The sequence below is a fragment of the Rhinoraja longicauda genome, chromosome 15 (assembly GCF_053455715.1).
Source record: "Rhinoraja longicauda isolate Sanriku21f chromosome 15, sRhiLon1.1, whole genome shotgun sequence".
Taxonomy (NCBI): Eukaryota; Metazoa; Chordata; class Chondrichthyes; order Rajiformes; family Arhynchobatidae; genus Rhinoraja; species Rhinoraja longicauda.
The window spans coordinates 8,731,131-8,803,018 of NC_135967.1; the positions used below are offsets into that span (position 1 = coordinate 8,731,131).

The 71,888-nt window shown below is 45.4% G+C and overlaps 3 protein-coding genes across 3 annotated transcripts in view; all 3 read left to right on the top strand.

Moving 5' to 3' along the window:
* The window catches only part of LOC144600515 (ankyrin repeat domain-containing protein 46), an 11,156-nt gene extending 9,413 nt beyond the window's left edge, over positions 1–1,743 (top strand). The window contains exons 3-4 of the mRNA XM_078412173.1: positions 536–595; positions 804–1,743. Of these exons, the coding sequence (XP_078268299.1) occupies positions 536–595; positions 804–1,020 (277 nt within the window). The 3' untranslated portion in view covers positions 1,021–1,743. The remainder of the gene's footprint in view (positions 1–535; positions 596–803) is intronic.
* Positions 1,744–8,146: 6,403 nt separating this feature from the next.
* Positions 8,147–29,905, top strand: tmem185 (transmembrane protein 185). The gene is made up of 7 exons (XM_078412174.1): positions 8,147–8,258; positions 10,343–10,519; positions 13,414–13,621; positions 16,821–16,904; positions 21,326–21,502; positions 22,263–22,386; positions 26,324–29,905. The coding sequence occupies exons 1-7, from the start codon at positions 8,221–8,223 to the stop codon at positions 26,566–26,568; spliced, it is 1,053 nt and encodes a 350-aa protein (XP_078268300.1). The 5' UTR covers positions 8,147–8,220; the 3' UTR covers positions 26,569–29,905.
* Positions 29,906–40,861: 10,956 nt separating this feature from the next.
* On the top strand, positions 40,862–50,152 carry LOC144600338 (heat shock transcription factor, Y-linked-like). Its single transcript, XM_078411910.1, has 2 exons — positions 40,862–41,431; positions 49,358–50,152. Exons 1-2 carry the CDS (start codon positions 40,862–40,864, stop codon positions 50,150–50,152), a joined length of 1,365 nt encoding a protein of 454 aa, XP_078268036.1.
* The last annotated feature ends 21,736 nt before the right edge of the window (positions 50,153–71,888 follow it).

Here is a 71,888-nt window from a genome sequence, read left to right on the forward strand (position 1 = left end):
TTCTCTCCCGAGATGCTGCCTGACCTGCTGAGTTACTCCAGCATTTTGTGAGTAAATCGATTTGTACCAGCATCTGGTTATTTTCTTATACTTATGTGACTTTACAAGTTAAGTTTCTGAAATTGTTTTTAGAAATAGAGGGAATCTTTAAGGAAATTGAACTTAAATATGCTTATCTGTGTGATTTTGCCCTCAGAAGGATGTTTGATACTATCTGTGTTTATATTAGTTGTCGAGAGTGAATGCAGTGTTTTCATATGTCGCAATTGTTCTGATATTCTTTCCTGATTCTCATTCCTCACAATGGAAACAAGCATTCTTTTAACAAAAAACACACAGTTTGCCCACCAATAATCAAGTTGCCTTTATCTGCCTATGCTTGGCTTTATAACATCTGGTATGCTGGTCGTTTATCCTCCGTACTAAGATGTCCCTGATCTCAGTTGCACATTGTAGGAATATACTGAGTTAAGGATTAATGCCTCCCCACCAGGAGGGGGGAGCTTTTCCCTAATTACTCTCTTGCCTCTTCTAGCGAGCAGGAGGCTCAGAACATCATCCTCAGAGGTTGGGAAACAGAACATCAGCCCCTCAGGTAAAGTTGGTGTGTGGTTTGCCAAAAAACGAATTTCAACCTTTCTACAAAACAACAGCTCTTGCGTTTCTCAGTTGATTTAAAATAAATAAATAAATACGGTTTATTGAATCCTAAATGTAATTGCTTCATGACGATTCAACTGACGGTTTAAAACTGACCTGTAAGTGAGCAGATTTTGATATTGTATTCAACCTTTATTTTTAAGCGCTTTGGAGAGCCACTCACTGCTGAGTCCAAATCTGCAGAATACAGAAGGTGTTCTTTCCAGCTTCCGATCCACGTGGCAAGAGTTTGTGGATGATTTGGGCTTCTGGCGGGTCCTACTGCTCATTATTGTTATTGCACTGCTGTCTCTTGGCATTGCCTACTACGTCAGTGGAGTCCTGCCCTTTGTGGAAAACCAGCCTGAACTGGTGCATTAAGCTCTATAAACAGCATCCAGCATAACGGAGTTAGATACTGATTCATGCTGTCTGTGGCAGCATGTTGGAATGGGAGCAAACTGGTCTGCATATGATTCTTGCCATTCCAGTTACTAAACATTCTGCAACCAAGGTTCAGTAATTGCAGCCTTGGCATCAATTTTCTATCTAGATGCTCTCACTTTGATTCCAGCCTTTAACACAAATTTAGTTTTGAGCATTGTAACACTAGCAAAGCTTTGTTGACCACTTCTGGTCTTTATCCATTTGAGCCCTTATGTAAAATGTAATCTGAAGGTAGTACTTCAAACTGATGTGTTCAAGTTGCAAAATACATATCTTCACCTTTTGGGCCTTTTGTAGAATAGAGGTGAAAATATCCATTGAAACATACTTTTTTGTTTCCTAGGTTATGTCTTAAGGAAATGTGGCAAAACTTATTCCTATGTGTCCAAAATGAAGAATGTAGAAATAATGGCTTCATGTTATACGATTAACATAATTAAGAAGTCCAGATTTCAGTAGAATGCTGATTTTAATAATCATTGCGATATTTAAAAGTAGTTAGTCCATAGAATTAATAGCCTGATGTACCTACTTGTCTTGCAATGGTAGCTGTCTAAGTGTAAAGATAGAACAAAAATCTGCACTTTTAAACTGTAGCAATGTAAATTTTAATTGTATTAACGATTACTCCATGTATTGCAATAAATTGAAGTACCTGAACAATATGTGTTTGTGTTATTTGAAGCAGTAGGTAAATTATGCATCATCCACATTGCGGTTAATACCCTTGAAATAGTTAAATTAAAATATACACAATTGTAAGTTCATGAAAATTCTGTGCCCCCCAGTAATTTGCTTTAGAGATTTGCTGATTGTAACTATTGTTACCAGAGGGCAGTTTATCGATGCTTTATCATCATCTCATATTATGGCTTAATGACGTGGTTCTTTCTATGCCTGCTGCGGAGTGCTATATTGAAACCTTTAATAATGTGTATTTGTAGTCATGTACAGGATGGAGCATTGCTATTGATGCTCTTCTATTTCAAAAATCCTTCTCCAACAAAATGACTGACCCATCTAGAAAATGAGCTGAACAGCAGGAGCCAAGGAGAGAAATTGAACAACTTCACTAATTCACAGTATGTGGCTAGCTATTTTGCGATTTATATTTACCTGTGTTAGAATGTCATGAGTCAAAGTTTTTTAATGACACAAAGCTGACGGTACTGTAAGCAGTGCAGATGGAAGCATTAGGTTACAAGGACATTTACAGGTTAAGCAAATATGAGATTCACTTTGAACTTGGAAAGTAATAGTCCCATCCTTTTTAAATGGTTAAAAGCTAGAACCAGTGGAGGTCGATGGGGATGAGAAACCACATGCATCAATAAGTAAAATCTCATGGTGTGGTTCAGAAAATAATAATGTAATCAAACGCTGGTATTCATAGATCAAGCTGCATTTATACAAAACCCTGTCTAGACTCCACCTGCAGTGCTCCAAGCATTGCTGGAGATTATAGCTGAAGAAGGATACAGTTGTTTTGGAAGGAATGCAATACAGATTAAGTTTCGATTTTTGTTTTAAGGTACGAGTAGAAATTAGATTTATTTTCCCTGTAATTTAGAAGTTTAACATATGATTAATGTTTGTATGTTAAGAGAAACTGATGGGATACAACTCCACTAATTGGGAATCTACTGCTTCAAAGTATAAACTTTTTCAAAGGATTTTCAGAAGAGAAGGTAGTAAGCTCTCCCCCATGCAGAGACTGTAATAGATTTGGAATTATTCCAGTCAGCAATTGGTGCGTCAATGTTTAATTCTGAAACTGCTGGATACAAAAGAATGAATGTACTTTGAAGTTGGGTCATATCAGCTGTAATTGGGTAAAGGATTGAGTAGCTAACTAGCAACTCCTGCTCCAATGCTGGTGCAAGGAATTACAGATGCTGGAATCTTGAGCAAAACAAGAAGTGCTGGAATTACTCAGTGGATCAGGCAGGATCCGTGGAGAGAATAAACAGTCATTCTTGAAACCGAAAAAATACATAAAATATTGTGACTTTAGTACAGTAAACCTTTTGATATAACCATAGGAGGGGGAACGGTGTCCATTATTGTCAATTGTCTGCTATAACCGAAGGGATTATCACTGCATAAGTAGTAGAAACAGATCACTGCAATTACGGGTTAATATACAAAAGGACACAAAGTATCGGAGTAACTCAGCAGATCAATTAGTATCTCTAGAAAACATGGATAGGTGACATTTGGGTTTCCTCATACTCTCCGTCTGGAAATGGAATCCAGTGAGTTGATGGCCCTGGCCTGCCGGCGGCTGGGGGAGAGGTGAGGATTGGCGGTCATTGGTCGCGGACAGCTGGAGTGCAGGTAAGGATCGATGGTGGTGGTGGTGGCAGCGGCAGGCGCGTCCTGGAAGTGGTCGAGGAAGCTGTGTGGGTCGGTGGTGGCGGGAGTAGGTCTGGCCTGGAAACGGCCGGGGAGGCGATATGATCCGGGGGTGGCTTTGGCAGAGCGGTCTGGAGGTGAAGGTCGGTAGGACCATCTACTATGCCCAACATCTTTTACAAAGAGGTATATAATAACGAGGATTATAGATGCAACTTATAAACACACTTTTTTCAGTTTCTTCTTTGTTCCCACTCTCCCCCTGCATGTTTTTTTCTCTCGGGTCTTTCATTGGCGTTTGTAACATGGAGAGGGTAGTGAGAGAAATAAACCAATAATGCACCATTTCCCACCTCACACTTCCACGCCTATCATCCCCACATGAGTACTTGCTTAGATACATACAAGGCAGTAAGGAGGAAATAAAGTTTGCTGTAACAATGTAAATTCAACAGCTGCAATCCCCAGTGTATTTCATTGGGGGAGGTAGAGGGTTAGGAATTGGACAGGAGGCAGGTGGTACCAGACAAAGCTAATTCAAACTGACTTTTGTATATGACATTTTAATGTAATTAGGGCCTCAATTTTCTGAGAGAGGACACTGATATCTGAACACTTATCCGTACAGTGAATTTGAAAGAGTTTATGGAAATAACATTGGTGTTATCTATATGGTCCTTAGAGATGTCTTTACTTTAGACTTTAGATATACAGGGCGGAAACGCCATTCGGGCCACCATGTCTGCGCCGACCAGTGATTACCCTGTACACCAACGCTATCCTACACACTAGGAACGTTATAATTTTACAGAAGCCTATGAACCTGTACATCTTTGGAGTGGGAGGAAACTGAAGCACCTGGACAAAACCCACGCAGTTACAAGGAGAATGTACAGACAGAACCCGCAGTCAGGATAGAACCCGGGTCTCTGGCGCTGTAAGTCAACAACTATCGCTGTGCCATTGTGCTGCCCCTGTGTCTGCTGTAGGTATTCCGTGTCCCAGAAATGTATGGGATAATAGGGATCAGGGCCTGATGCAGTGGCCCTGAAGGTATTGTTCACATTGGGACGCCCTGATTATCCGCTTGATCACTGCAATTTTCACCATCCTACATCTTGCTGTGCAAGTTCAGAAGCTGCAACATCTATTCGATGATGTCTTAGTTTTCATCATTGTTCCTCAAGCCCTCTGGGTAAAACTAGTCATTTCAAATTTAGTGTAATTGTAATCATTGCTCGTGACTGCAGTCTATGTCAGATTAGCTGACAGCAAAGTTTAATGTAAACTCAAGGAACAACAGGATCTTGCTTGTTGCCACTGCATAGTTCCTAGCATTAATTACATAATTAAATTTGTTTAGATTAGCTCTTCAACATCGATACAAATCAGACGATAAAACCAGTGTAGGAAAATAACTGCAGATGCTGGTTCAAATTGAAGGTAGACACAAAATGTTGGAGTAACTCAGCAGGTCAGGCAGCATCTCAGGAAAGAAGGAATAGGTGACGTTTCGGGTCGAGACCCACCTCCAGACTGATAAAAGGACATTTATATTATTTAAAGTACTTGGATCTGCAGTAACCCTTATCTCTCTGAATAATTGGGAACTCTAGGGTTAAAGAAGATGATAGGCATGGTGACTTGAGAATAAGTAACTGCAATAATGTGCTCACTTCATTATCTACAGTGAATTATACATTTTAACAGAAGCTTAACCATTTTGGCTTCTGCCCAAAGTAATTCTAGCGGCAGGATTTGGATAGGTTCAGTACTGTGAAATTGTAAGACCATTGGAATTAATAAAACTTTAATCATTAAAACGAAAAACAGTATGGCAATTTTCTCTAAATCCCTGACTCCTTGGCTTTGTTCCTTTTCTCAGTTTTTGTGGTGGATTATCTGCCTTCTGCCTGACTATTAGATTATCTTCAATGTCCTATTCACAGTGGCACAGCGGTAGAGTTGCTGCCTTTCAGCGCCACAGACCCGGGTTTGATCCTGACTCCGGGTGCTGCCTGTACGGAGTTTGTACGTTCTCTCTGTGAACACATAGATTTCCTCCGGGTACTCCGATTTCCTCCCACATTCCAAAGACATACAGGTTTGTAGATTAATTGGGCTTTGTTAAAGTGTCCGCCCTAGTGTGTCGGAAAATGCTAGTCGGCGTGGACTCAGTGGACCGTAGCACCTGTTTCCGTGTTGTATCTCTAAATTCTAAAGTAAAAGTACAGCCATCCATCAGTGCATTCTTCCCGTTGCTTCTTCCTGCCACTGCAGTCTCTATTTTATTTTGTTTTGCACTTTTTTTTAAATGACTCGCTGAGTCTCTCATAGAACATAGAACAAACAGTACTGCACAGGAACAGGCCTTTCGCCTACTATGTCAGTATGTTACTAAGACAAGCTCTTATCTGCCTGCACATGATCCCTAAACCTCCATTCCCTGCAATATCCATGTGTGTATCCAAAAACCTCTTAAACGCCACTATTGTACCTGCCTCCTCCATGGTAGCATGTTTCAAGGAATGAGGGAAGAAACCCATGCAATCACAGGGAGAATATGCAAACTCCACAGCATCCAAGGTCCGGATTAAACCCCGGCCTTTGTGAAGCTAAGTGCACAACTCAGGATAAGCAGAAGAAAGACACAAAAAACTGGAGTAATTCAGCGGGACAGGCAGCATCTCTGGAGAGAAGGAATGTGTAATGTTTTGGGTTGACACTGAAGAAGGGTCTCTACCCGAAACAACACCCATTCATTCTCTCCAGCGATGCTGCCTGTCCCATTGAGTTACTCCAGCATTTGGTGTCTTTGGTTTAAACCAGCACATGCAGTTCCTTCCTACACACTCAGGAGAAGCAGTTTGACACAAGATTGAGATAAGCAGGAATGAGAGAGTTGGGTACCTTTGTCATTCTCCACCCAGAGAGCTGTGGATCCTGAACAATTCAAGGAGCGCTGAAGATTGAGGACTAGGAGGGAGGGGGGTGAAATGGAGAAAGAGGAAAGGGTGGGGGGAAGGGGGGAAAAAGGGAGGTAAGAGAAATAGAGGGGTGAGAGGGCAAAGGGGGATGAGGGGAAAGGGGAGAAAAAGGGAATGTGCGTGACTGGTGAAAGGGGAGGCAGGGAAAGAGACGGGGGAAGGTGGTAAAGTCGGAGGAGGGAGGGGGAAGAGGTTACTAAAATAGTGTTACTAAAATTGGACAACTGGATGTAGAGGGAGGTATTGGAGGGGTGAGAGGAAGAGGGAAGGGTGTTGCCTAAAATTGGAGGATTCAATGTTGAGGAAGAGATTGGAGGGAGGTGAAGGATGGGGGAGAGGGAGGGGACCGAGAGGAGGGAGGGAGGGGGAAGAGGTAACTAAAATAGTGTTACTAAAATTGGACAACTGGATGTAGAGGGAGATATTGAAGGGGGCAGAGTGAGGGGGGGGGGTGAGAAGAAGGGGGCAGAGTGAGGGGGGGGGGGGGGGTGAGAAGAAGAGGGTTGCCTAAAATTGGAGGATTGAATGTTGAGGGGGAGATTGGAGGGAGGTGAAGGATGGGGGAGGGAGGGGACCGAGAGGAGTGGAGGGAGGGAGGGAGGTGAAGGATGGGGGAGAGGGAGGGAGGGAGGAGTAGAGGGAGGGAAGAGTAGAGGGAGGGAGGTGAAGGATGGGGGAGAGGGAGGGAGGGAGGTGAAGGATGGGGAGAGGGAGGGAGGGAGGGAAGAGTAGAGGGAGGGAAGAGTAGAGGGAGGGAGGTGAAGGATGGGGGAGAGGGAGGGAGGGAGGGAGGAGTAGAGGGAGGGAAGAGTAGAGGGAGGGAAGAGTAGAGGGATGTGTAGAGGGAGGGAGGTGAAGGATGGGGGAGAGGGAGGGGACCGAGAGGAGGGAGGGAGGGGGAAGAGGTAACTAAAATAGTGTTACTAAAATTGGACAACTGGATGTAGAGGGAGATATTGAAGGGGGCAGAGTGAGGGGGGGGGGGTGAGAAGAAGGGGGCAGAGTGAGGGGGGGGGGGGGGGGTGAGAAGAAGAGGGTTGCCTAAAATTGGAGGATTGAATGTTGAGGGGGAGATTGGAGGGAGGTGAAGGATGGGGGAGGGAGGGGACCGAGAGGAGTGGAGGGAGGGAGGTGAAGGATGGGGGAGAGGGAGGGAGGGAGGAGTAGAGGGAGGGAAGAGTAGAGGGAGGGAGGTGAAGGATGGGGGAGAGGGAGGGAGGGAGGTGAAGGATGGGGAGAGGGAGGGAGGGAGGGAAGAGTAGAGGGAGGGAAGAGTAGAGGGAGGGAGGTGAAGGATGGGGGAGAGGGAGGGAGGGAGGTGAAGGATGGGGAGAGGGAGGGAGGGAGGTGAAGGATGGGGAGAGGGAGGGAGGGAGGGAAGAGTAGAGGGAGGGAAGAGTAGAGGGAGGGAGGTGAAGGATGGGGGAGAGGGAGGGAGGGAGGTGAAGGATGGGGAGAGGGAGGGAGGGAGGGAGGAGTAGAGGGAGGGAAGAGTAGAGGGAGGGAGGGAGGGAAGAGTAGAGGGAGGGAGGTGAAGGATGGGGGAGAGGGAGGGAGGAGTAGAGGGAGGGAGGGAGGGAGGGAGGGAGGGAGGGATGTGTGTGTAGAGGGAGGGAGGGAGGAGGGTGTTTGACTCCCCCTGGTGCCGGGGCGGGCCTAGGCCGCTGAGGGAGCCGCCCCCAGAAGCCGCCGACCGGGAAGGAGAGCGGAGCGGGGAGGGAGGGAGGGAGGGAGGGAGGGAGAGCGGGTCGGGGCCGGGGCCGACGCTCGGTTCTGGGTGTTGTGCGCAGCCATGAATCTTCGCGGGCTCTTCCAGGACTTTAACCCGAGGTAATGGCCTGGCCTGGTCTGGTCCCCCCTCCCTCCCTCCCTTCCTTCCCCGAGAGGCTGGGGGATCCCCGCCGGGGAGCAGAGGCCAAGAGGCAGGCCGCTGTCGGCTGGGGAGGGAGGGGGGAAGAGGAGAGGCCGGGGGAGGGGAGGCCTGTGGAGAGGAGAGGAGGCCGGGGGAGAGGAGGGGTGGGGAGGCCGGGGGAGAGGAGGGGAGGGGAGGCCTGTGGAGAGGAGAGGAGGCCGGGCTGGAGGAGGGAAGGCCTGCACTGCAGCAGGGCAGCCTCGGACACGAGTCCTTCCCCAGCCCGCTCTCAGACTCTGCTGTCTGCGGCCCTTTCGCTCTCATGCAACCGAGGGGAGAGTTTTAAAACAATCCTCGACTGCAAACAATCACCCAAACAGGCAAAAACAAAAACAAAAACACGGCTTGCAGCAAAGCAAGTTGCTCTGTTTTGCAAGTTGCACGATGCACTGTTTCATATCATGCATTTCAGCTGTTTCTCCCCCCCAGTTCCTGTAACAGAAGCTTTGTTTGTGCGACCATGCAGTTTCTAACACAGACGTGATCATGGGTGCCTTTTAATGCAGATTGAGGTAACCTCCACAGATGCAGCCCGACCCGCTGGGTTCCACCAGCAAGCTGTATTTCTGCTCATGATTCCGGCAATCTCTTGTGTCTACACTAATCCCACATTAATCCTGTTTTTATTCATCCCACATTTCATCAGCTCCCCCAGATTCAATCACCCCCTACACCTGGAGGTGCTTTACTGCGGCCACCAACTACTTTGTATATATAATGCTACTTTATATAACACAGATCACAATATAGCATATTGTATGATGTGGGTGCAGGTGTTAAACATACATATATACATATTTATTACATACATGTGAACTGTATATATGATATATACTACTTGATAGTGTAAGAAAACAACGAGAGAAGGAATGGGCGACGTTTCATGTCGAGACACTTCTTCAGACTTGATATATTTCAAACTTTCCACATGTTATATGTGAAGCAGTATACATTATAAAATGTAGTTCAAGATATACATTATAATATATATGCACATTATATATATATATATATGTACATAACACACATACATCTATAACATGTATATAATCTATGGCGTGCATATATTTTATATGATGTTTCTGTATATATTATCTATCTGTCTGACTTGTTTGTTCATTAATGGAATATGGATGCCTTAATTACTCTGAAGGTGATATTGAGCTGCTGCGTTAAGTGCTATAAAGGTGAATTTTTCACACAACCCTGGTCGTGTATGCCTTTTAATGCAAATTGAGGTTAATTGAGAAATAATGAGCTGATGCAATTGTTCCAGACTCACTGGAAGGTGTATTGTTTTACATTCTCTGGTACCCTCGTTCTCTGGCACACTGGGTGTAATCTCCTTCATCTGAGGCAGGTCTCTGGATGCAGGGTTGCAAGGCCAGAGAGAACATTGTAAATTAGTAGATTTAAAATTTAGAGACCTAGTTGAAATCTAACTACAGCAGTCGGGAATTTTTAATTTGGACATCTAAATAATTCTGCGACCGAAATGTCTGGAAAGCTGCTAGATTGCGGTGTGAGAACTCGTTTGATTCAATAATGTCTTTGGGGCAGAAATCTGGCCCTGTTCCACCTGACTCCAGTCATGTGGGGATGTGGTTCAGTTTTCTCTCAATCGCTGAGCAAGCTATTCAGTTCAAGGGTATTTAGGAACAAGTAATAAATGCCTCCTTTCGAAATGATGCATGTAAATCAATAAACCCAAAGTACTTGTGAGAGCTGGATGTTGCAATATTGTTCTCTGCCAATTGAACTCGAGTGGATGAGTGAATGCATGGAGGTGTCGACTATTTCTAATATTCTCTGATTTTAATCATTCTTTCAGTAAACCGTTGTCCTTTATATTAATTGGTGGTTTAATTGTATTGATGTGTATTAATTATAGTAACTATTGCATCCAGAATCCGGTTTCATTTACTTCAGTTTCTACACTCTTGTCTTTTCATTGTACCAGACAAGTATTGACACTCGTTGACCTGTTTGTGTTCCCTTGCAGCAAATTTCTGATCTATGCCTGTCTGCTGCTGTTCTCCATTCTGCTGTCGCTACGCTTGGACGGAATTATCCTATGGAGCTACTGGGCCGTCTTCACTCCTGTCTGGCTATGGAAACTAATAGTGATCATGGGCGCCTCTGTAGGAACTGGCGTGTGGGCACGCAATCCACAGTACAGGTGAGAATTAATTGCTTCAAGTTACGCCAATTTACTTTCGTTTAAGATTCCAGCGTGGAAGCATGTCCCCCTTGGCCCACTGAATCCATGCCGACCTTCGATCACCCCACTCATACTAGTTCCATGTTGTCCCACTTTCTCATCCACTCCCTACACATGGGGGGGCAATTTACTGAGGGCCTATGAATCTACAAGCTCCTATGTCTATGGGATGTGGGAGGAAACTGGAGCACCCAGAAGAAACTTGTGCGGTCACACAGAACGTGCAAACACCGCACAGGCGACCCCCGATGTCAGGATCGAACCTGGGTCTCTGGCGCCATGAGGCAACAGCTTTACGACTGGGCCACTGTGCTGCCCACTGCAGATTTCTTCTGATGCAGTATGCACAGAGTCAGCACGTTTCAAGAACCATCATGTAATTGTCTGCATGTAGTTGACATAATTTTGCCTATCACCCTACAAACCTGTATGTCGATGGGATATGGGAGGAAACCGGAGCACCAGATGGAAACCCAGGCGATTAAAGGGAGAACGAACGAACTCCGTACAGCCAGCACCCGAGGTTAAGATTGAACCCGGGTCTCTGATGCTGTAAGGCAGCAGCTCTACCAGCTGCACCACTATTTACCAAAGTAGATTAGAAAAATACTAAGGCGACAGCTTATATGGCCTCCATGTTCGTAGCTTTAGTTTGTCCTACAGTATTGATTAACACAGCATAGAAAAAGGCCATTTAACCCATCGTACCTGTGCCAACTGCTTTGAAGACTTGCCTGACTCAGCTCCACAGCTCGATGAATTAAGTCAGCACTTTTGTTTTGGGACTAGTGCAAAAGGAAAAAAAACATACTTTTGGGAAAAGTAAATAGAAAGAATAAAAGGAAGAAATTGAGAACGTTGACAATATTAATGCAGTCTGTTCTTAAATCAAAGTTACCCGACTCATAATCTGATCAATCAATTTTTAAGCAATATGTTCATGTTGTTTATAGTGCCCAGTGGAAACACTGTATAAAACATGTCCACATCGCTGGCTGTTGATCCATTTACTTTAGCACTGCTGGTCACTTTGTCGTCTCTCAAAGAGAAAATTGATGGTCCTCCTGGGTCTGATTTCCAACGTGTGAAAGAATTAGTTTTGGTTTGTCCTGTCAGAAAATCAGGGTTAATTTCTAGAAATTGTGCAATATCCAGGAAAGGTCGTTCATCGTGTTTGCCACGAGTCTCCGTATATTAAGGTTGAGCAGAAGATGGCATGGGATGGCAATGCTTCAGAATAACACTGGTACTTGAGAGCTTGGGTACTGTAACCCCGATAGCTCTGATGTGGTGCGTTGGGGAGCCCACTCATCAAGGTATAACACATGTCGGAAGGAACTGCAGATGCTGGTTTACACAAAAGATAGACACAAAATGCTGGAGTTACTCTCCAAAGATGCACTCTGACGCGCTGAGTTACTACAGCATTTTGTGTCTGATCTAAGGTGTAACATGATACGAGGTGTGTGCTTTAACTATTTTAAACACTGAAACAATTACTTAGCAGCCATGATGTAAGAGGAGCACTAGATCATTTAGTTTAGTTTAGAGATACAGCATGGAAACAGGCCCTCAGGTTCACCGAGTCCACGCCGACCATCGATCAGCTGTTCACGCTTTTTCTACGTTATCCAACTTTCGCATCCACTCCCTACACACCAGGGGCAATTTATAGAGACCACTGTATAGAGACTACAGACTTGAACATCTTTGGGATGCGAGAGGAAGCCCAGAACACCCGGAGGAAACCTACGCGGTCAAGGAGCACGTCCAAACACACAGACAGCACCCGAGATCGGCATGGCGTGCGGGTCTCTGGTGCTGTGAGGCAGGGGCTTTTCCAGCTGCGCCACTGTGACGCCATATGATGGAGATTGTCCAGAGATACAAGGAACTGCAGATGCTGAAATCCCTCCATGGAACGCAAAAGTGCTAGAGTAACTCAGCAGGTCAAGCAACATTTCTGGAGAACACGGACAGGCAGCATTTTGGGTCGGCATTCTTCTTCAAACTCGAGAAGAAGAATACATCGTCAATCCATGTTCTCCAGAAATGCTGCCTGACCTGCTGAGTTACTGCAGCACATTGTGTTCTTGGATCATTTGTCCCTCAGGCCGTCATTTGTCAGCATAGGAACCTTCCTGATATTCTGTTTTTCTGTTCTATCCATAATATCCATAAATGTTTCTTGTTCCAAATAAATTAAATCCCCTGAGTCAGCTCAGCCAAGAGGGTTAGAGAATTCCAAAGATTCATCACCCCCTACGTGAAAATGTTTCCCCTCATTTTGGTCCTAAATGGGCAAACCATTATGGGTTTAACTATTCCTGGAGATAATGCGATGGAGCCTTACAGCGCAGAAACTGACCCTTCAGCCACCATGTCCATGCTAACCCTTTTGTCCATCTGCTCTATAAATCAGCATGTAACCCACTCTGCAATATAATAACTCATGTTATATTTAGTAAGCCCCAGAATTTAAAATCTACATTTAAGAAAATAAGCATTTATTTAAAAAACTTAGCAGTACATTAATCAGATTTTATTTGAGATTGCCTCTGTGAAGTATCTTGCTTTATTTTACTATATTAAAAAGTCATCATAATGTTGCAGCCTGTGTTGACTCTTTGAATGACCGATCCAATGGGCTTAAAGTTAAAAAAACGTTAAGCTTGATTTATTGTCTGTTAGTTTGTTTACATTAAGTGTGGTGATATTTCCCCAACAGTCAAGTCAAGTTTATTTGTCACATGCACATACAAGATGTGCAGTGAAATGAAAGGTCACCCACAGCCCACTTATATGAAATGTGAAATGCTTCCTCATTTACTCATTGTTATATTTTGCTTCAGGGCTGAAGGAGAAACCTGTGTGGAATTTAAAGCCATGCTGATCGCAGTTGGAATCCACCTGTTGCTGTTGATGTTTGAAGTGCTGGTGTGTGACAGGATCGAACGAGGAACCCACTTCTGGCTCCTCGTCTTCATGCCGCTCTTCTTTGTGTCTCCGGTGTCGGTGGCTGCCTGCGTGTGGGGCTTTCGACACGATCGATCTTTGGAGGTAGGGGAAAATGGTTTGGGAATCCATGTTTAGAGATGCAGCGCGGAGACAGGCCCTTTGGCCCACCGGGTCCGCGCCGACCAGCGATCCTCACACAACATTAACACTATCCTACACCCACTAGGGACAATTTTGTACATTTACCAAGCCAATTAACTTACATACCTGTACGTCTTTGTAGTGTGGGAGGAAACTGAAGATCTCGGGGAAAACCCACGCAGGTCACGGGGAGAACGTACAAACTCCGTACAGACGGCACCCGCAGTCGGGACTGAACCTGGGTCTCCGGCGCTGCATTCGCTTTAAGGCAGCAACTCTACCGCTGCGCCACCGTGCTGCTCTTTTGGCCACGTTAATTCCGTTTGAAGTCTGAAGAAGGTCCCAACCCAAAACATAATTTATCCATGTTCTGCCTGACCCGCTTTGTTATTCCAGTGCTTTTTACTTTTTTTTTGTAAATTAGCACTAGCAATTCCTTGTGTCCCTATAATTCTGTGTTTAGTCTGTTAGCTATTACCAAGGTTTTGTTCATCGGACCTGATGTCCCGGTGTCGCTCTGTACAAACTGTGCTACATGGTTATTCTTGAATAATTTTGAAGCATTTTACTGTTAAAGGCATTTCATAAATGCAAGTTAATGTTATTAATACATGCATTACAGTGCTGTGTGTGGCTCTGTGAAATGTTAGACTAAGAATAAAGGGCAGCACGGTGACCCAGCGGTGCTAGAGACCAGAGATCGATCCTGACTGACGGTGCTACCTGTACAGAGTTTGTAATTCTCCCCGTGACCACGTGGGTTTTCCCCGGGTGTTCCGTTTTCCTCTCATGCTCCAAAGACGTACAGGATTGTAGGCTAATCGGCTTCGTTAAAGATTGTAAATTGTCCCTCGTGTGTTGGATAGTGTTAGCGTATGCAGATTGCTGGTTGGTATGGACTCGGTGGGCCAAAGTCCATACTGTACCAACGTTTCCTCACTGTATCTCTAAACTAAACTAATTAAACATTCTGTGTAAGAAAATAACTGCAGATGCTGGTACTAATCGAAATGCCGGAGTAACTCAGCAGGTCAGGCAGCATCTCAGGAGTGGGTGACGTTTCGGGTCGAGACCCTTCTTCCTTCTCTTCTGAGATGCTGCCTGACCAGCATTTTGTTACTTAAACATTCTGATTGACTCAAACCAGATCAACACTGATTATCAAAAAATCAATCTTGCGGCACCAGAACAGGTCTGAAAAATGGTCTCGACTCGAAACGTCACCAATCCATGTTCTTCAGGGATAACATCTGACCTACTGAGTTACTCCAGCATTTTTTTTGTTGTAACCCAGCACCTGCAGTTCCTTGTTTCTAATGGTCCCTTTCACCCTGCATGGACAGGCATCAACACTGTGATGCCTGTCCATGCTAATCGCATTTGCAGTGGGCCTAGATCCTTGTTCGCCTCTCTTCATCAAATGTCTGCCCGGCAGCACAGTGGCACAGCGGTAGAGTTGCTGCCTTACAGCGCTTGCAGCGCCGGAGACCCGGGTTCGATCCCGACTATGGGTGCTGTCTGTATGGAGTTTGTACGTTCTCTCCGTGACCACGTGGGTTTTCTTCTAGATCTTCGGTTTCCTCCCACACTCCAAAGACGTACTGGTATGTAGATTAATTGGCTTAGTGTATATGTAAATTGTCCCTAGTGTGTGTAGGATAGTGCTAATGTGCGGGGATCACTGGTCGGTGCGGACTCTGTGGAAACTAAACTAAACTAAAATGACTTTTAAACGTTGCTGTTGTATCTGACTCTAACTACCTCCCCTGGCGGCTTAGTCCTTATACCCTTTGTGGACTCTACCTTTCCTTAATCATTGTTGCTTTGATTTGTTCTTTTCATACCTTTCATTCATTTGTTCTTTGCACCATTTCAGAAACCTCTAGTTTTCGTCTCCCCTGACTCAGGATGAAGAAGGGTCTCGACCCGAAATGTCTCCTACTCCTTTTCTCCAGAGATGCTGCCTGTCCTGTACTAGACTCCCCCGCCCTTGGCAGAAGGTCTTATCTACCCATTGAATGGGCCTTGTAATGGCCGCCACCATTCAGCCTCCTATATTCTAGTGAGAATTAGCGCGGCCTCTCCAATCTTTCCTTATAATTACAGCCCTTCATTTCCAGACATCATCCCTGGTGGACTTCTTCTGGATTCTCTTTATTGCTACCACATCTTCCTGAAGTGTGGTGACTGGAAGTGTACACAATACTCCCAAGTGCAGTCTAACTAATGTTTTGCACAGCTGCAATATGATGTCCCAAGTTTAGCACTGAATGCCTTGGTCAATGAAAGTAAGCATACCAAATGCCTTTTTCTCTACCCTCTCCACTTTCAGGGAACAATGTACTTGCACCCCCAAGGTCTCTGTACATCAATGTTGCCACAGTCCTTGCCATTTATTCTTGATGCTGTACCAGAGTTTGACTTTCCAAAGTGAATTACCTGGTATGTGTCTGGATTAAATTGGGATTAACATAGCTGGGCATCATGGTTGGCATTGGGCGAGGTGGGCTGCAGGATCTGTTTCTGTGCCGAGTGATTCTATGATAAATTACTTTAAACAAGGGCGGCAGAGTGGGGCAGCTGGTAGAGCTGCTGCCTGGTGCCGGAGACCCGGGTTCGAACCTGACCTCGGATGCTGTTTATGTGGAGTTTGGGCGTTCTCCCTGTGACCACGTGGGTTTCCTCCCTGTGTGTTTCCTCCCACATCCCAAAGACGTGCAGGTTTGCAGGTTAATTGCCCCTCTGTAAAATTGCCGCCAGTGTGTAAGGGAGTGGATGGGAAAGTGGAATAACATAGAACTACTGTGAGCAGGTGATCGACGGTCGATGTGGACGTATTGGGCTGAAGGGTTGCGTCTTTATGCTGCGTCTCAAAACTAAACTATTTTTATACAGCAATTATTGCACTCTTGTACGTATGTGTGATTGTGATTATGTATATAGTTGGTGTGGGCCTCGGGCCTGTTACTGTGCTGTATCTCTAAACTAAAACTAACCAAAGTGGCTGCTTAAACAATTAAGCGAGAAGCCTTTGACATCTTGAGTTAATGCAGAGTATTGTTGACATTATTACCCACATTAATGTTTATATGAACACACCTGGAAACACATTCTTTATAATATTCTTACTTTTCCCTCTTTTTTTATTTCTGCTACTCAGTTGGAAATTCTGTGTTCCGTGAACATTCTGCAGTTCATATTCATTGCGTTGAGACTGGATGAAATCATAAAGTGGCCTTGGCTGGTAAATTATCTTTTATTTATTGTTTTATATTTCCTTCGGAGAGAACAACAGGAATATCGGGACTAAATCTTAAAATTAGGATTCAACAATTTAACACAGAGAATTTAATACAGAGAAATGTGAGGTGTTGCATTTTGGGAAGTCTAACATGGGCAGGACCTACAAAGTGAATAGTAGGGCTCTGGGGAGTGTTGTAGAGCAGAGGGATCTAGGAGTGAGGGTGCATGGTTCCTTGAAGGTAGAGTCGCAGGTAGAAAAGGTGGTCAAAAAGGCTTTTGGCACATTGGCTTTCATTGGGTAGAGAAGCTGGGAGGTCATGTAGCTGTTGTATAAGACGTTGGTGAGACCGCATTTAGAGTATTGTGTTCAGTTCTGGGCACCATGTAATTGGAAAGATGTTGTCAAGCCGGAAAGGGTACAGAGAAGATCTTCGAGGATGTTGCCAGGACTAGAGGGTCTGAGCTGCAGGGAGAGGTCGAGTAGGCTGGGACTCTATTTCCTGGAGCGCAGGAGGATGAGGGGTGATCTTATAGAGGTGTATAAAATCATGAGAGGAATAGATCGGGTAGATGCACAAAGTTTCTTGCCCAGAGTAAGTGAATCGAGGACCAGAGGACATAGGTTTAAGATGAAGGGGAAAAGATTTAATAAGAATTTGAGGGGTAACTTTTTCACACAAAGACGTTAATGGGAGTTATTTACAGGCCTCCAAATAGTAGCCAGGATGTAGGATACAAGTTACATCAGGAGGTACAATTGGCATGTAAGAAAGGCAATGCTATGGTGGTCATGGAAGATTTCAATTTGCAGGTAGACTGGGAAAGTCAGGTTGGTACAGGACCCCAAGAAAGGGAATTTGGAGAGTGCCTTCGAGATGGATTCTTAGAGCAGCTTGTGGAGCCGACCAGGGAAAAGGCAATTCTGGGTTTAGTAGTTTAGGGTTTGATAAGGGAACTCAAGGTAAAGGAACCACTAGGAGGTAGCAGCCACAATATGATAAGTTTTAATCTGCAATTCGAGAGGGAGAAGGTGAAATCGGATGTGCCGGTGTTGCAGCTGAGCAGAGGGGACTACTGAGGCATGAGGGAGGAGCTGGCCAAAGTTGACTGGTAAGGGACCCTAGCAGGGATGACAGTGGAACAGCAATGGCAGGAATTACTGGGAACAATTCGGAAGATGCAGGATCTTTTCATTCCAAAGAGGTAGAAATGTTCTAGGGGGAGAAAGAGGCGACCTTGGCTGATGAGAAAAGTCAGGGACAGTATAAAACTAAAATAGAAGGCATATAACATTGCAAAGACTAGCGGGAGGCCAGAGGATTGGGAAGTTTTTTAAAGACGAACAGAAGATAACTAAAAGTGCAATAGGGAGAGAAAAGATGAAATATGAAGGTAAGGTAGCTAATAATATAAAAAAAGATATCAAGAGTTTCTTCAGTTATATAAAGAGTAAGTAAGAGGCAAGAGTGGACGTTGGACCGTTGGAAAATAAGGCAGGAGAAGTGATATTGGGGAATAAAGAAATGGCAGAGGAGTTGAATAACTTTTTTGCAACGGTCTTCACAGTGGAAGACACCAGCAACATGCCTGAAATTCAAGAAAGTCCGGGGTGGAAGTTAGTGGAGTGGCTATTACTAGGGAAAAGGTGCCTAGGAAGCTGAAAGGGCTGAAGGTGGATAGGTCACCTGGACCAGATGGACTGCACCCTAGAGTTCTGAAAGAGGTGGCTTTAGAGATTGTGGAGGCATTGATAGTGATATTTCAAGAATCACTAGAGTCGGGAGTGGTTCCAGATGAATTGGAAAAATGGCCAATATTACCCCGCTGCACAAGAAGGGAGCAAAGCAGAATAGTGGAAACTGCAGGCCGGTTAGTCTGACTAATGTGGTTGGTAAGGTTTTAGAGTCAGTTATAAAGGATGAGGTTACGGAGTACTTAGAAATTCACGATAAACTAGGCCGAAGTCAGCATGGCTTTGTGAAGGGGAGGTCTTGCCTGACAAATTTGCTGGAAATTCTTTAAAGAAGTAAGTAGCAGGACAGACAAAGGAGAGTCCGTAGATGTTGTTTACCTAGATTTTCAGAAAGCCTGTGATAAGGTGCCACACGGGAGGCAGCTAAGGAAGATGAGAGCCCACGGTATTAAACGGCAGATACTAGCGTGGATATCAGGTTGGCTGGACGGCAGGAAGCAAGAGTGGCAATAAAGGGGGCTTTCTCTGGTTGGCTGCCAGTGACTAGCGGAGTTGCGCGGGGCTCAGTGCTGGGGCCACTGCTCTTCACGTTGTATATTAATTATTTGGATGGAGGGTTTGAAGGCTTTGTGGCCAAGTTTGCGGATGATACGAAAATAAGTGGAAAGGCAGGTAGTGTAGAGAAAGATAGAGTCTGTAGACTTGGACAGGTTGGGAGAGTGGGGCAGAGAAGTGGCAGATGGAATATAGTGTAACAAAGTGTGGAATCATGCATTTTGTTAGAGGGAATAAAGGCGTAGATTATTTTCTAAATGGGGAGAGAATCCAGAAATCGGAGGTACAAAGGGACTTGGAAGTGCTGGTGCATGATTCCCAAAAAGTTAATCTGCAAGTCGAATTGCTAGTAAAAAACACAAACACAATGCTAGCATTTATTTCGAGAGGGCTTGTATAGAAAAACAGGGATGTAATGCTGAGACTCAATAAGCCACTGGTCAGGCCGCATTTGGAATATTGTGAGTAATTTTGGGCACCATATCTGAGGAAGTATGTGCCAGCTCTGGAGAGGGTCCAGAGGAGGTTTACAAGACTGATCCCAGGAATAAGTAGGTTAACATATGATGAGCGTTTGTCGGCACTGGGCCTGTACTTGCTGGAGTTTAAAAGAATGAGGGGGGACCTCATGGAAACTTACCGAATAGTGAAAGGCTTGGATAGAGTGGATGTGGAGAGGATGTTTCCACTAGTGGGAGAGTCTAGGACTAGAGGTCAGAGCCTCAGAATTAAAGGACGTTCTTTTAAGAAGGAGATGAGGAGGAATTTCTTTAGTCCGAGGGCGATGTATCTGTGGAATTCTTTGCCACAGATGGCTGTGGAGGCCAAGACAGTGGATATCTTTAAGGCCGAGATAGATAGATTCTTGATTAGTACAGGTGTCGGAGGTTATGGGGAGAAGGCGGGAGAATCGGATTAGGAGGGAGAGATGGATCAGCCATGATTGAATGATGGTGCAGACTTGATGGGCCGAATGGCCTAAATCTTCTCCTATCACTTGTGATCTTATGAAAGAGTTGGTGGGTGTATGGAATAAGCTGCCAGATGAGCGAGTTGAGGCTGGGACTATCCCAAAGTTTAAGAAACAATTAGACAGGTACATGGAAAGGACAGTTTTGGAGGGATATGGGCCAAACGCAGGCAGGTGGGACTAGTGTAGCTGGGACATGTTGGCCAGTGTGGGCAAGTTGGACCAAAGGGCCTGTTTCCACACCGTATCACTCTATGAACAGGCAGTCAAAACAAATTTTCACAGGAAGAATTGTGGAGGTCTAGAATTTTATTCCCAGTCAAAAGGCAGTGGTAAAGGCTGTGATAAAGAACTTCGAGGCTGAGACTGATAAATTGTTTTTTTCAGAAATGATGTGGAGTTAAAGTGGGTAAATGAAGTTCAGATATTGGTGAAGCAGCCTTCAGGGGGGACTCAATGGGCTACTTCTGTTTGCTATTCTTCTGTTTTTAAGGATAGTTTAATCCTCCTTTAATGGTCAATCTTCCCTACCCTGGTACTCATATACTGAATTGGAGAGCTACTTAATAAGAGTATGACCTGCTGTTGGAGATGTAACTAGTCCCTAAGTGTACAACTTGTACTGAATACAGAGACAGCTGTTCACAGACTTAAGCACACACTGTTTATTGGTGTTGGATGCACTTCAACAAACAGGTCGCAGTTCAATCATGAGGCTTTCTAATTCATTATTTGGACGGTTAGGAAAGCCTTTTTTTAATAACAGAATGATAAAAACAAGTGTAGATAAACTGGTAAGCAATTCTAAGCAGCTTACAGGCTACTTAAAACAATTTGAGCTGTTTCTGCTGCAGAATGCATAAAAGCTGCTGTTTTAATCACTTGGACAGTGTTCATCAGACATAGATTCCAATGGTAGACATAAAGTGCTGGAGTAACTCAGCCGGTCAGGCAGCATCTCTGGAGAAAACTCCTTAGCCTGAAGAAGGGTCGCGACCTGAAATGTCACCCATCCTTTCTCTCCAGGGATGCTGCCTGACCCGCTCCAGTCACTCCAGCACTTTGTGTCTATCTTTGGTATAAACCAGCATCTGCAGTTTTTTGTTTCTACATTGAATCCAGTGGCCCAGATTAAATGCAGACGCCGAAAAGGATTTTGTAGCCTGTAAAATTTCCGTAACTGGGTTTTGCTCATTCTTTCTAGGTGGTCTGTGTCCCCTTGTGGATCCTGATGTCATTTCTCTGCCTGGTGGTGCTGTACTACATTGTGTGGTCAGTGCTGTTCCTGCGTTCCATGGATGTGATAGCTGAACAAAGGCGAACCCACGTTACAATGGCTATCAGCTGGATGACCATTGTGGTTCCACTTTTGACCTTTGAGGTATGCAACTCTGCTTCGGTAATTGAGCGTCTGTGGGCTCTTCAGAAACTAATTCATTGCATTTAAGAGTTCAACTGTCTGATTTTTATCGCAGAAAGTATACATGTGTTGTACACATGAGAACATTTTGATTGATTGATCGCAAGATCACCGAGTCCAGTGTATTTTATTAAGAGATACAGTAAGTTATTCTGAGGTGACATCCCCTGACTGTGTTCAGTTTAGTTTAGAGATACAGAGTAGGAAAAAGGCCCTTCAGCCCAACAAGTGCGCACCGACCAGCTATCCCCGCACATTAACACTATCCTACACACACTAGGGACAATTTACATTTATACCAAGCCAATTAACCTACAGACCTGTGCGTCTTTGGAGTGTGGGAGGAAACCGAAGATCTTGGAGAAAACCCACGCGTTCACGGGGAGAACGTACAAATCTTGCAGACAGCACCCGTAGTCGGGATTGAACCCGGGTCTCCGGCACTGTAAGGCAGCAATTGGCAGCACCAAACACCACCGCGACGCCCGTTCCAATTCCTCATATTCCTATGTCACTGTATAAAATACAAAGCTTTCCTGCCTGTAAAGTCTGAGCATTGTATACTTTAGAAGTTGAAAAGTCATTTACAAGCATGGAAGTACAATACAGGAATCTCCCAATAAAGCTACTGAGATATTATACCACCACATAAGATTTCCCATTGCTAGCAATGTTGGTAGAATTTCTCCACGTGGGAACTTGTGATTTTTCTTTCTTCCAGATTCTGTTGGTTCACAAGCTGGATGGTCACAATAATTTCTCGTATATTCCAATCTTCATTCCTCTTTGGCTTTCTCTCATGACGTTAATGGCAACAACCTTTGGGCAGAAAGGGGGTAACCACTGTGAGTATCTCTGCAACTTTATCGTACCTTCAGTCATTTTGTTGCATCTTTTCCCAGTAGAAATTGCAATGGCTCCTTACTATAATACAATGCAATACAATATCCTTTATTGTCATTGTACAAGTACAATGAGATTTTGATTGTCGCTTCCATATCGATGCTATCAAGTCAAATATTAAATAAATCACGGCGAACATGCAAACAACAAGAAGGGGGGGGGGGGAAGGAAAAAGAAAAGGGGGGGAACAAGGTAAAATGCAAAAAAAAGGTTCATCCAGGGGTCAGTAGTGCCAGATGACCCTGGGGGCAGAGACAGATCATGGGGGCTCTCAGCAGGCCCGATTCAGAGTAGCTATAGCTCTAGGGATGAAGCTGTTCCGTAGTCTGGAGGTGCGGGCGTAGAAGGCTTTGTACCGTCTGCCAGATGGAAGTAGTTCAAACAGACGGTGGCATGGGTGTGTGGAGTCCTTGTAGATGCTGGTGGCTTTCCTGAGGCAGCGTGCGTTGTACATGTCCTCCAGGGCTGGCAGCTGTATTCCAATGAACCTCTGCGCTCTGCAGACGACCCGCTGAAGAGCTTTCCTGTCCGTTGCCGTACAGCTGAGATACCACACATAGATGCCGCACGTCAGAATGCTCTCTATGGTGCAGCGGTAGAAGGTCGTCAGAAGCTGTTGTGGCAGACCGACCTTTTTCAGCGTTCTCAGGAAAAACAGCCGTTGCTGTGCCTTTTTGACCAGCGCAGCGGTGTTAGTGGACCATGTGAGGTCCTGTGAAATGTGTGTGCCCAGAAACCTGAAGCTGGACACTCTCACCACTTCGTCCCCGTTAATGAGGACTGGAGCGTATTCCTCATTCTGTGACTTTCTAAAGTTGATAATTAGCTCCTTGGTCTTTGATGTGTTTAGGGACAGGTTGTTCTCTGAGCACCAGCTCGCCAGGTTCTGCACCTCCGCTCTGTAGACTGATTCATCGCCGTTGGAGATCAGCCCGATCACCGTTGTGTCATCCCCAAATTTGACGATGGTGTTGGTGGTGAATGCAGGGACACAGTCATGTGTGAAGAGGGAGTAGAGGATGGGGCTCAGTGCACAACCCTGCGGTGTGCCGGTACTCAGGGTGGTGGAGGACTGGTGGAGGCCCATTCTCACTGCCTGAGGGCTCTCCGTCAGGAAATTCAGGATCCAGTTGCATATTGACGACCTGAGGCCTAGCTGGTGGCGTTTGGAGGTGAGCTTTGGGGATGACAGGATTGAAGGCCTAGCTATAGTCTATAAACGTATGTGCCCTGTCTCTCCAGGTGAGTCAGGACGATGTGAAGAGCCAGAGAGATGGTGTCCTCTGTGGATCTATTCGCTCTGTATGCAAACTGGTGTGGGTCTAGTGAGGCAGGGCTTTGATGTGGGAGAGGACCAACCTTTCAAAGCACTTCATAATGATCGGAGTGAGGGCAACCGGGCGGTAGTCGTTCAGTTTGCAGATGCTTGCCTTTTTCGGCACCGACACTATGGTGGCTGACTTCGGGACCTATAATGAAACAAATGTCTTTACACGGTAAATGTATGCCTGTGGCAATAGCTACCTTGGCTAAATCTTGCCACAAAGTGCTGGAGTAACTCAACGGGACAGGTAGCATCTCTGGAAAGCATGGGTAGGTAACGTTCTGGGTTGGGACTCTTCTTCAGACCTTGTTCTGAGCTAGTGATAGCCATGCTATTGTTACAGTTCATTTTATTTTTCCTGCAGTGACAAATAAATATGTCTGCAGCATAACTTAGTTTGTGGACAAATGATTTAAATTAATTTAAAAACTATCTTTTAGTTGCGATGGTGATCTTTTTTTAGTTTCGTTTAGAGATACAGTGCAGAAACAGGCCCACCGAGACCGTGCTGACCATTCATCACCCCATACACTAGCACTATTACTGGGGACAATTGTCCCTTTTCACTGGGGATAGACAATAGACAATAGATGTGGAACGGAGATGAGGAAGAACTTTTTCAGTCAGAGAGTGGTGAAGGTGTGGAATTCTCTGCCTCAGAAGGCAGTGGAGGCCAGTTCGTTGGATGCTTTCAAGAGAGAGCTGGATAGAGCTCTTAAGGATAGCTGAGTGAGGGGGTATGGGGAGAAGGCAGGAACGGGGTACTGATTGAGAGTGATCAGCCATGATCGCATTGAATGGCGGTGCTGGCTCGAAGGGCTGAATGGCCTACTCCTGCACCTATTGTCTATTGTCTAATAGGTGCAGGAGGAGGCCATTCGGCCCTTCGAGCCAGCACCGCCATTCAATGTGATCATGGCTGATCATTCTCAGTACCCCGTTCCTGCCTTCTCCCCATACCCCCTGACTCCGCTATCCTTAAGAGCTCTATCTAGCTCTCTCTTAAATGCATTCAGAGAATTGGCCTCCACTGCCGTCTGAGGCAGAGAATTCCACAGATTCACAACTCTCTGACTGAAAAAGTTTTTCCTCATCTCAGTTCTAAATGGCCTACCCCTTATTCTTAAACTGTGGCCCCTTGTTCTGGACTCCCCCAACATTGGGAACATGTTTCCTGCCTCTAACGTGTCCAACCCCTTAATAATCTTATACGTTTCGATAAGATCTCCTCTCATCCTTCTAAATTCCAGTGTACACAAGCCTATTTTATAATTTTACCAAAGCCAATTAACCTACAAACCTGTACATCTGCAGTAAATTGTCCCCAGTGGGCAGGGTAGTGCTTGAGTACATAGTGATCGCTGATCAAAGGGCCAAAGGGCCTGTTTCCGCACTGTATTTCTAAAAGTCTAAACGTTTTTTAAAAAGTATTCCTAGCTAATTTAGTCATTAAAAATGGTCAATTTGGGGATTAAAAACACAATATGCTGACAATGCAGTTTGTGAGGAAAGGTCATCAAACTCAAACACTAACTCCCTTCCACTGCTACGGGTGTCAGATTACGGGGAGAAGGCAGGAACATGGGGTTAGGAGGGAAAGATTGATCGGCCATGATTGAATGGTGGAGTAGACTTGATGGGCTTCATGGCCTAATTCTGCTCCTATCACTTATGATCTTATGATCTCTCTTTAGTTGCTAACTGACCTGAGTAGCCCCAGCATTTCCCGCTACTTCAAATTTATTTGCTTTTTTTTTTGTTGCTTTTTTTTGTTGCTTTTTAGAAAATGTAGGATGTAAGAGTGATTTATTTTCAGTTATGACTATGTTGAGGGTCTTTGTAAATGTGGTTTTGGGTTGCTGATGTAACCGCAAAAATGCTTCTATGCTTCTGATCTTCTAGAAACTTCCCCAGCACATCATCAGCATGTACGAATTGAAAACTCTCAAGTCAGCTCCCCCTTGAGAATAGTATAGAAAGGAACCGCAAATGCTGGTTTATACCGAAGATAGACACAAAGTGCTGGAGTAACTCAGCGGGTCAGGCAGCATTTCCGGAGATAAAGAATGTCGGAACCCTTCCTCAGACTCAATGGGCGACATTGGGTGATTGAATCTGAGGAAGGGTTCCAACCTAAAATGTTACTCATCCGTTTTCACCAAAGATGCTGCCTGACCCGCTGAGTTACTCAGCATTTTGTGTCCATCTCCCATGAACAGTCGCTTGCTGTTTTGATGTTGGCCATGGTTTAAGGTTGTCACGTTGTCATGTGTACTGCAATACAGTGAAAGTATATCCATTTCTACTCTTGCACTTCGATCTTAAAGCCTTGGGAATATTTATTTAATGTTCTGCTTCATATTTTTGCAGTCCAACCTCTGGTTTAACGGTGGCACTATCCGATATATTGCTGGACTTCACCCTCGCTGGGGCTGTTTGCTCTCCGGGGATGTGAAATGCTTTCCTGGGGGCTGGTGGGGGGGGGGGGGGTGGGTTGGGGTTTGGGGAGGAAGACTCGTCTCTTCTAATGGTCGTCGTCTGCTTTGTTCTTGCAGGGTGGTTTGGAATCCGCAAAGACTTCTGTCAATTTCTTCTAGAGATCTTTCCCTTTCTCCGGGAGTACGGCAACATTTCGTACGAGCTTCACCACGACGACAGTGAAGACTCTGAGGATATACCTATTCCTGAGCCAGCGAAGATCCCCCCCATGTTTTACAAAAAGACTGGGGCTGTGATTACCCAGAGCCCTGGGAAATATTTTGTCCCCCCTCAGAAGTTGAACATTGACATGCCTGATTAAGTTCTCGAGCAGGGGGACTAGACTGGAGTGAAATAGTGCTGCCTGGGTATGGTACCTTTACGTTACACATGCTCCAGCTGTTGTATAGGCGGGACTCTCTGGCATACAGCACTCGGCTGCCAAACATTGTAAAAATCTAATCTATGAAGGTGATTTCTATTTGCTGTAGGCCATGTCATACTTTAAAAGTGAACAGAGCTCCTGTGCTACAGTATTGCAGGCAGCAGTACGGGATAATGCTGCAACTGCGTTCACCCCGTGGCAGCGCGTTAGTGAGATGCGGTGCTGAACCCACGTTGTTAATAGCGTTTAACCTGCTCGTCCAATATTTTCTTGTGCTTTTAAAAAAACCTCTGAGTGGTTGAATCCTCTGAATTATAACGTAGATCACAGTGTTAACTGTTTACTTTGTGCAAAAGAAAATCAAAATGATCTGAAAATTAGAATTAAGATACTTTGAAATGTCAGGTTTGGCTTTATTTGATAATCGCAGGGAAATGGAAAAAAGAATAGCGCAGTGGATGGAAAATGCTGTTGGGTTTTCAAATTATGTTAACGCTTTATTGCTGTGTGATTGACTCCAACTGTTATGATTTCCAGGATCGAATGACTGGAAATATTCGTCCATCCTCTTTCCATTAAGGCACAAAATATTTGTTTACTATAAATAGACTATTGAAGGCAAACCTCTTTTGCGCTTGCCTTTAGTGAACCCATGTAGCCACTTTACACTGTGCACATAATGCTTTAATGGAAGTTCTTAAGGCAAAGCTTTAGGGGAGAGATTCATTGTGAATGCAGATGAAGATTTTTAATATTGATTAAGCATGACCCTCTTCATTTTGCTGTGCCCCCCAAAAACATATTTGGGCCATAGCTTGACAACTCTTAAAACACCAGTGCTTCTCTCTTGGAAAGACAACAGTCCAGACATTGTAGACCTGGATCCATTTTGTTAAAGAGAGAGAGGTTTGATATTATTTGGAACTGCTTGTATGTGTAATAACCTCCTTGAATATAAAATGAACCCAGATGTGCTTGGAAGGCAGTGAGACAGGTTCTTGCTTATCCGTGAGATAGAAGAGTATAGTGGTTCTATGTGCCCGATGCTTAGCATTGTGCTTGGTCTTATTCCTGGCCAAGACATGGCGTGCAATAATAATCTGTAAAAATGAAATAGAATTTTTAATGCATGAACAGAAATTTGAACTCCTTTTAGTTGTGTGATTTATTAAAGTACATTATGTGATACAGTTGGCTGTTCAGCCAAGTTATATCCAGCGAATAGTGCTTCTTGAGTAGGCTGAATATCTATAAATTAATACCTGCCCATGTTAAAATAATGCATGTTCCTTGTTAGGTGCTGGGTGTAACGCAAATCACTGCTGTAATGTAACAATGCCTACAATGCTATCCTAGTCCTACTGGGTTCCTGACCTTTGAGTGGGGATCATGTTAACTGCTTGCTTAAATTTGCAAACAGAATGTAATTGGCTATTATGGAACATTATCAGTGATGATGGGGTTTGAGATATTTGCTTAACCTCTTGATTGTTCAGAATATGTAAGAGTGTGTTTTAGTTTATAGAGCAACACAATTATGCAGTATTATTGATACGAAAGGGGGAAGCAAATGTTCATTTCCTTTACCAATGCATCAAAGGTCTATGATGAGTTTAACGCTTTGTACTTCTAATCTTGACTGTATAACATTTGTCTGTTTTTATTTCACACCGGACATCTGAGATTTGTGAAATGGCACAATTAAGGATATTATTTAAGTTCTGATTACTACACAATCTTCAGTGACTCTGAAAATGCTAACGTTCGAAATGGACGTTACAAAATATTACAAAGCATTACAAAATATTTGCCTTAAAAAAATATGATTCTCTTTTTAAAATTGAGATTAAATTATATGTAATCTGGATCATTCTCTTCACAATTTACCTCAGGAGTTTTAACTTTGAAGTTTAATCTCTAAAAGCATAGCATCCACTGTCTTGAGTTTTTGTGGTAGATGTAAGGATTAAATTAATCTGGCCACGTCTTAAAATGTTTATCACTGCTAATCAGCTGACTGATTTTTCCTTCTATAAAACACAATCCATGCGATTAGCAATTGATTAAATAAATTTATGAAATTGACATTCATTGATTAGGTTAAATGTAATAATAGGCACTGCATTACTGCAGTGTAACATCATGGAGAAATGGTTTGAAAGATTATTTTTGAGCATATTTGGTGATCCTGTTAATGTTTTTCCCTAACAATGGTTCATTACTAAATGATTATTCTTGTAAATCGATGACATAGTTCTCAGAGTTTGTCCCTTCACGTTTTATCTCCTGGTGCATTGATTCATAGGTATGCTGCAACTATTGATGTTGCAGCATTGAAGCATTGAAGGGGGCAGATTTAGCCTCCACATCTGATAGCCAGATGGACCAGATTGCCTTCGTGTAGAATGGTCCAGCCGTCAGCACATTAGCTTCAAGTGGACAAGACATTGGGAGGGTTCTAACATGAATGTGTCATGGTGAACATGTTCCACCAGACCACTGTTGGCTGCTAAAGTTATACATTTTCCCAACACATTTTGAACAGTGATTGCCCAATCAATCCACAAATGTTTTGAATTGTTCTATAACATTCTAAGTAGGTACAACAAAGATCTTGAGTGGCGGAATGCCAATATTGCCATTCATTTTTAATTTCATTTTGATTACTGTCCTAAACCCTCCCATTTCGCAGGCAGAGTTTTGGACCGGAAAATTGCTGCAGTTATATAGTGAAAATCTATTGTTCCTGCAAATCTAATTTGCCATGTTAGATCAAATTATTACACCAAACCATTTGACAAACCACCGCATCTAGATGAACTGTTTTGGAGAACCATTAAAATTAAGTGCTCAATGATTCTATATAACCGAAGATTCACTTAATAAATCGTGATACCATGTTAATTTTATGAATGTTCTGTATATGATTTTTAACCAAACTTTAAACTGCTGGAAGAGTAGGAAAGGGGTATTATGCTAAGCCGAGTTGCTACCTAAACGGGTATGAGGTGATACGTATTTCAAACCCAAAGATTTCTAATCTCTTAGTGCAGATTAGTGTTGATCGAAGAGACAGCAAAGTGGCAGCTCTCAGCTGGCCTGAGGGGAAGAAGTGCAATTGTTTTGTTTTTCGTGGGAATCACTTATCGTTGGACCAAACAGAGATTGATGTTCTTTGTGAAATGTTTCCGTAATATCTGTAAATGTGTCTTAATGTGTAATGGATACATGCTGCTTTTTATTCAGTAAATTTAATAAATATTTCAGAATTCTGTTTCTTTTATCTATTATTATCTATTATTGACAGTGGGTCAATGTGCCCCTGAATAGTCATGATGGCAAAATAACAGTCGGCTTCGCACTGATGTATACTTGTCGTCAGTCTTTCAAATTGGGTTATAAACCAATTGACTGAGAAATGCTCTGAGTTTCTCATGTAATGTAGGAATTCATTAAAAATTATGACCAAGGTCCATCAAGTTCCTCATCTGCCATCTACCATTTGGGCGGCGCAACGGTAATGTTTGTGCCTTACAACGGCAGGGACCCGGGTTCGATCCTGACTACGGGTGGTGTCTGTACGAGGTTTGTACGTTCTCCCCGTGACCTGCATGGACTTCCCCAGATCTTTGGTTTCCAAAGACGTACAGGTTTGTAGGTTAATTGGCTTGGTATAAATGTAAAATTGACCCGACTGTGTGTCGGATTGTGTTAGTGTGCGGGGATCGCTGGTCAGTGCGGACTCGGTGAGCCGAAGGGGCTGATTCCGCGCTGTATCTCGAAACTAAACTAATCCTGTTAGCCATACGTTGCAACATTGTTGTTGAGTAATTATAGTCAATCTATTAATATAGAGCAGATGCTGAAATGACCACGTGGGAAACCTCTAGCTTTGCAACCACAGGTCCAGAGTTGAATGTCTCCCAACCAAATTTGGGGTGTGTTCCAAATCACTCGTGTGATTGTTACCTGAAAGAACTCTACGTTGCATTAAAATTAATCAATGCCATCTTCTGTGACAGCCTCCATAGTGTGTCAATAGATTCAACTATGGTACTGAAATAACCTTTCACTGAGAATTATTTAATAGTTTGGCGTCTTGTTGCATAAAATTCTGAGATCGTTCTGATATTAGCTAAACAAAAACCACGGATTGGGATTTGCACCAAAAAAACGTTTTTTTGGTATAACAAAAGCACAAGTAGGGAAATACGAAATTGGGGTAAACAGTGGCATTAATGAAAAGTGGGGAACAATATAAGCTAATATGAGGTGCTGTTTCTCTAAGCTAAGATTGGCTCAGAATGCCGGAGTAACTCAGCGGATTAGGCAGCATCTCTGGAGAAAATGAATCGGTGACGTCTCGGGGCGAGACCCTTCTTCAGACAGAGATGGGAAAGGGAAACTAGAAGTATGAAAAGGTACAGATTAAATCGGCGCTGGCACCAATGGCTAAAGAGCCCACGCTAATCCATTGTTGGCTGTGGAGAAGGTGATAAAGAAATACAATTAAACTAGCAGGGCAACTAGACTGGGGAGGGAGAGGGAATGTAAGGGTTACTTTAAATTAGAGAAATATATATACCGCTGGGTTGTAAGCTGCCAAAGTGAAATATGAGGTGCTGTTTCTCCAATTTGCGTGTGGCCCCACTCTGACAGTGGTGAAGACCCAGGACAGAAAGGTCAGTGTGGGAAGGGGAGGCAAAATGATTGGCAAACGGGTCAGCATGGACTCAGTGGGCAGAAGGGCCTGTTTCCATACTGTATCTTTAAACTAAAAGCTGAAACTTAAGGCAAATAGCAGAAGGATGGGAAGGTAGAACAGAGAACAGTGTAGTACAACAGGCCCTTCAGCCCACGAGGCCTGTACTGAACATGATGCTTACTTAAACTAATCCTATCTGCCTGTATGTACTCCATATGCTTCCATTCCCTGCATATTCATGTGTATATATTAAAGCCTTTTGAACAACACTATTGTATCTGTGTATTGTATTGTTACCGGGTAACCGCCACCCGGTAACTATTCAAAATCATGAAGGATTGTTTCGGCAGGTACACAGAAAATGCGAAAGGACGACTGAGGAGAGAGCTTTAAAAAAAAAAAAGAATGGAGCGGTTTGTCACAAGCAAATGATGTGAGCAGCAATTTAATTTTTTAAGGCAAGTGCACTTTTTGCTGGTAAATATTTGAAGAAGAAATAGGCACTGTCGTAGGAAGAAAGTGGGACCAAGGGATTAGTTTTCTCTCAAAAGATAACATTACTGTGTTGTATGGCTGCCAACTGTTTGGTGATATTGTTATTCAGAGGGAATGCAGGACTCAGCGATGGAACAGCAGCAACCTTCTCCGCTGGCCTTTTAATAATTTATTTCTTCACCCACCCACCCTCCTGAGTCATCGGCCTCATTTCACATTGTGGCACAATATTGCGGTTAATGCAGGAGCCCACTGGAATGATATACCGTGGAAGTCAAGAATTGCTCCAGGAATGGTTGTGGGCAAAATGTGAATGTCTGAAGAAGGGTCTCGACCCGAAACGTCACCCAATCCTTCTCTCCAGAGATGCTGCCTGACCCTCTAAGTTACTCCAGCATTTTGTGTCTACCTATGGTTGTGGACAGGATTTCTAGCTATTTATTTCGAGCTCCAACTGAGATCTCCCATTGAAATCTACATCAGTTCATCGTTTGTTAGAAGCTCCTGTCCCACGTGAAATGATTACAACTGCTATCGTTCTCTCTGGAATTCAATGGGGCTTTAGTTAATATGTTCTACTGCTGCCTGCGTCTGTAAGGTCGGGGATAATAATGCCATTGATCTAAAGCCCAGGGGGGTATTATTTTCATGCCGGGAGCTGTAGCGAGTATTTCACAGCAGTCTTGTGAAGTCAGTGAAAGCGTTGAGAATGGGGGTAATCTGAAGGTTGCAATGGATTCTTTCGCTGTTGCAATTTATCAGCCCAATCTCTCTGAAGGTACTCTTTTATGTGAATCTTCTTCCTGCCTGAGTAACTAGCTGTGGGTTTTATCCTAGACACTGATTATTGGGGAAGTTGCTCATTCATGGAGGGTGGAATATTTCAACTCATCTCGCCATTGCCAAGTGTGTACTTTTGAGGAGAGGTCACTGGTTAATTTTGTTTAGTTTAGATTAGTTCATTGTCACGTGTACCGAGGTACAGTGAAAAGCTTTTGTTGCGTGCCAACCAGTCGGCGAATACACCATGAATGATTACAATCGAGCCGTCCACACTGTACGGATGCATGATAAAGGGAATAACATTTAGTGCAACATAAACCACAGTAAAGTCCGATTAAAGATAGTCCGAGGGTCACCAATGAGGTTAATGTTAGCTCAGGACTGCTCTCTATTTGGTGATAGGATGGTTCAGTTGCCTGGTAACAGCTGGGAAGAAATTGTCCCTAAATCCCTTGATTAGTCCGGGTGTCAGGTGTTAAGGCGAGAGAATCGGGATTGAGAGGGAAAGATAGATCAGCCTTGATTGAATGGCGGAGTAGACTTGATGGGCTGAAGGGCCTAATTCTGCCCCTATATCTTATGAGCTTATGAAATTATGAATCTGGAGGTGTGCGTTCTCACACTTCTGTACCCCTTTCCTGATGGGAGAGGGGAGAAGAGGGAGTGCCCAGGGTGAGACTGGTCCTTGGTTATGCTGCTGGCTTTGCCGAGGCAGCATGAGTTGTGCCCTGAAACGAAGCACACATCTCATTCAGAACAGATGTAAGGCTAGAGCCTGCAGAAAATAACATGAGTGAACCAGGACAGCGGGAGGTCCCATTGTTGCTGTGGGAGTTTATCTGCCTGTTGATCCTGTGTTCACCATTCATTGAGTGAACCAATATGGCCGCCAGTGGAAGAATCCATATGGTGTATGGAGGTGGAAGTAAGATGGTGACGATGCTTTTACTACGGCCATTCGGCCTTGTTTCCCCCAACTTGTACTTCCACTTCCTCATTGCCAAACCCCTCCTCGTTCCATTGTTGTTTGGAATCACAAGAGATTGTAGAGGCTGAAGTCTTCAGCAAAACACAAACTACTGGAGAAAGGGCGGCACAGTGGTGCAGTGGTAAAGTTTCTGCCCTACAGCTCCAGAGACCCCGGTTCGATCCTGACTACGGGTGCTGTCTGTACGGTGTTTGTACGTTCACCCTGTGATCACATAGGTTTTCTCCGGGTGCTCCAGTTTCCTTCCACGCTCCATAGACATGCAGGTTTGTTGGTTAAAGGGTTTCTGTAAATTGTAAATTGTCCCCGGTGTGTAGGATAGTGCTGGTGCACATGGAATCGATGGGCCGAAAGGCCTGTTTCCACGCTGTATCTTTAAAGTCAAATGTCTAACTCAGCAGGTGGGGCAGCATTCCCTCCCCAGAACCACTGAGTCCCTCCAGCACTACGCGTCTTTCATTGGAGCTGGTTCTATCACAATGAAGAAGTCACCTTACATTACTGTAAGAAAGTATAAGAAAATAACTGCAGATGCTGGTACAAATCGATTTATTCACAAAATGCTGGAGTAACTCAGCAGGTCAGGCAGCATCTCGGGAGAGAAGGAATGGGTGACGTTCCGAAACGTCACCCATTCCTTCTCTCCCGAGATGCTGCCTGACCTGCTGAGTTACTCCAGCATTTTGTGAATAAATACCTTACATTACTCTTTGCCTTCCAAACGAAAATCTCACACAATTGAAAAGCAAAAACAAAAGGAAATTGCAGATATCCCAAATAAACCAGAAAAAGACACAAAGTGCTGGAGTAACTCAACGGGTCAGGTAGCATCCCTGGAGAGTTCAATGGTTCTTTACTGTCACGTGTGCACTGCGCGGTGAAATTATTTTTGCATAGCTCACATATGCACAGTCCCCATATTTTAACGGCATTTACAAAAAGAAAAAGTCCAGAGTCCGGTCCACCTGCTGGATGTACAGGAGTGCCCTGACCCAGGTTAGCCCAGGTAAGGCCAGATAAGACCTCGGCTGCTGGAGGGTCTCCTCCATCGCCCTCGACCAGCACGGCCCACCACCATTGTCCTCCTCACCCGACCGCCTGTGTGTCCCGGGGGCACCTCCTGCAGCCGACCTTGAAGATGCTGGAGACAATACCCTCTCCTACCAGCCCACACTTTACAGATCGACACACATGAGTCTGAAGAAGGGTCTCGTCCCGAAACGTCACTCATCCCTTCTATCCAGACATGCTGCCTGACCTGCTGAGTTACTCCAGCACTTTGTGTCTATCACTGATTGTAGAATCAGTCTGAAGAAGGGCTTCGATCCGATGTGTCACCTGCCCATGTTCTACAGAGAGATGCTGCCTGACCTGCTGAGTTACTCCGGCACTTCGTGACTTTTTTTGTAAACCATCATCCGCAGTTCCTTATTTGTAAAGAGAGAAAACGCTGGAAATATTCCGTACATCCAGCAAATGTGGAGAGGGAAACAGGGCTAATGTTTTAGCTGCCATGACAGGTTATTGAGCTGGAATGTTAACTCAGATTGTTTTTCCAAAGGTGCTGCCTGATCTGCTGAATATTTCCAGCATGTTTCATTTTTATTTTGTAAGAGAGAATGATCACTGTTGTATATTTTCTCACAGTGCAGAAGGAGGCCAATTCAGCCCATCGAGGCTCTGCTAGCCACACAGAGGAATCCCATTCCCACCATTGCACCATTTGGAATGAGTCACTGGAGGCAGAAGCTGGTTGATATAAAAGTCTTTATTAATCAAGAGAAACGGACACTCTCTGTAAATTGTCCCTAGTGTGTAGGGTATTGTTAGTGTACGGGAGTGAAAGAATGGGTCGCTGGGCTTGTATTCACTGGAATTTAGAAGGATGAGGGGATTTTATAGAAACATATAAAATTCTTAAGGGATTGGACACGCTAGATGAAGGAAAAATGTTCCCGATGTTGGGGGAAGTCCAGAACCAGAGGTCACAGTTTGAGAATAAGGGGTAGGCCATTTAGGACTGAGATGAGGAAAAACTATTTCACCCAGAGTTATGAATCTGTGGAATTATCTGCCACAGAAGGCAGTGGAGGCCAATTCACTGGATGTTTTCAAGAGACAGTTAGATTTACAGTAGCTCTTAGGGCTAATGGAATCAAAGGATATGGAGAGAAAGCAGGGTTTTGGATGATCAGCCATGATCATATTGAATGGCGGTGCTGGCTCCAAGGCCTGAATGGCCTACACCTGCACTTATTTTCTGTGTTTCTCTGTTTCTATGTTTGATCACTGGTCGGTGCAGACTCAGTGCACCGCGCTGTATCTCTAAAGTCTAAAGTCAAAGTACTACCATCAGTCAGTGTATTGTTTCCGTTACTTCTTCCTGCTACTGCAGTCTCTATTTTATTTTGTTTTCCCCTTTTTGTTTTTTTTGCATTACTTGCTCAGCCTCCTTCATACAACAGTGTAGCCTGCTTCCACGCTGTATCGCTAAACTTAATCTAAACTAAACTAAAGCAAACAAAACATTGATAGACTGATAGATATGGTGATGGTCATGGTTGATGTGCCGAGTGACAGGATAAATCTGGTCAGCTGGTCACCATCTCCATCAGTGAGGTAACTTAAGCTGAAGATTTCTGGATTAATCAAGGTCAATTAGTCTACCCCATTGTCTTCCATTCGGCTGATGCATACACCAATGAGCCATGGCCATGTGAGTAGTAACTTCTGCATTCCCTCTCTTCCTCCCCTCCCTGGCCATCCGACCAGTTCCACTGTCCGCATCCCTGTATCCCTTTTGTTATCACCCATTCCCCAGCCAGCAATGGGCCATTGTGGGCTCCACCCTTCCTTGGCCACCTGTTGCTGACCCTGATTTGTTCTGGCCTTTTCCTACCAACGGTTTACCCCCTCACCCCGCCCCCTCCTCCTCCCCCTCCTCTACTTTGAGTCTGAAGAAGGGTTCCGACCCGAAACGTCACCTATTCCTTTTACTCCAGAGATGCTGCCTGACCTGCTGAGTTAGTCCGGCACTTTGTGTCTATCTGAAGACTGATTCTTGTTTTAAATGAATGGCTGCTACTTCTACGTAATGTTAGAGCCACTCAACAATCCCTAAAACCACCTGTGAGATAATCCCCCCTGCCTTCTCATTAACGCCCACCCAGTTTTACCTCTCAGCTGTACACCAGGGGCAAATTAACTATACGTCTTTGAGTGGAAACTTGGGGCAGCCCACGCGGTCACGGGAAGAATATTCAAACTTCACACAAGGCAGCCCCACAGGTCAGGGAACTGTGAGAGAGCAGTCACACTGTGCCTTCCAAGTGATCCCCCAGGGTTCTCCCAGGCTCACCTGGGCCACTTTGCCCACATTCCCCTCCCCAGACCTAATTATGGCAACACCACCTTTCTCATAGGGCTGAAAACATACTGTCATAGATTCCCACAACGTGGAAACAGGCCCTTCGGCCCAACTTGCCCACACCGACCAACATGTTCCATCTACACCAGTCCTGCCTGCCTGCGTTTGACCCATATCCCTCTAAACTTGTCCTATCCATGTACCTGTCTAAAAGTTTCCTAAACATCGAAATAATAACTGATACTGAGCAAAGAAATTCTCCTCATTGTTTTTTGGAAATTCCTCCCTTGCTTTGCCCTGCATTTTAACTTATCCCGATCAGTATTGATGATACTGGATTAGCCAATGTCACTGTTCTACAGCCTTGCACATCACTGTAATTTCCCAGCAAGTTTGCTTCACTTTCTCTCTCTTGCTTTGATAGAACTACAGTAAACCCTCGTTTTTATGGACCTCTTTATAATGGATTTCGGTTACAGCGGACAGACCTGCCGAACGTCACCGACAGGCATGGTTGCCGACACCACCCCAGCCACCTCCCCGGTCATGCCCGCCGATGCCAATGCCGCCACCACCGCCTGCAGTGCTGTATTGAGATCCTGGTGCTTTGTCGCTAAGAGCTGCTAAGGCTTTGCTATTAATGTCTCGGCTGAAGAAAAGGCACCTCTGTCAGGGCACATGAAATGTTGGGTCTTTGCACATGAAATGCCGTATGTGACACTCGGTTATAGCGGGCGATCGGCAATAACGGAAACCATTCCCCCCCTTATATGAATACAGAGGTGTAGTCAACGACTTTGTTGAGTGGTGTGGGGTGAATCACCTGCAGCTCAACACCGACAAGACTGAGGAGTTAGTGGTGGACTTTAGGAGGAGAGGAACACCCCTGTCTCCATCAATGGTGTGGGTGTGCAGTTTACCAGGGAGTACAAATACCTTGGAGTGTACCTGGACAGTAAACTGGACTGGTCCAGGAACACTGAGGCCCTGTACAAGAAAGGACAGAGCCAGCTGTACTTTTTGGAAAGGCTCCGCTCCTTAAACATCTGCAGTAAGATGCTGCATATGCTCCACCAATCGGTGGTAGCCAGTGCCCACTTCTTCACTGTCGTATGCTGGGGCAGCAGGGCGAAGGCTGCAGACGCCAATAGGATTGACAAACTCATCAGGAAGGCTGGCTCTGTCCTGGGGGCAGAGTTGGATTCATGGGAGGTGGTCTTGGAGGGGAGGATGCTCCTCAAACTGCGGAGCATCCTGGACAATACAGCTCACCGCCTCCATGACACACTGGTCAACCGGAGGAGCACTTTCAGCAACAGACTGGTTCCACCAAGATGCAGGACAGAACGCCACAGGAGATCCTTCTTCCCTGTGGCTATCAAACTGTACAACTCCTCCCCCTTCTGTTGTGGGGTAGACTGACTCCCCTCCCCCCCCCCCCCCAATCTTTGCACAACCCCAATCCTTTCCATGTCATGTATCTTGTGTTTTATGACTGTTGGCAGATCAATTTCCCTCCTGGGATAAATAAAGATCTACCGTATCGTTTCATATAACGAGGGTTTACTGTATATAGCATACAGTGTAGAATAACCCCTGTACGATGGAGTCTTTCGTTATTCTCTCCAGCATGTTGTTATGTTCTGATATCAGTACTGCCGTTCCATCTTTTGTATTTCCCTTTGCTTTTTGAACAAGAATCTTAAGCACCCTGTCATCCCATTATCGAGCCACTTTTCAGTGTCACCATTGCATCAGAATACCACAACGGAGGCTATTTCCTCCTGCTGCTCATTAATTTCATTTATCGCACTTTGTGAATTGTACACACAAAGCCTTCCAAGCCTGCCATTGCCTTTTTTTAATCGCCCCGTCTGCTCTCTCTGAAGACCAAACTTCCCACTTTAATGCTACCATGGCACATCTCTTCCTTGAGGCATCATATTCTTCTCTTCTAAGGGCGGCAAAGTGGCGCAGCAGGTAGAGCTGCTGCCTCAGCGCCAGAGACTAGGGCTCGACCCTGATCTCAGATGGAGTTGGCACGTTCTCCCTGTGACTGTGCGGGTTTCCTCCGGGTGCTTTGGTTTCCTCCCACATCCCAAAGATGTGCAGGTTGTAACTGGTCTCTAATTTGTTCCCAGTATGTCGGGAGTGGACAGGAAAGTGGGATAACATAGAACTAGTGTGAACAGGGGATCGATTGTCGGCATGGACTTGGTGGGCCGAAGTGCCTGTTTCCATGCTGTATCCCTAAAATAAAATAAAATGAGCTACATGCGTACGAACAGAACTAAGAACTAGTGGTTCAGTTAATCCTTGCATTTATTGTTTTATCACTTTAGTGCAGCATGACAGTTAACGCAGTGAATATCATAAGAAGCACACAATAGGTTCAGTGGCAGACAATGTGGGATATTGATCATGAGGGTTAAGGAGAGAACAGTTGCAGAATTCTAGACAAAATCTTCCAACAATTCCACAAGATCTTTAATAAGATCTTTAATATTAATCTAACATACAAAAGGATGCGGAGGAAACTTATTTAAGCCTACCGAATAAAGAAACGCCGAGATAGAGTGGATATGGAGAGGATATTTCCACTGGTGGGAAAGATGGGAACAGTGGGCACAGCCTCAGAATAAAAGGACGTACCTTTAAAAGGGAGTGAGGAGGAATTTCTTTAGCCAGAGGGTGTTGAATCTGTGGAATTCATTGCCGCAGACAGCTGTGGAGGCCAAGTCATTGGGTATTTTTAAAGTGGAGATTAGTAAGTTTTTGATTAGTAAGAGGTTACGGGGAGAAGGCAGGAAAATGTCAGAGGTTGAGAAGGAAAAATAGATCAGCCGTGATTAAATGGCAGAGCAGACTCGATGGGCCGAATGGCCTAATTCTACTCCTATGCCTTATGGTCAAAAAGTAGCACAGCTTTGAGTTAATTCAGCAATGGAAGATGCCGTGATACGAATCTTATACCTCGGCCAAAGATGTATCTTTCAGACTGTAAACATGTTGGGTGGCTGAGCCATTGAATCTGACCCCTTGAGAGGTCTGAGACTGCACACATTGAAGACCAGGATGTCTTTGTGATGTCACTGCAGAAGATGACCACTTGACCCAGGAGCTCTGGGCCAATTATCTCGCAGTTCCAAAGAGAAGCAACCCATGAATCCATCTGGAAGAAGCAATGATGTTGAGCCAGCTAGGGCACAACTCCACCCCTGTTCAAGCGATTTGAGGAGGTATTTTGCATTTTGTGAAATGATTGCACTGATGCATTAACTCCTAACCAACCATCTGTGGACATCTCCAGTTGGTGGCTTTGTGGAAAGAGAGAAGAAAAAATAAATAAAAATGCCTTGAGGGCCACACCAACCACTGAACCAGCAACCCAAGGCAACTGAGATCTTCCAACCATTTCACCACACCAACAGTGTGCATCTTTGGTTGTTTCTCTTGGCCCAGGACCCACAGCTCCTGAAAGAGTGCACCAAGCGACTGCCAACAACCTGACCCCCTGGGGTTCCAGCTCTCAAGATCCAACATCTCCACACTCCACCCCAGATGGCCAATGCCCATCTCGCCCGTCCTGGCAGCAGCAGGAGGGAGGGAGGGAGGGAGGGCAAAGGCTTGAGCTGTGCTGATTTCTCCAGGGTACTTATTGTGACGGCCCGTGGATTGTGGCAAACTCCATTGTGACGGCTCTGAGCGCGTTGGCGGTTTGTTTTATGACGATCTGGAACTCCTCACGTTATCTCAACCACACATCACTCAACTTATTCTGTCCCAGCGCCAGCTTCTGTGTAGATCAAAAACAAGTTAAACCTGGTCCTTCGCACTTTTTTTGACTCTGCCTGGCACCCACTTTGGATCCTTCCCAGACCTGCCCGCCACCATGTCCACTCTCCAGAAGGCCATCAAGGTAGAAAGGGACAGCGACAACGAGGGGGACCCGCACTCCGCAGCGGCCGAGCTGAACAACCCGGCCGACCAGAAGGGATTGGCCCAGTCCACTGAGAAATCCCATGACAGGTCTCCAGTTTGCGACCAGACGGCTTCGGGCGACTCGGAACTGAGGACAATATTGGAAGAGAATGCCTTGCAAGCCCTGACCGAGGAGTCGGTCTTGAAAAGACCCAGGCTTGTCTACTACGAAGAGGTGGGTGACACCGACCTCATGTCGCTCACCTTCCCCAAAAAGCTCTGGAAGATCGTCGAGAGCGACCAGTTTGCATCAATCCGGTGGGACGATGGTGGAAACTGTGTGGTCATAGACGAGGAGTCCTTCAAGAAGGAGGTGCTGGAACGGCGCGGGCCCTCTAGGATTTTTGAAACCGACTGCATGAAAAGTTTCATCCGGCAGCTGAATCTGTATGGCTTCAGCAAAATCCGCCAAGACTTTCAACGATCTGCCTCTCTTTCTGAATTCATTGCTGAAGAAAAAGGAGCAGTTTCCATGACCAAGGTAGGACCAACAAAAAAATAATAATCAAATACAGAGTGACAAGCAATTGTCTTTTTTTTGTTGTTGTTTGGAATTGAAGGATACATGATGGAAAGAAGCCCACCGACCATCGTTCACACCAGTTCAATGTCATCCCACTTTTGCATCCACTCCCTACACCACCAAGGGCCAACTTACAAGAGGGCCAATTAAGCTACAAAACCCGCACGTCTTTGGGATGTGGAAGGAATACGGAGCACTCGGGGAAACCCCACAAAAAGGTCACTGGGAGAACGTGCAAACTTCAATCAGACAGCACCCGAGGTCAGGATCAAACCAGGTCCCTGGCGCTAATATTTCATGGAAAGCCCCCCTCCAACCCGCCCCCCCCGAACATTCCCCGGGTTCTCAAAACACGAATGTGAATTTGCAACACAAAAGCACCCAGTCAATTAGTGAGGGCAAACATTGATTCAGACAGCAATAGGAGTTTCTCGAAATGTGTGAAGGTGCAGAATTGGAAAACACTACATTGCCTGGTATGTAATAATATTTATAGTACTTCCAACCAAACATAAAACCTCAACCAATTCACCTGGCAAAACATTTATAAAACACACCTGTGTAAGTTTTGATCCTTGTGCAACACTACATAAGTTATTTAAGCTGTTATAGTGTGATAGGCAAAGTTATAGTGTGTGTTTGGAATGTGTCAGTCTATGAGAAACTGATGGAATTTCCCACCATTATTTACAATGATCTGTCATAATGTGTCTCTGCTGCAGTACACTGAAAGAATTGGTTCCACACAGGAGAAACCTCTTTCATGACTAACGCCTCCACCATCTATCTGATCAACCTAGTTCCCTTGTAAACCAATGGAAAATAAAGTCTCTCGCTATATATATAATTGGAATAAATATCAAGAGCTGATCACCCCCTGCTATTTTATGTAACATAACCCTGACCATCACAATGCTAGTAGATTATGACCTGGTTGGAGTCACTCATAGAACAAATGCATTACAGCACAAACTTTTGACCTCCATCCTCTGTACATTTGTGCCAGGCTGATCTGAATGATATGGTTGCTAAGGTGACGATGCCATAATGGGTCATTCCCTGTTGCTATGCTGATTATATTATCTTGTGATGTCAAAATGAATTGGAGGCTTGACCTTTCATTAACACACGTGTTACGTAGAGAATATGATTTGAGGATTCACGTGAATGCAATTAATGCAGCATGTGGATCTCACCGAATAGAATAGATATTTTGTTGAGTATACATACCTAATGCATTATACACTTTTGTTCACGGATTTGAAAAGATGTTCTTAAGCAGTGTCCCAGGGTGAGATCCATGTGTTATATAAACATAGCACAAAAAGTAAGGAAATTTGTGTTTGGTAGATTATTTCTTTGTTGTAACAATGCTTCTTGGCAATAAATCTTATACCGTTGGAAAGCCTGTTTATTTCCCTTTTAAATGGTGCCACATTTGTAAGGAACATGCATTTGTGGGATGAGCAGCAGAGCTGAGTATGTGGGTTGCGCCCATGAAAAATCTGCCAAATCTTCTCTTCCAATGCCAAACAGCTTATTCTGCCATTCACGCTTGTTCGGTGTTGTTTGGTGGATTGGATGATTGAAGTCTGAAGAAACAAGACATATTGGCAATTTAACAATTTATTCATTTAATAAACAGGAGCCTCAGTAGCGTGTGGAAGAACCATACACAGCCACAACAGCCTGGCACCTCCTCCTCATGCTGGTCACCAGCCTGGTCACACACTGTTGTGGGATGGCATCCCATTCTTCAACCAGCATTTGTCGCAAGTCAGCCAACGTGGTTGTGTTGGTCACTCTGGCACGAACAGCACGCCCAAGCTGATCCCACAAGTGTTCAATGGGGTTGAGGTCAGGACTGCTGGCAGGCCATTCCATCCTCTCCACTCCCAAATTCTGGAGGTAGTCTCTGAGAAACCCTGCTCTGTGGGGACGAGCATTGTCATCTTGGAAGATAGAGTTCGGTCCCAGACTGTGGAGATATGGGATTGCCACTGGTTGCAGAATCTCATCTCGATATCTCTCTGCATTGAGATTGCCTCCAATGATGACAAGCCTCGTTTTTCCAGTGAGGAAGATGCCGCCCCACACCATCACACTGCCTCCACCAAAAGATGTTACTCTATCGGTGCAGCAATCAGCATAGCGTTCTCCGTGTCTTCTCCACACTTTGACCCTATGATCCAACTGCCGTAGGCAGAATCTGGACTCATCGCTGAACATAACGTTCCTCCACATGTTCAGGTTCCAGTGCACGTGTTGCCAACACCAGCGCAAACGGGCCTGACGGTGAAGGGCAGTCATGGCAGGCCTCCTGGCAGCCCTGTGAGACCGGAGATCGGCTGCGTGCAGTCTGTTCCGAATTGTCTGGGCAGAGAGCCGTCGGCCATATCGTCCTGCAAACCTTGACTGCAAATCTGTAGAAGACAGCCTAAGGTTCCTAAGTGCTGACAGGGTGAGGAAACGGTCTTCTTCGGGTGTCGTCTTCTTGGGTCGCCCACTTCGCGGCCTGTCTCTGACATCTCCCGTTATATGGAACTTGGCCTTCACTTTGGAGATGGTACTAGGGCTCACTCCAAATAATGCCGCAACTTGGTTTTGCGGAACACCAGCTTGAAGTTGCCCTATCGCACAGGCCCTATCCAGATCAGTCAAACGTGGCATGCCGATTCTTGGAGCAGACACCTACTGACCACTGTAGCAGGGCCCATGCTCACAGATGCTGCCAATCAGGTGCCAATCAGGCACCTGATTGTCAGCACCTGGGGGTACCAGAAGCTCAAAACAAGAGTCAATAGCAACAGCAGAATAAGCTGTTTGTCATTGTCAGAGAAGATTTGGCAAATTTTTCATGGGCGCAACCCATATACTCTGCTCTGCTCTGCTAATCATCCCACAAATGCATGTTCCTTACAAATGTGGCACCATTTAAAAGGGAAATAAACAGGCTTTCCAATGGTATAAGATTTATTGCCAAGAAGCATTGTTACAACAAAGAAATAATCTACCAAACACAAATTTCCTTACTTTTTGTGCTATGTTTTTTATATATGAATTATATAATGAATGTATTCCACGTTTAAAAACATAGAGTGTACATGTTCGGTGTATAAATACATAAAACAGCACAGTGTTAAAGGAGCAAAGAAGGACCTTTTGTTCATCTGTGCTCAACTGGTTGTTCTGGACCAGATAGACTGATAACTTCTGAGGAGAACACCTTTTGTCCCACTTTCCCATCCGTTGGCAATGTTGGCTGAAGCTTCCCTCTGACTGTACAACCAGCGAATACTCATGATCCACATTCATGCAACAAGATCGAATGGCTCCTTGTTTGGCGTTTGTGGAGATCATTGACTTTTTTTTTCTTCTCTGCCATAAGTCACCAACTTCAGAAAGCGGAAGGAAAAAAAAAGATTAGAAGTGGTGGTAGGGGAGGGGCGGGGTGGGGTGGGGTGGGGGTGGGGGGGGGGGGGTGCAAAGATAGTGCGAAGCATGTGTGTGACTCATTGGATCAAAGGCAGAGTCACTGCTTCGGTGACCCAGGTTCGATCCTGGAGCTTGGGTGCGGTCTATGTGGAGTTTGCACGTTCTCCCTGTGATTTTGTGGGTTTCCTATGTGCAATCCAGCTTCCTCCCTCATCCCAAAGACGAGAGGGTTAGTAGGTTAATTGGCCTCTGCAAAATTGGCTCTTGTGGGTGATAGATTCTGGGGTTGAGATGGAGTTGATGGGAATATGGAGAGAATAAAAATAGGATTAATGGGACTCTTTGGCTGATGGTTGGCATGGAGTCAGTGGGCCAAAGGGCCTGTTTGTGTGCTGTATCTCTCTTAGATTCAATGACTGTTGCTGAGGAGGTCAGGGCTGCTGGAGAGACGTACCATCAATTCCATTAGTAGTCCATTCAGTTGAAAGTATCAACTGAAGTTGTGTCCAGATAAAGCAAACACACCAATAATGTAAACAAATGTTGGGCCCTGTTTATTTGTGAAAAGCATGCATGCCCACTGCTCTGTCATTCTACCACGGAATGAGGCGTGACCATTCTCAGATCCACAAACCCTTTACCTGGACGGACATGAAAGTGACCATGAGATGAATCTGCTTTGTTGTGACTTTCTGTGACCAAGTCGTGGAAGGATAAGACCATAAGATGTCGAAGCGGAATTAAGCCACTCGGCCCATCGAGTCTTCTCCGCCATTCAATCACAGCTGATCTATCTTTCCCTTTCTCCCCCATTCTCCCGCCTTCTTTCCACCACCTTTGATGCCCTTACCAATCAAGAACCTGTCAATCTCCACTTTAAAAATGCCCAATGACTTAGCCTCCATCCTTGTTCACGGCAGTGAATTCCACAGATTCACCACCCTCTGGCTGAAGAAATTCTTCCTCATCTCCATTCTGAAGGTACGTCCTTTTATTCTGAGGCTGTGCCCACTGGTCCTAGACTCCCCCACTAGTGGAAACATCCTCTCCACGTCCACTTTATCTAAGTCTTTTATTTATTCAGTAGGTTTCAATGAGATTCCCCCCCCTTCCCTCCCCACATCCTTCTAAATTCTAACAAGTACAGGTCCAGAGCCATCAAACACTCATCCAGTTGTTCCTGAGATTATTCTCATAAACCAAGGATAGGAGGAGGTCCTATTCTGGTCCTTTGGAAATGAATGCTAACATCGCATTTGCTGGCAGGTCTCTCTCAGTTGATGTTGAAGGAGCCACGACATTGCAACATGGGCAGGTTTGATCAGATTTTGCATCAGTTCAGATCAGCAAACATTCAGTGCTCCCCATTCATGACCTAATCATTCAGATAGGGTGCAAGTCTTGTCTTTTAGCTCCAGGCATTCACAGGGGTTGAAGATACTGAGGAGAGAGTAAAATATGAAGCTTTTGCTGAGTGCTCCTGAACCATTGTCCCCAAGCCCATGTTAACAACGAAAACATTTATCAGCAATGACATTTTAAATTGCTTATTATCCCTTTGCCTTTCATTCTCTCACTGAATGGATACCTTCGCAATGTACCAATAATGATAGTGAATGCTGTCATATAGTTACTCAAACGTCATCTGTTCCTTCTCTCCAGAGATGCTGCCTGACCCGCTGAGTTACTCCAGCTTTTTGTGTCTGTATTTGGTTTGACCAGCATCTGCAGTTCCTTCCTACACATGTTAGTGAATGCTGGTGGATTGTTTTAAATCCCCCAACTCCTTGGTAAATATCGAGTGACAAGGGGTTATTATCTACTCTCACCATGGGTCTGGCTTCGGTGTGACACCAGTCTCCCTCACTGTGTGGCTGACAGTTAATGCTCTCAGGATGTGTGGCGAAAGTTGAATGTTCAACTTCACTGATACCAGCCACTGGCTACTGATCAAGTGGGGGAAGGGAAAGTGAGTTGTAATCGATGAAAGAATAACTGATCGTAGCTTGACTTCATTTAAGTGGAACATACACTGATGAGCCAAAACATTATGTCATCATGGGCACTCTGACCGGTCTGCGGCTATGCGGCCCGATATGCAGCAGAGCACGATGCACTGTGACACATTCCTCCCGTGACCACCATTAAAATTTTCTGTGACTTGTGCCACAGTAGACCTTCTGTCGGTTCGGACCAGACGGGATAGCCTTCGTTGCCCTCACGCATCGATGAGCCTTGGGCACCCAACACCCTGTCGCCGGTTTGTGGTTTATCCCTCCTCGGACCACTGTCGGTAGGTACTCACCACTGCTGACCGGGAGCACCCCACAAGCCTTGCCGTTTCAGAGATGCTCTGACCCAGTCGTCTGGCCATAACAATTTGGCCCTTGTCAAAGTCGCTCAGGTCTTTACTCCTGCCCATTTCTCCTGCATCCAACACATCAACTTCAAGAAATGACTGTTCACTTGCTGCCTAATATATCCCACCCCTTGACAGGTGCCATTGTAACAAGATAATCAATGTTATTCACTTCACCTGTCAGTGGTCATAACGTTTTGGCTCATTGGTGTAGAACAGTGCAGCACAAGAACAGGCCCTTCGGCCCACAATGTCTGTGCCGGACATGATGCCAAGACCATCACTTATCTTGTCGAGAAATTTGCACAGCTGGTAGGAATTTCACTGGGATGTTTTGGTGAGCTGCTTGTATAAATCACTGTTGATCATTCTTAAGAGCTAATTGAAACACGTACTGAGGCCATTTCCAATGATTGGGGTTGATACCTTCCAGTGTTCAAACAAGGAACTCCATATCTTCAGCATCCTTCGGTAAGCAGCCTGGGAACAAAATCATCAAGGGTTCACAAAATATTATTAAGATAACTGAAATGATTGAGACGCACTGTTGCGTAGGGAAGAACTGCAGATGGTAGTTTACACAAAATGCTGGAGTAACTCAGCAGGACAGGCAGCATCTCTGGATAGAAGGAACGGGTGATTTTTCGGGTCGAGACCCTTCTTCAGACTGGTTGTTGACAGGGTGAAAAAGAGTTTATTTGCATCTTGGTTGATCTGCAATGGAGTTAGTCTGTAAGCCAAATGCAGAGTACTGGAGAAACTCAACAAGTCAGCCAGCATCTGTGGTAGGAATTGACAGACAGCATTTTGGTCTGAGGAAGGGTCCCGACCCAAAATGTCGCCTGTCCACAGATGCTACCTGAGCCTCGGAGTTCCTCCATCACTCTGTGTTTGCTCGAGATTCCAGTCTCTGCAGTTTTGTTGTGCTTACAGGGCGGCACGGTGGCACAGCGGTAGAGTCGCTGCCTTTCAGCGTTAGAGACTCGGGTTCCATCCTGACTACGGGTGCTGTCGGTACGGTGTTTGTACTGCATGTTCTCCCGGTGCTCCGGTTTCCTCCCACACTCCAAAGACAAGCAGGTTTGCAGGTTAATTGGTTTCTGTAAATTGTAAATTGTCCCTGGTGTGTGGATCGTGCTAGTGTACGGGGTGATCGATGGTCGGCGTGTACTTGGTGGGCCGAAGGGCCTATTTCCGCGCTGTATCACTAAAGCCTAAAGGTGTACTTGTTGAATAGCTAATGGAGCACTGGAATTCTTCCAGAGGTCTCAGCCTGGGCAGCTTGTATAGGTGTAGTGGCAGGACGCAGGTAAAGGAACGATCAGCCTAGATAGCCAGGGCTGGGTTAGGGACTGGACGGCTGGGGTCACAGGTGACTCAGAGTTGCTCAGCCTAGTCCCCAGAGACTTGATAATCTTCTTTAATTACTGTGGGCCTCTGGGTGAAACTCTGAGCTCCTGGTGAAGCCAATGATAGAATAGGCCTGTAGCCACATGGAAGTGCAGATGCTGGAATCTTGCATAGAACGCAGTGCTGGAGTAACTCGGCTGGTCGGGCAGAATCTCTGGAGGATATGGATAGGCAATGTTTCAGGTCGGGACCCTTCTTCCGACTGCCTTTGGAGATGAGTTTGGTGGAGCAGGGATTGTGGATTGCTTGCTTGTGGATTTTGGGACGGAGATAGAAACAAGCAGTTGCGGGGCTGGGGAATGATGAGGTTGGAGGCTGTGGAGGGGAGATGGCCAGAGGTGATGAGATCGGTGATGGCCTGGGAGATGGTGGCCTGACGTTCGTCTGTGGGGGTCATACACGGTATCTGAGAGCTGGTGCCTGGCCTCAGCACGGTATATGTCTGCTCGAGGCAGGTGGTCCTTGTGCTTTTGGAGCTGGAATCGTGCATGTCTGGGATAGATTGATACAGTGATCGGTATAGATGGCTCCAGTTCTACCACCTTGGGTCCAACCCACAGTGTTGTACTAGGGAACTGCCCACGTCACAGTGCAGTTCCAAAGGTCCAATTCAGGGTTGGAAAAGTTAAGAGAATGATGTCCATTCAGTGATTAATAAAATGATGGTATTTTTATTTCAGTTTCAGTTTTACCATAACCTGAATTTCAGAAGAGATTACCCTCACCTGCTGCCCCGAATGAAGCGGAGAGTTGGGATCAAAAGTGCCATTCCTAATCTTAACTGCACAGAAGGGGATACTAATAGTGACTTCCCTGTCAATGGGGGCCCCTCCTTACCTGGAGGGCCGAGGCAACTCATACAGACATTAGCTGTACAGCAGAGCAACCTCGTGTCGCCCACGAGGGAAAACGAGCAAAAGTTTGCGTACGAGAATAACCTGGGCAATCAACGAGTCGCCAATACTGGAAGCGCAAACGGTCCTGGCAGTGCGGCTCCACCTGCCTTGGCAGCGAGACCAGCCGACCATACGGCTACCGAGCAGAGCGCCAAGGTGAACCAAATGAGTCAGTTCCACCCGTCGCAACATGGCGGCCTCATCCGGTCTGGCAACCACGCTGTAGAGACCAGCAGCACCACCTCGGCGACCTCAGTCTACCACCTCATGCCCCCCATGGCTGCTGGGTTTGGACCTATGATGGGCATGCCAGGGTTCCAGGGCATGTACCCAGACCTGGCTGCAGCCGCCGCCCAGGCCCACCTGGCCAGCCTGCTGCCATTCTGCAACCCGTGGTTCTCCATGCCCATGATGGCGGCAGCGTCTGCTATTTCCATGTCGTCGGGGTCTTCAGTTCATCACCACCGGCCTCCTCCCCACCATCACCACTGCCCCAACTGCAACTGCCAAGGAGGCAGTGCCTCGTCCACAAGAAGTGGCCCCAGAAACAGTGATTATATGACAGGGCCACACAGATAAAAGTAAATAAAACCATGAAGACTCTTTACCCACAAATGATATCTAAAGAACATGTTAAAATAAACTCCTGAACAAATGTTCTTATTAACATTGGTGTATTTGCTTGTGATTTTTTTCCCCTGTTCTCTTCGTTTGCTGCCATTCTGTTTTTTGTTCTGTCTGCTTTAATCTTTGGTGCCTGCCATAAAAAAAAAATCATTCATTATTTTTCCTAGCAAAAATGGGCGCATCGCGAAATGGATATGTGGTAACTGTAAAGAAGCATTACTGTTTAATTATTAAAGATGAAACAGTGCTAGGCTGAGCTTAGACTGAAATATTACCTACAACTGGTTTATTTTTATGAACATTAAAATATTGTTAAAAAGCTGTATTCCTGATTTGTATATCTATTGCAACCTGTTGCCCCTCTGGAAGGGTCTGCAAGCTGTAAGAATAAGAAAGAAACAAATAAAATACTAAGAAAAGAAAATCTGGAGTGATTTGACAGTTGCCTCTCCACGTTTAAATTGATAAAGTAAACTCATTCACCATCCCAGTTTCTGCTTTAAAAAAAAAAAAGCCTTTCTGAACTTTGCCTTTATCCTTTCACTCCCCGGGAATTTGGTTCTTCCTGCTTAATCCTAAACATTAAAGGGGAAGGGATGGTTTGGCCTTGTGTTGTTCTCACCATTCCATTAAAATCAGATTATCATGCCCACTTCTTAGCATCCCAGTGTCGGATGGACTGGGCCAATGGAAAAAATAACTCTCTAAGGTTTTGGCCCTAAGTATATCCAGTGGAGCTTTTGTCAACGGGTTAGACATTTTCTGTAGAGCACCTGTACATCACAAACGTTATACTTATTTACAAATTGTCCATTTGTGGACATCTTTGATTTCTTACCTGTTCCAATTGGCGATCATCCATTCAGTAGGTGGCTGGTTAGATCTAACACTGGGGGAGAGGGTTAAATGATCTTGGAAGAGATAGTTCACATGAAGAACACTCGTGCCACTTAGACAAGAAGTGCAGAGGCTAATCATGAATTCAGTGCATTGAAACCTGGATCCAATAGTAATTGTTCACAGTACCTCAAAACAAAACAGTGTTATTCCAAATATTGGTAGAACTCTATGACTCCTGGATTTAGGATGACTGGGCAATTTTGAAGAATTTGCTCGTCCTTTTTTGGACGGTAGTTCAAGGCGAGAAGTCCAGGAGACAGATGCAAATTTCCTCTGTTCTCCTCCCAAACTATCTTGCACGGATATGTTCTAAATTACACCGATACCCAAGGAATTAGTGTTTGAGGTGAAATCATTGTCAGAGGGGTCGAAATTCATATTAAACACCATACTTGTCAGAAGTGTCAGTCTAACTGGTGATTTGTAAACTGTAGTACTTGCTCCCAGTTGATGTCTTCAGTGAGAGTGGGTCTCCATGAATGTTTAGCTTCATCTGCTAAATCTGCTTTTGCATTTTACTCCATCTATCAATGAATCACTGCTGCCTTCTCTTTCTGTCCTTTAATATTCCTCTCTCTCTCTCAGCAATCTCTCCAGTCCCTTTTCTAAAGATTTCTGGTCCCCATCTGAACAGCAGAGAGTTTCACATTCTAACAACTTTTTATGTAGATTTTTTTTTCCAACAAACTTAATCTTTTAATTATTTTTTTGCGACTATCTGAATGTGTGCTTTTCTTGCAACTGTTTCACAACACGGTGGAACTGTGGCATTAACTCCTTGATTGCCCCTTCCTAACGCTGATGATTTTAAAATCATGTCACCCTTGCTATTTTCTTCTTGACGCTAAAGAAGCTTCACTCCTGGAAACATGCGACAGTCTTCCAGTATTTTTGACAGGTTTCTTGCAGATTGCCTGTGACCTTGTGCCAGACCAACATCTTGTGCAAGTCCAACGTTGTTTCCTTGTTTTTGTACTCAAAGCAGTGAAGACAAAACCAAGGATTCTCTTTGCCTTCTTGGTGGCTACATTGAGCTGAATTACCACCTTGAATAATCTGTCTATTTTTACACCAGTTTTCCTCAGCAATCCTTTTCTTGTGCTAGCATCCCAAATTTATTAACTACCTCTGTTTTCCCAGCTATGTCTTCTCAATCTTTGCTTCAATTCGTGACTATAAACCCGGTGGAACCCATCTAGGGTTGGGTAGTGTCTTAAAAACAAGTCCTTGAGATTGGGTTTTATCTTTACAACGGAGCAGATCTCTGTTATTGCCCTCCCCCCTGGTGTGGTGACAATAGTAAAGTCAAATATTGTACATGCCATGAGGCTTATCAGGCTATCTGCAATGATAAAATGAGAGATAATGTTTTGCATGTCAAAAGTATGTGATTAATTATCTGGTTTCTTTTTTGTAAATGTTTGACAATAGATTGACTTTTAAAGTTTTATATGACGTTGCTGGACATCTGATAAAGCATTTTAAATATGAACGCTGAGTTGCTATTTTAATTCTTCGTGTGTGCAATGTGACACAGTCCTTCATACTGTTATATTCCAGGTACAGATTATGATAAACCTTAGCAACTTTATAATACTGGAGATGTTTAGTTGCTGATTTTCTTTTCCATTATGTCACGGTTACGACTTTGTTGCCCAAAGTTGTTCCCTCGTGCTTTCCAAAAGAAGCCGTGGAATTTAATTTTAAGCATAGCCCCTCCTGGAATCTTTGTTGTTTCATTTTAGCTTGAGTTTGCAGTTTCCCCAGACCAGGGGTTGGTTGGTTAATTCACCCACTATCACTGATAGCTTCCTTGAGCAGCCGCAAAGAGATTTGTAAGAGAGGGGACTCTTGCATGCATGACCTTCCCAATCCCTATCCTTTGCTGTGTCATTCGCAGACAGTCACCTGACCCAGTTTCAAAGGGGTTTTAAGTGGCTGCATCGAGCTGAATTTAAAACCACAGGTTTAATATATATTTTTCCACCTTGTTAGCCATTGTTTTACTGGAGCACACTTGTGAAACAGATATTAATCCCACTCATGAGAAATGTTTATCTCCACTCTAGATCTCCACACTATGATTGAAGTTGTGTCTCTTGATTTATTCTGTATTGATGCCTCCTTGATTTCTCATATATGTGTATGTAATATGCACCCGGTTAAAGAGATGTTTAAAATTCATTGTATTTCCAGTTTTTTTTCTTTTTTATTGAATAACATGTTTATTAATATTCACTGTTTGGCATCCAACGTAGCGTATTTGCTTTGTTTGATTTTTGGAAAACCAGCATGTTGCTTCTTTTAGGGCTGAAATGCCAAATAACAATAAATGTTGCAAAAGTGATGAACAGTGCATCCACCAAGGTTTTCAGTTACTCTTTGTTACTGTGTTATAGAGTCATGGAGCCGCACAGCACGGAAACAGGCCCTTCGGCCCACTTGTTCATGCCCCTTCTAAGCTGTTCCCGCCTGCCCACGTTTCGTCCAAACCCCTCTAAACCTTTCCCGCCCACGTACCTGTCCAAGTGTCTTTTAAATGTTGTTCTTGTGCCCTTGAAAACCGTTGGATGGAGGCAAGTTACACGGAGCTGTATTGGATGGAAACTCAATTCCAATGGCACCCGGAGCTGTGACAGAAAGCTTCGATTTATCATTGTTGGGAGTTCTTCCATCTCATACACTTGCTATCCTTGCAATCTATTCTTCTCGAGACTGCCAGGTTGTGACAAATTACACTTTCCTTCCCGACCATGGAATTGGCATGAAAAGCCCAAGATTAACTACAGTGGACCAAAGCAGCCAGCAGAGAGGTGTTTGGCTGGTGTCCCATTAATCTGGATTCAAATCTTGCTTTCAGAATCCACCTTCTATCCACTGCTTCACAAGGACATAGAATTCACAGGTAACCTCTTATTTCTTTGAACTCATTTTATCGTATTGACTCCCATAAATCAGATTGCCCCTTAAGTAACCACTCACTCTGCAACAACCCTGACTTAGTCATCAAACCCGCTGACAAGGGAGGTGCTGTGGTAGTCTGGCGTGCTGACCTCTACCGGACCAAGGCCAGACGACAACTCTCAGACACCTCCTCCTACTTATCCTTGGACCATGACCCCACCAACAAACACCAGACCTTAATCGTCAGCACCATCACGGACCTCACCACTTCCGGCGCTCTACCCTCTAATGCCTCCAAACTTATCGTTCCCCAGCCCCGCACGGCCCGATTCTACCTCCTACCTAAAATCCATAAACAGAACTGTCCCGGCAGACCCATTGTTTCTGCCTGTTCATGTCCCACCGAACTTATTTCCACCTACCTCGATTCCATCCTATCTCCTCTGGTCAAATCCCTCCCCACCTACGTCCAAGACACCTCACATGCTCTCCATCTCCTTGATAACTTCCGGTTTCCAGGCCCTCACTCCCTCATCTTTACCATGGATGTCCAGTCACTCTACACTTCCATCCCCCACAAGGATGGTCTCGAAGCCCTCCGTTTCTTCCTCGACCGTAGAACCAGCCAATCCCCATCGACCAACACTCTCCTCCGCCTAGCAGAACTGGTTCTTACCCTTAACAACTTCTCCTTTGACTCCTCCCACTTCCTCCAAACCAGAGGCATAGCTATGGGCACTCGCATGGGCCCTAGCTATGCCTGCCTCTTTGTCGGGTACATCGAACAATCCCTGTTCCAGGCGTACACCGGCCCCATCCACGAACTCTACCTGCGCTACATCGACGACTGCATTGGTGCTACCTCTTGTACCCATGCAGAACTCACTGACTTCATACACTTCACTTCCAATTTCCATCCTGCTCTTAAATATACTTGGACTATCTCCGACGTCTCCCTCCTGTTTCTGGACCTCACCATCTCTATCACAGTGACTGACATCTACTATAAACCCACTGACTCGCACAGCTATCTGGACTACACTTCTTCCCACCCTGTCTGCTGCAAAAAGTCTATCCCCTACTCCCAATTCCTCCGTCTACGCCACATCTGCGCCCGGGATGAGGTGTTCCACACTAGGGCGTCAGAGATGTCCTCATTCTTCAGGAAACGGGGCTTTCCCTCTTCCATTATAGTTGAGGCTCTCACTAGGGCCTCTTCTATATCCCGCAGCTCCGCTCTTGCTCCCCCTCCCCCCATTCGCAACAAGGAGAGAATCCCCCTCGTTCTCACCTTCCACCCCATCAGCCAATGTATCCAACAAATCATCCTCCAACATTTCCGTCATCTCCAACGGGACCCCACTACTGGCCACATCTTCCCATCCCCTCCCCTTTCTGCATTCCGCAGAGACCGTTCCCTCCATAACTCCCTGGTCCACTCGTCCCATCCTACCCAAACCACCCCATTCCGGGCACTTTCCCCTGCAACCGCACGAGATGCAACACCTGTCCCTTTACCTCCCCCCTCAACTCCATCCAAGGACCCAAACAGTCTTTCCAGGTGAGACAGAGGTTCACCTGCACCTCCTCCAACCTCATCTATGGTATCCGCTGTTCTAGATGTCAACTTCTTTACATCAACAAAACCAAACGCAGGCTCGGCAATCGTTTCGCTCAAAACCTTCACTCAGTCCGCCTTAACCAACCTGATCTCCCGGTGGATGAGCACTTCAACTCTCCCTCCCACTCCCAGTCTGACCTTTCTGTCATGGGCCTCTTCCAGTGCCATAGTGAGGCCCAACGGAAATTGGAGAAAACAGCACCTCATATTTCGCTTGGGCAGCTTGCAGCCCAGTGGTATGAACATTGACTTCTCCAACTTTAGATAGTTCCTCTGTCCCTCTCTTCCCCTCCCCTTCCCAGTTCTCCCTCTATCTTCCTGTCTCCACCTATATCCTTCCTTTGTCCCACCCCCCTGACATCAGTCTGAAGAAGGGTCTCGACCGGAAACGTCACCCATTCCTTCTCTCCTGAGATGCTGCCTGACCCGCTGAGTTACTCCAGCATTTTGTGAGATAAATACCCCTTAAGTAACATGTCTCTATTTTGCAGTTGCTTGGACATTTCTACAAGTGGATCTCTTTTGCAATTTTGGTAAGAATTTAATTTAATCAGAAATTAATTATTGTTATGAACACATGTCTCTACAATAGCATTTTACACCATGAATGTAACTGCTTATTATTGAAAGACACAAAGAGCTGGGGTAGCACAGCGGGTCAGGCAGCATCGGCGGTGACGTTTCTGGTCAGGACACTTGTTCAGCCTGACATAGGGCAGGAGAGCTGCAGATATCACAGAAGGGGAGTTAGTTCGAGTTTATTATTGACGTGTTTATGGTCACTTCCTGGTATTCTGTGAGCTCCACTCTGACATTTCATGCCCCTTGGTGTTTAATTCCTAGCCTGCTGGGCTATTAAGAGACATTTTGGACTTTCACTTTGGTCATGACTCATGGAACCCATCAGAAGCATCGTAAAGAATGTTTTATTTTGCAAATGATCATTTCATCCCACCCACCCCCCCCCCATTCCCCCCCATCCCGCCTCCCCTCACCATTGCCTCTTTGGAAAGTAGTGACTTATAATAATAATAATAATAATAATAATAATAATAATTTTTATTTGTCATATGTAGGTTGGCACAGGGTCAACGATACGATGAAATGTATTTGACAAGACAACGGGTCACCTCAGCAGTAATATTCCAAGGATAAATAAGATAAAAATGACATTAGTAAGGTAAAAAGACAATATTCAAATAATCAACATATATGATGTGAAATGTGTTTATGAGTTCAGAAGCCTGATGGCCTGATGGTAGAAACTGTTCTTAAGTCTGGTGGTACGCGCAGCCATACTCCTGTATCGTCTGCCTGACGGTAACAAGGAGAACAGCCTGCGTGCTGGGTGGCTGTGGTCCTTGATGATGCTGCGTGCCTTCCGCAGGCACCGCCGGTAGAAAATGTCCTGAGTGGCCGGGAGACAGTTGCCAGTGATGTGCTGTGCTGTCTTCACCACTCTCTGTAGTGATTTGTGGCTGTGGGTAGAACAGTTCCCGTACCAGACTGTAATGCAGCCCGTCAGCAGGCTCTCGATGGTGCATCTGTAGAAGTTTGTTGGTGAACACCTCTGATGTTGGTGAACACCTCTGCCAGTTGATCAGCGCACGCTCTGAGGGCCCGCCCTGGAATACCATCCGGCCCTGGAGCTTTGCGGTCGTTGACCTTTTTGAAGGACTGCCTCACGTCTGCCGTTTGTAAGGACAGTGTGGTAGTCCCCCAGCACACTTGTGGACTCATGGTGGACGCTGTGTTGTCTGCATCGAACCGGGCGTAAAAGGTGTTAAGCTCGTCCGAGAGTGACGCGGTAGGCTGAACAGTGCTCCTGTTTTTCCCTTTGTAGTCTGTGACGCAGCGTAATCCACTCCACATGCGTCTGGAGTCCGAGCTGTAGTAGTTAGATTCCACTTTGTTTCTGTAGTCTCTCTTGGCTTTCCTGATGGACTTCCGGAGGTCATATCAGGCTACCTTGTAGGCATTGAGGTCACCTGAGTTGAAGGCAGTAGTCCGTGCTTTAAGTTTAGCACGGATTTCCCGTCCGACCCAGGGTTTCTGATTTGGGTAAGTGAGATGGTGGCTTTTGGAACCACATCATCGATGCACTTACTTATGTAGCCTAAGACAGAGTCTGTGTATTCGTTGATATTGCCTTCTGCTGCGTCTTCAAACATCTGCCAGTCAGTTGTGTCAAAGCAGTCCTGTAAGGCCTCATCAACCTCACTGTTCCATTTATATATGACCCTGGAAACCGGTTTTTCCTGTTTTAGTTTCTGCCTGTATGCAGGCAGCAGTCGAAATGGAACAGTGATCTGCCTTACCAAAAGAAGGGTGAGGGAGGGGCTTATAACAGTCTCTGAATGGGGTGTAACAATGGTCCAGGGTCTGCTCTCCCCTAGTGGGAAAAGGGATGTGTTGGAAGTATTTTGGGAGAACCTTCTTCATGTTGGCTCTGTTGAAGTCTCCCAGAACAATGAACGCAGCCTCAGAATGCTGGGCAGAGGGGGTTTGTTACTTCTTCGCCGGTTTCTGCACAGAGCGCCAGCACGCTTCCCTCTCTTTGCTTGGTCAGCGCCATAGAGTCATACAGGCCCTTTGGCCCAGCTCATCCATGCTGACCAAGATGCCCCATCTAAGCATTTGACACCTATCACTCTTGATTCCGCTACCTTGGGTAAAAGACATTCACCCAGTCTATTTCCCTCATGATTTTTTACATCTCTATAAGATCACCCTTCAGCCTCCTGGGAATAAAGTAAGCCTGCCCAACCTCTCCCAATAGCTCAGGCCCTCAGCTCATGGCAAGATCTTGATATACCTTCTGTGCACTCTTTCTCGCCTAGTGGTCAGACTTCAAGTGTGAGTTTTAGTTTAGTTTTAGAGATACAGCGTGGAAACAGGCCCTTTGGCCCACCAAGTCCATGCCGACCATCTAGGGGGAGGGGAGGGGAGGGGTAGGGGGTGGATGACAGAGGGTCGTAATATTGTCAAATAAAAACCTGTACATTAGTCCTATGTTATCCCAATTTGCATCCTGCACACTTGGGACAATTTAGAGAAGTCAATTAACCTAACGACCTGCGAATCTGTGGAATGTGAGAGGAAAATGGAGCACCCGGGGAAAACCCACGCAGTCACAGGGAGAAATTGCAAACTCCAGACAGCGCCCGTAGTCAGGATTGAACCCGGGTCTCTGGCACTGTGAGGCAGCAGCTCAACTGCTGTGCCACCGTGCAGTTAGCTCCAGTTAGTAAATATTGGCCGACAAGGTTCACCTCACCCCACAGCTCATTGCACTGGGTTAAAATAACCCAGCATTAAATTCATTTTTAGACAATAGACAATAGGTGCAGGAGTAGGCCATTCGGCCCTTCGAGCCAGCACCGCCATTCAATGTGATCATGGCTGATCATTCTCAATCAGTACCCCGTTCCTGCCTTCTCCCCATACCCCTTGACTACTCTATCCTTAAGAGCTCTATCTAATTCTCTCTTGAATGCATTCAGAGAATTGGCTTCCACTGCCTTCTTAAAACATATCACAATTTAAATTGCAATGTTATGCATGCACAGTGTTCACATATATTTCATTTGTTATGAGGCAACTTTAAAATATAATGGTGTTAATGCAGCCTGATTCCATTTTCAGCAGAGGCCCAGAGAGATGTGAGACTTTTGTTCCCTCTGTGGTTCTTGAACATACGAGCAGATATCTTATTGGGAAAACTGTTCGTTAGCACCACAAAGCCAGCTTGTTTCCCTGGTGAACCGCAAGCCTTGACTTTCTAAGTATTCTTTCGAAACCACTTGTACTTCTGCAACGTGAGGCGATCGCTGTGTTCTGTAAATGTTCACTGCCATTGCTTCAACCTGTCATTGCTTGTGCAGCCGTGAAGAGTTAGACTTTAGAGATGCAGCGCGGAAATGGGCCCTTTGGCCCACTGAGTCCGTGCTGACCGGCGATCATCCCCTTTACACGAGTACTATCCTACACACTGGGGACAATTTACAATTTTGCTCAAGCCAATTAACCTACAAACCTGAACGACTTTGGAATGTGGGAAGAAACCAGAGCACCGGGGAAAAACCTATGCAGTCACAGGCAGAACCGACACACTCCGTACTCACCCAGCACCCGTAGTCAGGATCGAACCCGGGTCTCTGCCGCTGTAGAGCTGCGCCACTGTGCCGCCCCAACGCAATAAGCCCCTAAGTTGTTATATTTCATCTGGGGGAGAGGAGATGAGGGGTAATGGGTGGGTGACAGAGGGTCCTAATATTGGCAAATAAAAAACAGAAAGTCATGGAAAAACACGGCAGGTCAGGCAGCATCTGTGGAGAAAATACCCAGACTTGATGGTTCAGTTCGATGAGCTTCCATTAAAATGATCAACTTGTGGTCTGATAATGCACGGATGTCATTATTACTAAGAGACTAAGGCATTCATTGTGTGGTGCGCTTCACTGTAAATGTTTTTAAATTTCTGGTAGTCAGTGAATTTTGTTGGTATATAGATTGCGTTATTTCTAAGTGATGCAGTGAAAGTTGTATTTTAGCCCATGGTATTAAAACCAGAAATGAAGGAATATTTAATGTATGGGGGGTTCTATTACAACGTGGAATGCATTGTCAGGTGGATTTTAGAAGCTAAATCCGTCGAAAAATATTGAGAAGATTTAAACACTTGAACAAGCAAACATTATGAGCACATTGAAAGGCCAAAAAGGGAGGCTTACAGTAGATAACAAACCTGCTGTGGGCACAGGTACAGACGCTTCATTCTGTTTTGAAATCCCCATCATTCATAAATCCTACAACAGAATGCAGCTACAGACAGACGTTGAGGTAACATTATGGTTAACCTGCTGGACGATTGCCCAGAGGGTAGGAACAGCGATCCACAGATATGAGTTCAAATCCCACCATGAATTTAAGCAATTAATTAAATGGTAACGATGAGGCAGCACAGTGGCTGCACGTACAGAATCTGCACCTTCTCCCTGTGACCACGTGGGTTTTCTGCAGGTGCTCAGGTCTCCTCCCACACTCCAAACATTGAGAATGATCTGATTGAGAATGATCAGCCATGATCGCATTGAATGGCGGTGCTGGCTCGAAGGGCCGAATGGCCTCCTCCTGCACCTATTGTCTATTGTCTATTGTCTATAAACATGTACAGGATTGTAGGTTAATTGGCTTCAGTAAAATTGTTAATTGCACCTTGTGTGTAGGATAGCGTTAGTGCTCACGGTGATTGCTGGTCGGCACGGACTCGGTGGGTCGAAGGGCCTGTTTCCGCACCGTATCTCTAAAGTCTAAGGAAAATCCACTATTACATTTCAGGAATGGCAAGTCTGATATCTTTACTCTGCCTGGCCTTGCTCACTCTTGTCGATGAATCTGACCTGCTCTCTCAAGTGACCATGTGCAGCACGCGATTAGGGATGGACAATAATTGCGGGACCTGCCAACAATGCTCAGCATTTCTTGACTGAATTAGACCCCATGCAGTCACATGGCGAAAGTACAAACTCCGTTCAGACAGCACCCGTCGTCAGGATCGAACCCGGGTCTCTGGCATCACTGAGCACAGTAGGAAGTCATGATGCAGCTCTGTAGGAATCTGGATAGGCCGCATTTGGAGTATTGCATGCAGTTCTGGTTGCCCCGTCAGTGGAAAGATGAGGAAGTCGAGGAGAGGGTTACAGGGGCCACAGTTTAAGAATAAGGGGTAGGCCATTTAGATCGGAGATGAGGAAAAACATTTTCAGTCAGAGAGTTGTGAATCTGTGGAATTCTCTGCCTCAGAAGGCAGTGGAGGCCGATTCTCTGAATGCATTCAAGAGAGAGCTGGATAGAGCTCTTAAGGATAGCGGAGTCAGGGGGTATGGGGAGAAGGCAGGAACGGGGTACTGATTGAGAATGATCAGCCATGATCACATTGAATGGCGGTGCTGGCTCGAAGGGCTGAATGGCCTCCTCCTGCACCTATTGTCTATTGTCTATTGTCTATTGAAGTTTACCAGAATGCTGCCGGGATTAGAGGGTTTCAGCCTCTGGGAGAGGTTGGCTAGAATTGGATTGTTTTCTCTGGAACCTTGGAGGTTGAGAGGAGACGTGATGGACATATCTAAAACTTTAAGAGGCATAGAGAGGCAAAGACAATCTGGCCTTCGATCACAGTGAGGAGGTGACTGGAGGAGACTCACTGTGATGGATGTTTCTTTTTGTTTGGTGATGGTTTATGATTGTGTGTGTTATAGCTTATTTTTATTGCTCTTGTTGTTGGACTGTGGGTAATCTTTCATTTCACTGCGCATTTATGTGTATGTGACAAATAAAAATTGACTATTGAGAGTCAGAACCTTTTTCCCCAGGGTGGAAATGTCCGAAACTGGAGGGCACAGCTATAAGGTGTGAGGGGGAAAGTTTAATGGAGATGTGTGGGGCAAGTGTTTTACACAGGGGGCCTGGAACGCATTGCCAGAGTTGGTGGTGGAGGCAGGTACAATAGTGGCATCTAAGAGGCTTTTAGATTGGCACATGGAAGTGCCGGGGATAGTGGGATGAGGATTAGGTGCAGACAGATGAGATTAGTTTATCCTGGCACAGACGTTGTGGGCTGCGTGGATTGTTCCTGGACTGTACTCTATGTTTTATGAGACAAAACTAAAACAAATCACACACCAGAGCAGCGGACATGTAAATATTCTCAGCTCTCTCCACCCCACGAATGTCCTTCCCATCTCCGGCCTGCGTCCACCCATCTGCCAAGCAAAACCCCTCCCACCTGTATCTACCCATCACTTGCCCGGCTTCCTTCCGTCCCACCTTTAGACTTTACACTTTAGAGATACAGCACGGAAACAGACCCTTCAACCTACCGAGGCCGTGCCGACCAGCAGTACACTGCACACTAAGGACAATTTACAATTTTTATTGAGGCCAATTGACCTACAAACCTGTACGTCTTTGGCGTGCGGGAGGAAACCGGAGCACCCAGAGAAAACCCACCTGGTCACAGGGACAACAGACAAAGTCGGTACAGATGGCACCCGTGGTCGGAATCGAACCCGGGTCCCTGGCACTGTAAGGCAGCAACTCTACCGCTGCGGCACTGTGCCAACCTCTCTTCCAATTTTCTCCCCCTCACACACTCCAATCAGTCGGAAGGGTCCCAACTTGAAATGTCGCCTATCCATATTCTCCAGAGATGCTGCCTGACCTGCTGAGTTTCTCCAGCACTTTGTGTCTTTTTTTGTAAATCAGCATCTGCTGTTCCTTAGTATCTATCAAAGGATAGAATGTTCATGGACTCCTTGTAGATCCACATCCGCAGTTCCTTGCATTTACAAATGTGTCATTTTTAGTTATATTTACAATTAAGGATGTTACTAATCAATTAGCCTTTTCTGCCCATCCTGGGTGATAATTTCAGGTCATTTAACATGCCCTGTCTAAATAAATAAATCTCCTCTTTGGTTCTCTTTGTCATTGACTTTGAAACTGTCAGACACAAGAGCAATCCGGTAAGTGACGGAACTGCCAATGCATACACATTTCCTTCATTACCCTAAGCTGCTTAAAGGAAGGAATTCTATTTATCAAGCCAGCCGCCCTGATGGAAAAAAATCTGTCTCGAAATTTAGGTGAAATTTAGATGTGAATGATCAGCCATGATCACACTGAATCAGTCTGAAGAAGGGTCTCGACCCGAAACGTCACCCATTCCTTCTCTCCTGAGATGCTGCCTGACCTGCTGAGTTACTCCAGCATTTTGTGAATAAATACCTTCGATTTGTACCAGCATCTGCAGTTATTTTCTTACACTACATTGAATGGCGGTGCTGGCTCGAAGGGCCGAATGGCCTACTCCTGCACCTATTGTCTATTGTCTATTGTCTATAAATCTACAGGTATAATCAGAAATATATAACACTTAAATCTTTTCTTCTAGTGAATGAAATTCTCTCATTTCCCCCCCCCCATTCAGTTCTACTATCGTGAGTTTCTCATGGACTGCTCCTGAGAAGACACAAGAGCAATCTAATCCAATGGGTTGGGATGAATCAGGCCGATTAGGCTGCTGGAAGATGTGTGAGGGTGTTCGCCAACTGTGAACTGTCCTTCCTAAAAGGCCCAGGTAAGTGTGCAGAGGAATACCTGCAGCCCAATCTCCTCCTGCCCTTCCAACTAACGTCTAAATCAATGACCGTGAAATATTCAACAGCAGCGCAACTCTGAGAGGGACTTTGCAATAGCTCTGTTTCACTGTGCGGTGTTATGCTGTGAATGTGGCCGTGGATGGGGAAGGGATAACAAGGCACGGACAACTTTAGCCTTAGATTCAGTCGAGCAACCAAGGTAGATGTGGCCAGTTTTCTTACACGTTCCAGGCACGGTGGCACGGTGGCACGGTGGCGCAGCGGTGGAGTTGCTGCCTTACAGCGAATGCAGCGCCGGAGACTCAGGTTCGATCCTGACTACGGGCGCCGTCTGTACGGAGATTGTACGTTCTCCCCGTGACTTGCGTGGGTTTTCTCCGAGATCTTCGGTTTCCTCCCACACTCCAAAGACGTACAGTTAATTGACTGGGTAAATGTAAAAGAAATTGTCCCTAGTGTGTATAGGGTAGTGTTAATGTGCGGGGATCGCTGGGCGGCGCGGACTCGGTGGGCCGAAAGGCCTGTTTCCGCGCTGTATCTCTAAAAATCTAAATCAATGAAAGTGGCCTGTTGAAGTTGATTCATGGGTCAAAGTTTTCCTAGCGCTGGTCCCCTTTAGGGTTCCTAGCTGGTCCCCTTTAGTTTTCCTAGCGCTGGTCCCCTTTAGGGTTCCTAGCTGGTCCCCTTTAGTTTTCCTAGCGCTGGTCCCCTTTAGGATTCCTCTGTCCTGTTTGTATGTCACCTTTTATTGAATTGATTGAAAGATGCAGCATGCTCTTCGGCCCACCAAGTCCACGCCAACCACTGGTCACATTAGTTCTATGTTATCCCACTTTCTCACCCACTCACTACGCAATTTGTAGAGACCAATTAACCTACATCCTTCGATGTAGATCTTTACGATGTGGGAGGAAACTAGAACACCCAGGAGAACGCACACATAGTCGCAGGGAGCTTGCAAGCTCCACGCAGACAGCACCCGAGGTCAGGATGGAATACGGGTCTCTGGGGCTCTGAGGCAGCAGCTATACCACTGCACCACTGTGCCTTCTAGAAGCTTCATTTTGGTGCTGGGAAAATGGAAAGCAGAACATCACATCTGCCCTGAATCATAGCTTGTGCCAGTACAAACAAGCCAGCTGGTTCCATGGTGTAGATTGGGAAGTGAAGTCTTGCTTTTGGTCAATGTGACCATACTTTCTGTCTTATGTAGCCATGATCGTGGATTAATTTTGAGAAGCTCATCAAAGGTGGCACGGTGGCGCAACAGATAGAGCCACTGCCTCACCGCGCCAGAAACCCAGGTTCGATCCTGCCTTCAGGCAGGGCCGTTTTTACAGCATTATGGGCCCCCGGGCGAAGCAGTGTACTGGGGCCCCTACCGTTACTCTCCCCCACCCCCCTTTCCCTACCAGCCCCCCCCCTGTCGTGCCGGCGAAAAGCACTTACCGAAAAGCACTTAGCGATGAACTTAGGGTGCTACATTGTTGCGAAAAGCACTTGCAGATCGCTGTGAGAAGCACTTAGGGAGCGAAAATGTTGCACTTATTGAACCTACATTTTTAAAGTAGTATTTATTTATTGCATGTCACTTAACATACACAGATCAGCATGGGGCCCCTATGCTCGTGGGGCCCCGGGCAAGTGCCCATCAGGCCCATGCGTTAAGACGGCCCTGCCTTCAGGTACTGTCTGTGTGGACTGCGTGGGTTTCCTCCGGGTGCTCCAGTTTCCTCCCATGTCCCAAAGGCGTGCGGGGTTTGTAGGTTAATTGGCCCTCTGTAAATTGCCCGTAGTGTGAAGGGAGTGGATAAGAAAGTGGGATGACATAGAACTAGTGTGAACGGGTGATCGATGGTCAGCATGGACTCGGCGGGCTGAAGGGCCTGTTAACATACCGTGTATTTCTTTCAATGAATCAATGAATCAATCAAGGATCAGCATGGTGAAAGGAATGCCTTTGTAGCAATGAATCATTGCCCCATTCAGTTGTTGTACAGTGAAGAAAAAAAACTGCAGATGCTGGTTTAAATCGAAGGGAGACACAAAATGCTGGAGTAACTCAGCGGGTCAGGCAGCATCTCGGAGAGAAGGAATGGGTGACGTTTCAGGTCGAGACCCTTCTTCAGACTGATGTCAGGGGAGGGGGGCGGGACAATGTTGGAATGTAGTCGGAGATGTCCCCTGACATCAGTCTGAAGAAGGGTCTCGACCTGAAACGTCACCCATTCCTTCTCTCCAGAGATGCTGCCTGACCCGCTGAGTTACTCCAGCATCTTGTGTCTACCAGTTGGTCCAGTGAAATACCTGGCATGCATCCTTGGCACTCTTCACTAGACAGTCGACTAATTCTCCCATTTACTCATGCGCAAGATGAGCCACCAACTTCCTTAAAGGTTTTTTTGTTGCCATTTTCACTGTCGGGGGAACGCTTGTCGGATTTAACACAAGCAATGAAAAAATAATGGATGGAGGGAATAACCTGGAGAAGTGCAGACACAACAAGGGACTGCAGCGGCTGGAATCCTGAGCAAAACACAAAGTGATGGAGTACCTCAGCGGATCAGGCAGCATCTGAGGAGGGAATGGACAGGCGGCGTTTTGGGTTAGTACCCTTCCTCAGACTGATGGGTCCAGACCCGAAATGTCACCTATCCATGTCCTCCAGATGCTGCCTGACCTTGCTGAGTTACTCCACCATTTTGTGTTTTCCCTAAAAGCTCTGTGGGAACCGAATATTGTGGCCATGAATCTTTGTTCTAGGAACATGGGCGGCCATTCTACTGTTCTCCAACCCCTATTCCCTTAGGTTCTATCTCGCAGGCAATGCTCAGTTGCTTCCAGCTTCCTGCACACCTAGAAGGAAGATTTTACACCTAGTTTCACCTTTTAAATGCAGCACCTACACATTTCTTCCCACAGGTAACATTTCTCCATCGCAAGCCCAGGCGATGGCCCCGACTATATATACCCTGGTGGTAAAAGTTTACGTCGTCTTACATAATCTTTTATCTAATTTTAAGGGCGGCACGGTGGCGCAGCAGTAGAGTTGCTGCCTTGCAGCGCCAGAGACCCGGGTTCGATCCTGACTATGTGTGCTGTCTTTACGGAGTTTGTCCATTCTCCCTGTGACCACGTGGGTTTTCTCCGGGTGCTCAGGATTCCACCCACACCCCAAAGACGTACAGGTTCGAACGTTAATGGCTTAGGTAAAATTGTAAATTGTCCCCAGTGTGTAGGATAGTGCTTGTTGGCGCGGACCCGGTGGGCAGAAGGGCCTGTTTCTGCGCTGTATCTCTAAATCTGGTTTAAAGTCATTAATCATTATCAATCACATCTAGCAAACTGCACTCTCAAATCTCTTCTATAAAGGCAGATTGTTTTAGTTCCACAATTCCTTAACACCTTAATTGGAATTGTCGCCTTTTCTTATTAGTATAGCAAAAAGCCTCTCCAGTTGCTGGACACTTGAAATAAAAGCAGCAAACGTTTGAAATATTCAGCAGCTAAGCCAGCATCTGTGGGGAGGGAAACAGAGTTAATGCTGCAGATTAACTGTGTTACATTTTTTGCGAAAACTGGCCATCATCTAACAGAGAGATTCACAGGTACATCTCCCCATTAATTGTTCACACAGGTCAAAGGTTCGCCTCTTTGCTGGGCGCTGATTAAGTTAGCATTCAAAAACATTATACTATTGCATGTTCCCATCAATAGAGGGGAACAGTGCAGGGGCCAAATCTAGCTGATTCTTTATTTTCAGCAGCTTCTTGCAGGCTGTTGGGGTAACAATCACAGGGATCTCCTAGCAAGGAACTAAAGTTGACTGGGAATATGCGGTTGCTGCAGGAAAGTGACTCTCAAGTAAATGATCTCAAGTAAAGGCAGTGAAGAAAGCCAATGGAATGTTAGCCTTCATAACAAGAGGAGTTGAGTATAGGAGCAGAGAGGTCCTTCTGCAGTTGTACAGGGCCCTAGTGAGACCGCACCTGTGTGCAGTTTTGGTCTCCAAATTTGAGGAAAGATATTCTTGCTATTGAGAGAGTGCAGCGTAGGTTTACTAGGTTAATTCCAGGAATGGCGGGACTATCATATGTTGAAAGACTGGAGCGACTAGGCTTGTATACACTGGAATTTAGAAGGATGAGAGGAGATCTTATCGAAACGTATAAAATTATTAAGGGGTTGGACATGTTAGAGGCAGGAAACATGTTACCAAAGTTGGGGGAGTCCAGAACAAGGGGCCACATTTTAAGAATAAGGGGTAGGCCATTTAGCACTGAGATGAGGAAAAACTTTTTCAGTCAGAGAGTTGTGAATCTGTGGAATTCTCTGCCTCAGAAGGCAGTGGAGGCCAATTCTCTGAATGCATTCAAGAGAGAGCTAGATAGAGCTCTTAAGGATAGCGGAGTCAGGGGGTATGGGGAGAAGGCAGGAACGGGGTACTGATTGAGAATGATCAGCCAGGATCACATTGAATGGCGGTGCTGGCTCGAAGGGCCGAATGGCCTCCTCCTGCACCTATTGTCTATTGTCTATTGACCATGATCTTACTGAAAGGTGGAGCAGGCAAAAGGGCTTCAATTTCTTTGGTGCTTAGGTTCTTGTCAAAGGTGGAGAGGTTTTGGAAGGAATTCCAGGGTGCTGAAGTTAAGTGGCAGTCAGTGAAGATGCAATTCACGTTGGGCTTGCTCACGGCTGGATTTAGCGGATGCAAACATCGGGGAGGGCTGGCGGAGGCTGCAACACATGGCCAGGGCGAAGGATATAGAGGCATATGAAAAGATTAACATATTGCTGTCGTGGAATTTAGCAATGCATGTGTTGGTTGTTGTGTTTTCTACTAAACACTAATTTATACACATGACTGAAAACCTCTTTGGCACAGAATTTAAAGTGTGATACATGTTTATCTGGGTTTCACAGATCTCTTTGTCTTGGTGTGGAAACAAATGCTTTATTCAATAATTGATGCAAAACCACTCAAGTCTTCTCTTAGATAGACACAAAATGCTGGAGTAACTCAGCGGGACAGGCAGCGTCTCTGGAGGAAAGAAATAGATGATGATTTGGGTTGAGACCCTTCATCAGGCTCAGGGTCAGATCATATTCATTGAGTCTGCTGAAGAGTCTCGACCCAAAACGTCACCTATTCCTTTTTCTCCAGAGATGCTGCCTGTCCTGCTGAGTTACTCCAGCACTTTGTGTCTATCTTCGGTGTAAACCAGCATCATATCCAGACTTCCATATGAAGAAAGACTGGATGGACTCAGCTTGTACTCGCTGGAATTTAGAAGATTGAGGGGGGATCTTATAGAAACTTACAAAATTCTTAAGGGGTTGGACAGGCTAGATGCAGGAAGATTGTTCCCGATGTTGGGGAAGTCCAGAACAAGGAGTCACAGTTTAAGGATAAGTGGGAAGTCTTTTAGGACCGAGATGAGAAAGTTTTTTTTCACACAGAGAGTGGTGAATCTGTGGAATTCTCTGCCACAGAAGGTAGTTGAGGCCAGTTCATTGGCTATATTTAAGAGGGAGTTAGATGTGGCCCTTGTGGCTAAAGGGATCAGGGGGTATGGAGAGAAGGCAGGTACGGGATACTGAGTTGGATGATCAGCCATGATCATATTGAATGGCGGTGCAGGCTCGAAGGGCCGAATGGCCTACTCCTGCACCTATTTTCTATGTTTCTATCTGCAGTTCCTTCCTAAACAAGTCTTCCCTTATTTAACCTTTCCCTTCCATGTGAGATACCAACTTTTATATTTTACGCAGAATATAGTGAATGAAAGGGATGCAATGAGAGTGAATGTATCAGTGAACTCAGGCAGGTACCTGGAGGCAAATTAAGGATATTTATATTAAGAATATATATTAAGAATGGTAAATCTGAAGAAGGGTCTCAACCCGAAATGTCACCCATTCCTTCTCTCCAGAGATGCTGCCTGTCCTGCTGAGTTACTCCAGCTTTTTGTGTCCATCTTCAGTTTAAACCAGCATCTGCAGTTCCTTCCTACACATTAAGAATATTCATGGTAGTTGGCGTTTCTTACACGCTGGGTAATGAACTGGAAGTCTTTTACGATCCTCTAAATTGCTGCAGAGTTTTGGTGCGACAAATTTCATTTGGTTTTTCTCGTATTGATGGTAAGATCTTTATTACCTTCCCTCCAGCTTTATTTCCAGTTTTATTCATCCTTTATACTGCTGCAATAGCTTAGCCCAGGCCACAGCATCAAAGCTTTCAATAACATTATCTCACATCCACTCCTATATACCACATTAACTATTGCTTTCTCCTCCCCCTTACCCCTCTCCTTTGGCACCATGTGTTCAGAAGTGTAATCTACCTTTTTAAAGATTCCCATCTCCTATTTAATTACCTTTCCTTTGCTCCTTATTTAATTTTGCATTAATTCCCTTCCTTGCACTCTGTCAGTGTGGAACAGGCTCGGTTATTCATGTTCCTCGTGTATCGCTAGTTTCTGTCTAAATGAAATTTCAGCATGGGGTTACTGATCTCTTTAATTAGCCGTGTTTCTTATTGGAAACATATCCTACGTTCTTCAATCAGTGATTTATGCAAATACACTTACGTTTGTCCATTTCTATTACTAGGCAGCCTTGTATTGATTTGAATCACCTGCTTTGGTGTCACCTCCCTTATCAAATTGAGTGATTGTGTAAGGCCTTATCATGCAAAAAGCATTAATAATCGGTCATAGCCCACTCGAGCTTCATCTCCAGAAACAGTCGCCTGGAGATTTGAGGACATTAGCGATTTTATTGTTTTAATTCTGTTTCAGGAGCGTTGGAGTACAACGCAATTCACAAATTTAGTTGAACGTGTAACGTATTGTATCTGTGGCGCTGAGCTTAATTCCACATGGCCCTTCTGTGATCCTTACCCCTTCAGTAGAGTCAAAATTATGGGTTAGGATCATTTTTACAGCAATCCAGTTATGGGTTTGATTAAAGATAGACACAAAGTGCTGGAGTAACTCAGCAGGTCAGGCATCACCTCTGGAGAAAAAGGATGGCTGATGTTTCGGGTTGGAACCCTTCTTCAGACTGGCAACGTCCTTTTTTTTCTCCAGAGAATGCTGCCTGATCCGCTAGGTTACTCCAGCAATCGGTGTCTATCTGTGGCGTAAACCAGCATCTGCAGTGTTTTGTTTCTACAATGGATTTGATTTGTTGTTTAGAGCAATCTAGTTAGTTTCACATCCTGTGCCATTCACCGAGAGCCATAGGAACAACATAGCACAGAAACGGGCCCTTCGGCCCAACTCATCCATGCCAACCGAGCTTGGCCCATATCCCTCCCGCCGAACCTATCCTATCCATGCAGCGGTCTAGGCGACTTTTATATGTCGTGATTGTTTCCGCCTCTACCACTTCCTCTGGAACCAACGTTTTAACTTCATATATTTATCCAGTCCATCACCTTGCCTGGTAGGGAATTATAAATCTGAGGTATTTGGTCCTGTTGTCATTCGCTCAAGCTTGTTATGGCTGCTTTTGCCCTGTAGGCACGGTTCCCATCTAATCATTTCAGGATTTGAAATACTCACCTACAGAAGCATCTTCTCCGTTAGAAAAAATATTTTCCCAAGTCACCCGAGGACATTGCAGATGTTGAAATCTTGAGCAATAAAAAGACTCCTTCCGCAACTCCTTGCTTCACTCATCCCTTCCCACCCAAACCACCCCCTCCCCAGGAACCTTCGCCAGCAACCGCAGGAGATGCAACACCTGTCTCCTCCCTTGACTCCATCCAGGGACCCCGACAGTCCTTTCAGGTGAGGCAGAGTTTCACCTCCTCCAACCTCATCTACTGTATCCGCTGCTTCAGGTGTGGGCTCCTCTATATCGGCGAGACCAAGCGCAGGCTGGGTGAATGTTTTGTCGAACACTTACGCTCAGTCCACCTTGGCCCACGCGATCTCCCGGTTGCCAAACACTTTAACTCCCTTTCCCATTCCCACACTGACCTTTCTGTCCTGGGCCTCCTCCACTGTCAGAGTGAGGCCACACGAAAATTGGAGGAACAGCACCTCATATTTCACTTGGGGAGCTTACAACCCAGCGGTATGAACGT

Excerpts from the sequence above, each read along its gene's own strand:
- LOC144600338 (XM_078411910.1), top strand. The coding sequence starts at position 40,862 with ATGTCCACTCTCCAGAAGGCCATCAAGGTAGAAAGGGACAGCGACAAC. Across the intron at positions 41,432-49,357 it reads GAGCAGTTTCCATGACCAAG|TTTCAGTTTTACCATAACCT; the intron begins GTAGGACCAACA and ends TTTTTATTTCAG.
- tmem185 (XM_078412174.1), top strand. The coding sequence starts at position 8,221 with ATGAATCTTCGCGGGCTCTTCCAGGACTTTAACCCGAG. Across the intron at positions 13,622-16,820 it reads GACACGATCGATCTTTGGAG|TTGGAAATTCTGTGTTCCGT; the intron begins GTAGGGGAAAAT and ends TCTGCTACTCAG. Across the intron at positions 16,905-21,325 it reads TCATAAAGTGGCCTTGGCTG|GTGGTCTGTGTCCCCTTGTG; the intron begins GTAAATTATCTT and ends CATTCTTTCTAG.